Below are 72,089 nucleotides of genomic sequence, written 5' to 3'. Positions count from 1 at the left end.
GATGCCGCAAAGTATGCCCTACATGACTGTGATGCCGGAAATGCATCTGAGGGACAGGGCCTCTGAATCCTTGTCCTTTTTCTGTTTTTACCGTGTGTTCTGTCATGTTTTCTGCCCAGGAGTCCATGAGGGACTCCTGGCAGTGCAGCTCTCTTTTGGTTTGGTGAACAGACCCATGGGATACCCTTATGGCACCCATGGGTAGGGGTACAACCCTGTGCCCCTAGTGTATGTTTTTGGGCACCTGTGGGTGGCCCACAGAGCAGGGTATGGGCTGGTGGCAGCTCCATGCTGAATTTGACAGGTGCTCTGGGTGTCCTCCATTTTGGGATACCCAGGCCCTGCCATTGGAATCAGTTGATTCCTGATAGGAAACAAGATGGCCCCTGTGGCCTCTTGCTTTCTATTGCCTGTTATCTTGTTTTTCCCAAAGTCCTGGGAAGCCCTGACTCTGTCCCTTCCCCCTGACTGGCTGTTGGGTGGAAGTTCCATATATGGTGTTGTTGTGAAGGCCCAGCTAGACTGACTGGAGCCTTCCCAGTGACTGTATGTTGTGGGTACCTCCTGTGGGTGGGACCTGGGTGAATGGAGTGTGTGACCAATATACACTCCTTGTTGTGGTTGTCTGGTTTCTGGCATGAGAGACAAAGACTGAGACAGCCCTGCCCGAAACTGGCCTGAATGCAGTGTGTAGTGTTGAATGGCTGGGTACTTGCCCCAATCCACATTCCTTGTTGTGAGTGTCTGAAAGGGAGGAGTGTGGCCTGAATGCACTGTGTGCCTGATTGGCTGACTGACTGCATGAATGCCCTTCTGTGTGATTGGCTGCTGTGTGTGTGCCAGCAGTGTGGATGAGAGACAGAATAGTATATCTGGGGACCTCTCACCACTGGAAATTGTTCAGAAGCATTCAGAAGCTGAGTCTCCACTCAAGAGTAACTGGATTTGCTGATCCTCGACGTCCAGCTGGAAGAAGAAGACTTGCTGTGGCATTTGCTTCGACGGAACTGAAGGTTGTCGAAATCGTCGAGGACTGACCCGAGAGAGGACCTGGTAAGGCGCCCTCTTCCCGTGCTCCGAGGGACCATCGAGCACCGCTGAATCTTCGCCGAAGCGCCCTGGAAGTCAGACCCTCGAAAGGCTGCCGACCCGAGACGGGACCGCCGAGGAGATCGAAGTGAAGCACCCGGACCTCGACGCTGTCGAAGTCCATTGCCGTCGACCAGGGTTCGCAGGTCTGTGTAACCGCTGGAGGCCCGTCGAAGTTGTGTTGCCCAGCCGTGGGAACCACTTGACGCCGAGCCGCCGACGACCGGAGCCGTCCGCTCCTTGCCTAAGAACATTTGACTCGAAGGACTCCCTCGTCCGCACCGTCGACCGCTTTTGCCCTGCCGGAGAAAGTCGAGGACGACCAACGCGCCGAGGAGAATCCGCCGGTGGGTTTCCCGCCACCTCACGATCCCAAAGACTCGAGCGACTCGACGCCCTTGCTGGGCTCCCGTCTCTACAATCTTTGCGGTCCAGAACTATTGTCATCGAGGTGCCCCGCACACCTCCGCCTTGCAGGACGCCGACGCCCCGACGCCGACGAGCACCGCTCGGACGAAGCTGCCGCCTCTTCGACATCGTTCTACCTCGTTTGTCGACGGACGTTCGACGCCCCGTGCCTCCCGCTTGAAAGGGAAGGCATTCAAGAAGGGCCGTCGATTCCCCGTCGCCGAACCCCGAGGTCTTCGACGTTTCTCGACGCCTCTCGACGATCCGTGACTCCTGCTTTAAAGGGGGTCATTCAAGAAGGATCTGTCGACGCCTCTTCGAAGAACTCGACTCCACCAGGTACATTGGGGGGGTAAAAACATTGTAGGAGAGAATAAGACTGTTGAACAATATATGGACTGGGCTTGTGTTATATCTCTTTATTTTACAGGTTGCCCAGGTGGGGGGATCTCCACACAGAACTGTGTCCAGTAGCGAGGGCCAGTATTCTGCCTATTGTTTCAACCCTCTGTTATCTCTCCTCTCTCTATTGCTGGTTTCCTTCTTATTGATCTGTGTGCCATTTTTAACAGCATTGTGAATGCACTTTAATGAGGTCTAATATTAGTGGTACCACTTTAGAATTGTAGATATTTACCATTATTGATCTTCCTGAGCACAAAGTGCGTTATTGTGATAAGTGTACATAACCTTTGAATATTAATTATATAAAGACTGTGTTTTCAGTAATACAGTGTGTGGACATTCCTTTGTGGGGGCTTGGGGGATACACTGTACTTAAGAACCAGCCTGCATCACCTCCTGAGAAGCTAGGCCTTGATTGCTCGTCCATTGCTACCACAATTGAGAATCTTGGCTGGGGTCCTCTGTGCCTCTCATCTACCATATAGAGAGCGGAAGTACAGATCCCCCCACCGGTCTTGACAAGCTGGTGGCAGCGGTGGGATGCTTATGGTTTTAAGACTCAGTGTATAACCGTGCCACTTACAAAATATCCGCACTTTATTAGATTAAGGTTTGGGTGTGTACCAAATAACTGCATTACAGGCAATGGAGCCCATTGCAAATGGTAAATTGACTCGGATGAGCTTAGAGGCTCTCCAGAGTGCTTGTGAAGCCAGGGAGTTAGACTTTGTGGATAAGTCTAGGGCTGAGCTGATAGCTGCCCTGGTGGACTACCAGACTGATGGTGAAACCCTTGATGAAGGGGGGGATGCAACCAGTGAGGACTCTGCCCCTGGGGTTGTCGCTGAATCTGTTTCTGGGAATGCCACCATTCCTGCTGCCTCTGTTCCAAACCCCAGCAATTCCATGGAACTTGAGTTATTAAGGATGAAATTGGCCTTTGAATATCGCAAGTTGGAAATAGAAGCTGAGCTTAAGAAAGAGGAGCTGGCACAGCAAGTGGAACTCAAGAATAGGGATCTTGCGCTCAAAGACAAGGACACTGAATGTCAGAGAATCCAGCTAGAGAGAGCTAGAGTGGAGACTTCAGCTAGACCAATTGAGAGTGGCAGGTCCCCAGCCACCAAGTTTATGAAAGATTTGGTTGGTGTGTTTGTGGAGGGTTCAGATATCCTCCAATGGATTGAAGCGTTTGAAATGGCTTGTGCAATTCATGATGTAGATAAAAGAGATTGGGCTAAGTGTTTGTTAAGCAGAGTGCCTCAAACTGGATATGACTGTATTCTGAAGCTGAGTGTGGAAGAAAGGGGTCAGTATGAGTGTATGAAGTCTGCTTTGATTGCCAAGTTTGGCAAGACACCTACCCAATACCTTAAAAGGTTCAGGGATTTTAAGAAAAGAGAGAATGTGTCTTGGGTTGACTGGGTGAGTACTGCACACATGAACATGATGGGGTGGATTGACGGTTACAAGGTGAAAACTTTTGTTGAGTTGTCCCACCTCTTGTTTTTTGAGCATTTTTCTGAAGCCTGTTCACCAGAGCTGCGTCAGTATGTGGCTGACCAGAACATTTTGGACCCCTTTAAGCTGGCTAGGTTGGCTGACAAGTGGGTCTCCCACCGGGTGTCCCCTAAGGACTCCAGTGGGAAGGACAAGGACAAAGAAAAGGGGACCTCTCAGAAAGCTGAGGAGTCCCAAAAGCAATCACAGTCGGGTAAACCAAAACCTTCCTCTCCTAAGACCCAAAAATCTAGTGGGGATAAGTCCTCTGTGGGTGGGAATAAGAGTAGTGGTCCACCTGCTGCAAAGCAGGTTCCCAGTGGTTCCAGTACCGTACCCCGCACTCCTGGCACTTGTTGGGATTGTGGGGCTCTGGATCACAAAAGGGGTGACCCCAAGTGTAAAGGTAAGGCACTTGGAGTACAGGCTGTCAGCCTGACCTACCCTTACCCCGTGGCTGAGGTGGAGGCCACTGTCCTCCCCTCCTCTACAGGAATCACATTTGGTGCTCCGGTAGAGATTTCCTTAGTGTCCCTTGGGGCCTGGGACCAGTACGCAGAAGTACTGGCAACTATCCCACAGAACACCCGTAGGTTTTTGAGAAGTGTCCTCTTGAATGGCCAGCCTTCTACTGGTTTGAGAGACACTGGGGCAAGCAACCACATTGGTGGACAGGACCCTGCTCAAGCCAGAGGACTATGTAGGTGCTCCTCTGCAAACCACCAGGTTAGCTGGTGGGCCTCCCAAATTATCGCCTGTAGCCCTAGTCACACTCATGATTGGAGACAAGACAGCAAAGCTTCCTGTCCTGGTTCAGGACAATGTCCCTGCTAACATTCTGTTAGGAAATGATCTAGTAGAGTTGGGGTTGATCTCGGATGGTCTTCCCATGACTGCTGCTGCAGTCACTAGGTCACAGGTGACACCGGGTCTGGCTGTGAGTCAGGTACCCGAGCCAAAGGCGAGGCCTAAGGCAAGAAGAAGGAAGACCAAGAAGGCCACCTCTGTGGAGGGAACACCTTCTCTTCCTGCTGTTCCGACAGCACCCATTGGGATCCATGCTCCGGACGGGCTGGGTCCAGTGGAAAACCCAAACTCAACTCCTGTGGGAGAAGAGACAGAAGACTCTCCTGTGGGAGAGGTTCTCAACCCGGAGGATCATCCCGACCTTCAATGCTTGTTAGCTGAAGGGGGACCCTCCCGGGCAGACTTCTGTAAGGGACAGAGAGAGTGCCACTCTCTCGAGGGCCTGAGGAAACAGGCCCTGTCCCAGGCACAAGGTGAAGTGCCTAGGACATTCAAGATTTATTGGGAGGGTGAGCTCCTTGTTAGTGAGCCCACTAAGCCCGAACCTGGTGCCCGCAAGAGGTTGGTGGTACCCCAGGTTTACAGGCCCTTCCTACTGCAGTTGGCGCATGAGGTGCCCTTGGCTGGTCATCTTGGGACCAAGAAGACTAAGCAGAGGCTCTCTGCCCATTTCTACTGGCCACGGATGGGAGTAGAGGTGGAGTCCCACTGCAGGACCTGCCCAACTTGTCAGTTGTCTGGCAAGACTGGAGGCAGGGTCATTGCCCCACTGCAGCCATTACCAGTGGTTGGCACACCATTTGAGAGGGTGGGCATCGACATCGTCGGTCCCCTTGACCCTCCCACTTCAGGTGGACATCGGTTCATCCTGGTCTTGGTAGATCATGCCACCAGGTACCCTGAGGCAATACCCCTCCGGACTGTTACTGCCAAGGTGGTTGCCAGGGCTCTCCTGGGCATTTTCACCCGTGTTGGATTCCCCAAGGAGGTTGTCTCTGACCGAGGATCCAACTTCATGTCTAGTTACATGAAAACCATGTGGAAAGAGTGCGGGGTAACCTACAAGTTCTCCACCTCTTACCACCCCCAGACCAATGGTCTGGTTGAGAGATTTAACAAAACTCTCAAGGGCATGCTAGGTGCTTTGGAAGAGCCCCTAAGGAGGAAATGGGATCTCCTCCTGCCATGCCTGCTGTTTGCTTACAGAGAGGTACCTCAAGAGGGTGTTGGTTTCAGCCCCTTTGAGTTACTCTTTGGACATCCCGTGAGGGGGCCCCTCGCCTTGATCTGAGAAGGCTTGGAAGCCACCCCTCCAGGTCCCGCCAAGCAAGTGGGGGACTATGTGTTAGGCCTCAGGCGGAGGATGACACAAATGATGGGTCAGGCAACAGCAAATCTCAAGGCCAGCCAGGAATTGAATAAGTACTGGCATGACCTGAAAGCTTCGCAAGTGGATTGGACTCCGGGACAGGAAATCCTTGTGATGGAGCCTACCAAGCCTAGAGCTTTGGCAGACAAGTGGACTGGACCCTTCAGGATCATCTCCAAGATGGGCGAAGTCAATTATCTGGTGGACATGGGAGCCTCTGGGGTAGCCCCCCAGGTATTCCATGTCAACAGGCTCAAGCCTTTCCACAGGCGAGCAGAGGTCTCATGTCTCTTGCTAGCTTCAGGGCAAGAAGAGGATGAGAGTGAGCCCCTTCCTGATTTGCTGCATAGCAACCCTCAGGATGGCTCAGTGGAGGGAGTACAACTCTCTCCAGATTTGACAACAGAGCAGCAGAGGGCCTGCCGGGCTTTGCTCCAGCAGTATGCCCCTCTGTTTTCACTGACACCGGGCCTTACACCGTGGTGTAAGCACGAAATTGACACTGGTGACAGTGTGCCTGTCAAAAGCAGGAGCTATCGTATGTCAGATACCGTCAAAAACCACATCCAGGCTGAGGTCGCCAAGATGTTGGATCTGGGTGTTATTGAACCCTCCACCAGTCCCTGGTCCAGTCCAGTGGTCCTTGTCCCCAAGGCAAGTTCCCCGGCGGGTACCAAGGATTGGAGGTTCTGTGTGGACTACCGAGGAGTCAATGCCGTCACCAAAACTGACGCGCACCCATTGCCCAGGGCTGATGAGCTCGTGGACACTATAGGTGCTGCCAAATTTGTGAGCACCTTTGACCTTACCTCAGGCTATTGGCAAATAGCTCTGACGGACCATGCCAAGGAAAAGACGGCATTCTCCACACCTGAGGGACTCTACCAGTTTAGGGTCATGCCCTTTGGGTTGAAGAATGCCCCTGCCACCTTCCAGAGATTGGTCAACCATGCGCTCAGTGGGCTGGAAGCCTTTTGTGTGGCTTACTTAGACGACATTGCCGTCTACAGTTCCACCTGGGAAGAGCATTTGACACATCTGGATAAGGTGTTGCAGGCCTTGAAAAGGGCTAACCTCACTATCAAGGCCACCAAGTGCCAGATAGCTCAGGGGAAAGTTACCTATCTTGGTCATGAGGTAGGAGGGGGTCAAATCCAACCTCTCTCCAGTAAAGTACAGGACGTACAGAACTGGGAGACTCCCACTACTCAAACCCAGGTGAGAGCCTTTTTGGGCCTCACTGGGTACTATCGCAATTTCATGGCAGACTATGGAACCATAGCTGCACCCCTGACAGCTCTAACTTCACCCAAACAGCCTAGGAAGGTTAATTGGACTGAAGACTGTCAGAGGGCCTTTGATGGCTTGAAAGAAAGTCTGTGTAGGGCACCTGTGTTGAGTGCGCCTGACTACAGCCGACCCTTTATCGTCCAGACGGATGCCTGCGACACCGGAATTGGAGCTGTCTTGTCCCAGTTAGATGACAAAGGGAGAGAACATCCTATCATATTCATCAGTAGACAACTCAAGGGTAGAGAACTTAGGTGGGCTACTGTTGAAAAGGAATGTTTTAGTATAGTTTGGAGCCTTAGGCGTTTTAGGCCCTACCTTACGGGGTCCACCTTCAAGGTCCAAACAGATCATAAGCCCCTGAAGTGGCTTATGCAGATGAAGGGTGAGAATCCGAAATTGCTCAGGTGGTCGATTAGCCTACAAGGGCTAGACTTCACCATAGAGCACAGACCAGGGAAGAGTCACGATAATGCAGATGGCCTTTCCAGAAGGTATGTTGACCGTCTGGATGAGGGTGTCTATCCCGTGGGAGATTAGGCACCCTCCACCTCAGTCTGGGGGGGGCGACTGTGATGCCGGAAATGCATCTGAGGGACAGGGCCTCTGAATCCTTGTCCTTTTTCTGTTTTTACCGTGTGTTCTGTCATGTTTTCTGCCCAGGAGTCCATGAGGGACTCCTGGCAGTGCAGCTCTCTTTTGGTTTGGTGAACAGACCCATGGGATACCCTTATGGCACCCATGGGTAGGGGTACAACCCTGTGCCCCTAGTGTATATTTTTGGGCACCTGTGGGTGGCCCACAGAGCAGGGTATGGGCTGGTGGCAGCTCCATGCTGAATTTGACAGGTGCTCTGGGTGTCCTCCATTTTGGGATACCCAGGCCCTGCCATTGGAATCAGTTGATTCCTGATATTAAACAAGATGGCCCCTGTGGCCTCTTGCTTTCTATTGCCTGTTATCTTGTTTTTCCCAAAGTCCTGGGAAGCCCTGACTCTGTCCCTTCCCCCTGACTGGCTGTTGGGTGGAAGTTCCATATATGGTGTTGTTGTGAAGGCCCAGCTAGACTGACTGGAGCCTTCCCAGTGACTGTATGTTGTGGGTACCTCCTGTGGGTGGGACCTGGGTGAATGGAGTGTGTGACCAATATACACTCCTTGTTGTGGTTGTCTGGTTTCTGGCATGAGAGACAAAGACTGAGACAGCCCTGCCCGAAACTGGCCTGAATGCAGTGTGTAGTGTTGAATGGCTGGGTACTTGTCCCAATCCACATTCCTTGTTGTGAGTGTCTGAAAGGGAGGAGTGTGGCCTGAATGCACTGTGTGCCTGATTGGCTGACTGACTGCATGAATGCCCTTCTGTGTGATTGGCTGCTGTGTGTGTGCCAGCAGTGTGGATGAGAGACAGAATAGTATATCTGGGGACCTCTCACCACTGGAAATTGTTCAGAAGCATTCAGAAGCTGAGTCTCCACTCAAGAGTAACTGGATTTGCTGATCCTCGACGTCCAGCTGGAAGAAGAAGACTTGCTGTGGCATTTGCTTCGACGGAACTGAAGGTTGTCGAAATCGTCGAGGACTGACCCGAGAGAGGACCTGGTAAGGCGCCCTCTTCCCGTGCTCCGAGGGACCATCGAGCACCGCTGAATCTTCGCCGAAGCGCCCTGGAAGTCAGACCCTCGAAAGGCTGCCGACCCGAGACGGGACCGCCGAGGAGATCGAAGTGAAGCACCCGGACCTCGACGCTGTCGAAGTCCATTGCCGTCGACCAGGGTTCGCAGGTCTGTGTAACCGCTGGAGGCCCGTCGAAGTTGTGTTGCCCAGCCGTGGGAACCACTTGACGCCGAGCCGCCGACGACCGGAGCCGTCCGCTCCTTGCCTAAGAACATTTGACTCGAAGGACTCCCTCGTCCGCACCGTCGACCGCTTTTGCCCTGCCGGAGAAAGTCGAGGACGACCAACGCGCCGAGGAGAATCCGCCGGTGGGTTTCCCGCCACCTCACGATCCCAAAGACTCGAGCGACTCGACGCCCTTGCTGGGCTCCCGTCTCTACAATCTTTGCGGTCCAGAACTATTGTCATCGAGGTGCCCCGCACACCTCCGCCTTGCAGGACGCCGACGCCCCGACGCCGACGAGCACCGCTCGGACGAAGCTGCCGCCTCTTCGACATCGTTCTACCTCGTTTGTCGACGGACGTTCGACGCCCCGTGCCTCCCGCTTGAAAGGGAAGGCATTTAAGAAGGGCCGTCGATTCCCCGTCGCCGAACCCCGAGGTCTTCGACGTTTCTCGACGCCTCTCGACGATCCGTGACTCCTGCTTTAAAGGGGGTCATTCAAGAAGGATCTGTCGACGCCTCTTCGAAGAACTCGACTCCACCAGGTACATTGGGGGGGTAAAAACATTGTAGGAGAGAATAAGACTGTTGAACAATATATGGACTGGGCTTGTGTTATATCTCTTTATTTTACAGGTTGCCCAGGTGGGGGGATCTCCACACAGAACTGTGTCCAGTAGCGAGGGCCAGTATTCTGCCTATTGTTTCAACCCTCTGTTATCTCTCCTCTCTCTATTGCTGGTTTCCTTCTTATTGATCTGTGTGCCATTTTTAACAGCATTGTGAATGCACTTTAATGAGGTCTAATATTAGTGGTACCACTTTAGAATTGTAGATATTTACCATTATTGATCTTCCTGAGCACAAAGTGCGTTATTGTGATAAGTGTACATAACCTTTGAATATTAATTATATAAAGACTGTGTTTTCAGTAATACAGTGTGTGGACATTCCTTTGTGGGGGCTTGGGGGATACACTGTACTTAAGAACCAGCCTGCATCACCTCCTGAGAAGCTAGGCCTTGATTGCTCGTCCATTGCTACCACAATTGAGAATCTTGGCTGGGGTCCTCTGTGCCTCTCATCTACCATATAGAGAGCGGAAGTACAGATCCCCCCACCGGTCTTGACAATGACTATTTCCGGCCACTTGCCAACGCAGACTACGAATGCTTCATCATGAGTTCATGTTGCCAGAAGGATGACGAGACGCTGGACACGTTCTACGGAAGGTTGCGCCGGCTAGCTGTGCCGTGTGCGTGGGACCATCCTGACACCATGATATGATATGTAACCAGTTAATCCAGGGATGTGCGTCAGGAAACCTGCACAGGCAGGTGCTGTGGGAACCCGGCTTCTCTCTCTCTCGCATCCTGGTGCTCGGTCGGTGTCAGGAGGTATCGGAGGTGAGGGCACCGAATGGAGGTGCGGGTGTGCCCTGGATAGGCAGATAACATCTGTGCAGTGGACCATGGCCTGGGTGGCAGAGAGGCCAGGCGCCCAGGTGCGAACCAGCGGGACAGATGCACCAGGTCAGTGGACTCTTGCACGAAGTGTGGGTACGACTTTCCACACCCAGCAGAATGTCCGGGGTGGGGAAGGCATGCAGCCGCTGTGGCGTTGTGCACCACTATGCCCGCATGTGCAGGGCTCTGCTCCCGCTCGCAGTCCCGAGGGGTCCAGTCAGAGTGGGATTCTTTCGCCAACAATGCCCGCCCAACGTTGCCCAGGTCGATCAAGGGGAGGAACGTGCTGCGCTGGACGATGATGAAGAAGAAGAGGAGGAGAATGTCTTTTTCGTATCCAGTGTGAGTGTCCTACGGCCCAAGAATAGGCGGCAACCAAGGTGCCTAGTGCAGGTAAATGAATCATCGGTTCCATTGCTGGTGGACACAGGAGCTTCAGTGAATGTCATGGCGCGAGAGCACTATGACGCCATGGAGTGTCCACCGAAGCTAGCAATGCCGAAGGCACGCATATTTACATTTGGTGGGGCACAGCCAATCCCGCTGGATGGAGCCTTCGTGGATGATGTGAGGCATGGTGGTTCAGTGATTCGAGCACGTTTCTACCTCACCACAGTTAGCAGTAACACCATGCTGAGCTGTGCAGCTGGGGAAGTGCTGGCATCGTCAGGTTTGCCTACTCAGTGTATGTGGAGGACTTTCAGATGCTGCTGGAGAAGTATGCCACCCTGTTTGAAGGGATGGGTCGCATGGCTGGTGATCCAGTGAGACTGCATATAGACAAGTCAATCCAACCGATTGCGCTGAAACATCGGCGGGTACCGTTCCATCTTCGAGACTTGGTCCACCAGGAGCTGGACAATCTTGTCAAACTAGACATCATTGAAAAGATGGAGGGCCGGACTCTGTGGGTCTCTCCGATTGTCATCGCGGGAAAGCCAAAGCAGCCTGACTCCGTTAGACTATGTGTGGATATGCACCTCCCTAACAAAGCAATCAAGAGGGAACGATATCTGACACCCACCATTGATGACATAATCATGGAGTTGCAAGGAGCCCGGTTCTTTTCAAAGTTGGACTTGCGGGCTGGATACCACCAGGTAGTACTGCACCCTGAGTCAAAGTACATTACTACGTTCCCCACCCATCGTGGCCTGTACTGCTACAAGAGGCTTAGCTTCGGGGTGTCGTCCGCAGCCGAGGTGTTCCAGAACATTATCCATGGAGTCCTCGCTGACCTGGAAGGTGTGCTCAATATTAGCGATGACATCTTTTTGGTATTCGCCAAATCCGAGGCTGAGCATTTGAAGAGACTTTCAAAGACTTTTGAGCGGCTCCAATCGCTGGGCTTAACTACACCTGGACAAATGCAAATTCCTAAAAACTACAATTGAATTCTTTGGCTTCGTATTTAAAGAAGTGGGCGTGTCACCTGACCCAAGAAAGGTGAAGGACATAATGGAGGCCGGACCGCTAGAAAACATCTCAAAGGTGTGTAGTTTTCTGGGAATGGTCACGTATTGTGGCTGGTTCATCAAGAACCTTGAGTTCCGGTCTGAGCCGCTGCGTGCCCTTACCAAGAACGACGTCAGCTGGTAGTGGGGGCCACTAGAGCAGTCTGCGTTTGAGGACATTAAGGGGGCCCTGACTGCGGAGGACACCATAGCCTTTTTCGACCCGGCCCTTCAATCAGAGATCGTGGTGGACGCCAGCCCGTTTGGTCCAGGTGCAATGCTCACCCAGGTTGACGCAAATTTGGAAGTCTGTCCAGTCGCATACGCCAGCAAAGCCTTGTCGGAAAAAGAACAAAGACATTCTCAAATTGAGCGAGAGGCCTTGGTGGTCCAGTGGGGCTGTCAACACTTCAGGCTGTATGTGCTGGGGAGACGGGTGACGGTGGTCATGGACAACAAGCCCCTGTTGCCCATCCTGGCAGGGGCGTCCTCCAAGCCACCAGCGAGGATTGAACGATGGATGTTGGCTTTGTTGGAGTATGCGGTCTCCCTGGTGTACCGGCCTGGCAGAAACAACTCTGCCGATTACCTCTCTAGACACTGCAGAGGTGAGCCCGAAGGGCCACGTAACATCTGTGCAGAGGAAGCAGATGAGCATGTACGGCTCGGGGTGGAAGCAGCCACTTCCAACTCAGTGCCGGTGGGCGAAAAGGAGCTGGCTTCAGCGGAGGATGAATGTTTCCTCATTCTCAAGACTGCCATTCAGCAGGTTTCGTGGAGGGCGGTACTGGACACTCTGGCCCTAAGAACTCAAGAACCTAAAGTCACGTTGGAACAACTTTGTAGGGTGAGGGACAAACTGACATTCTCCGAGACTGGCTTACTGCTCAGAGGTGACAGAATAGTGATCCCACAAGGGAAGATACAGCAGATCATCGAGCTGGCCCAGCAGGGGCACCAGGGCACTGCCAAAACAAAGTCCCGTCTGCACCAGAAGGTGTGGTTTCCGGATCTGGAGAGGCGTGTAGAGGAATTTGTGGCGGCATGTGTGTGGTGCCAGGAGGCATCACCAGCGCAGTAGGAGCCCGCCATAGAGACTATGCTGAAGTGCACCACACCATGGGAGGTGGTCCACGCAGACTTTGGCTCTACGACCCGGGATACGTACTTCTTGGTCATTGTTGATGAGTGGTCCCGGTACCCGGAGGTGGAATTTGTTGAGTCTGTGGCGTTTGAGAATGTGGTGGCTGTCGGGAAGATCTTTCCCACTCATGGACTGCCCAAGGTGCTGTGCTCAGACAACGGAGCACCCTTTAAAGGAGAGAGTTTTGCTAATTTGATGAAAGATTATGGAGTACATCACCGTAAGGTCACACCGCTGTGGGCCAGGGCGAACGGTGAGGCAGAGCGGATGATAAGGAGACTCTCAATAAGGTCTTCCGCATTGCCCAGTGACACGGTTAGTAATTACAGAGGGCCCTGTACAAATTTCTGTGTGAATACCGAGCCACCCTCCACACATCTGCTCGGGTGGCACCAGCAGAGGCGATGTTTCAGCGATGTTCAAGGGGACTTTTGCCAGAAACCGGCGAGCGTGAGCCCGCCGTCATAGACAGTGAGCAGGTTGAAAGGGAGAGGAAGGAAAGAACTGAGCAGGAGAACATTCGGAGGGGACTTAGGCCTCAGCATTTTGCCCCCGGCAATGAGGTGTTGCTAAGGAACCGGCACCCACACGGAAAGGTGTCACTGACGTATGAGCCGGGGCCCACGGACGTGGTGGCAGTGAAGGGGTCGATGGTGACCGCATCTGATGGGACTACCTCCGTCACTCGCAACACCAGTTTCTTCAAGAGGCTGGGCTAATCCAGGGGGGAGACGGCTCAGAGCAAGGACATGACAAAGGTACCCGATGAGGGCGGTGGCCCGGCTTTTCTGCCAAGCTCTCCGGCTTGAGAAAGCTCAGGTGAGGGAGTCCCAATCCGGGAGGCTGGCAGGAGGTACCCCCAGAGGACTGGGCGAGGGAAACTTGCCTGCCTCACTGACTATTTGCTGGAGTCCTGAACTGGTAGCAACATCCGGGGGACCGACAGTTTGTGAGGGGAACTAGGGTGGCTGTCATTAAAGGGGTTCTCTGGTAATTTTGGTGTGCAGTGTGTTTATATGTTTGGTAGGTAGTGATGCTTTGTTTATTGTTTATTATGAAAAAGGAAGATTGTGGTTCTGCCCCTTTAAGGGCACACGCACACGGCGGAGTGACATTCCGCTGCGTGCCCCATAAATAAAAGGGGCATTCCCAGCCACTGCAGATCGACTGGGGAGCCCCAACTGACATCAGTGTCCATTTGGATTTGTAGGCGGGAGGGGGCTCACGGGCACTCCGGATACACCCAGACATATAACGGAACATGTGTGTCAAATACACTTGAACCAAGCGCGACTCTGTAATTAACATTCAGAGAAAGGCAGACTATAGAAATTAATTTTTCGGCACAAGCCATTCAGCAGTTAACTCTGCATTACCTATCTTGCAGAGATTTACAGTGATAAACCCATTCCAGTTTTCTAGGTAAACAGTTTATATTTTTACTTCAAAGTGTATATTTGTAGCCAATTTATGCTTTTTGAATGATAACCTTTCAGTCGTGTATGCATCTATTTCAATTCAAATTATTAAAGTGAAGCAACATGTCAGAATGGTTTATGAAAGGAAAGCCCAGGGCCAGAAAATATAGGCCCCAGTGGCATGGGACTTTCTGGTAACCCTTTCCAAATTGTCGAAAGTAGTTCCATTGACTTGTGTAATGGTAACAGTGCCAAGAGTAGATGCCATTTGCATGTGTTGTGTACAGATAGCTAATTTATCCAACACCTGCCCCATTTGTTAATTCCTCATTCTCCCAAATACTGTTTTGGGCCATTCAATGCTAAATTCTAACATACATTTTACCATGATCTCTGTCCAGTATTTCTGTTAGAGCATTCACTGACGGATTACAGTGCATGCTACTCTGAGTGCTCATCTGTCCCAGAATCAGCACATTATCGGTACATACATTATAAGTGAATAAAACAAACAAACAAACAAACAAACAAACATATGGCAAAACACCCAACACTGTCTGCCTTTGTGCCCAGAACAGTCTCTTGGTTCCAGCAGTGGTACGTCCTGCACAGGGTAGCCAATTACAATTAAGCTTATACTTGGATTGTAGCTCCATTTTGTTTGGCCAGTTGCCACTCCAAACCACCAAAATGCTGTTAATGATATTGTAAGTGCAAGACGCTTTTTGAGTGGCCACAACTCTATGCTGCCGTCTGAGACCATTTCAAGAAATAGATACCCTCTTTCTCATTCCATAACTAACTAAAAGAAGCCCATCTTCGTTTCCTGAGACGCTTTCAGTAAACCTGAAAAAATGTAACTTGTACGCTCATCCACCCCAAACCTCTTCTATCCCATTGGAGGGTATAAGGTAGCCATCGAGGGGGGGTGTGGCCGAGCTGCGAGCCAAGTGGATGCAGCTCCCGTGTGCTCCTGTGCCTGGGGGTAGATGGTCCCTCTCTTGCGGGGATAACCCCTTTCAGATTGGCTCAGTAGGCGGCAGAGAGAAAGTGGAGGCAATCGCAGGGCTCCCGGTACGGCTAAGTGGCGGTTTTCCCCAAGATCTGCTACTCAGGGTGACGGGCAGTGAGCGGCATGGCTCTGCAAGAGGATGGCCACTCATTAGTGGGTCGGACAGCGACGTGTTGATGGAACCGATGCGCCTACCTTCATTGACCCCTGGTAGTGGGACCGAGGAACAACAGCGCTGCTGCAGAGCAGTGAATATGCCTGGAATTGGTGCAGCCTGGGACCCGAACTCAGTGCGGCATGATCCTACAAGATAGTGTCCGCCTACTAGTAGGAGAACCGGCAGTGAGGAGACACAGCTACAGAGCCTGCTCCATGCAGCATCTGACACTGGTGAGCATGAGCGACAGCTCGGCCCAGGGCAGGACTGTTGAGAATAGTGGCTTAACTGGCATAGATACCGCCATGTGAAAGCCACCCTCCTGTAAGGAACCACTGGACATCCCTTCTATTGGGGCAGACTTGAGGGCTTTGCTCCTCGCGCTGAAGCAAGAAATCCAGGCTAGCACAGACAAGCTCTTCGGATTCATTGCAGAACTTAACACCCCCATCAAAGCAAACCTGATTCGGGGAAGTGGAGAACACAGTAGGGGAACAAGCTCATGAACAAGCTCATGAACAGGCTCTCCTCATCGAAAGAATGGTATTCATGGAGTGACAGATGGAAGCACTTATGACGAAGCGGTAATATGCAGAGAACCGAGCGCAGCGAGATAACGTCAGAGTCCAGGAGGTTCCTAAGCATGTGCCGGACCAGGAATTGGAGGACATTTTGGGGGCCCATCTTTCAACACATCTTAAATCCTCCAGCAGATGAGGAGATTATATTGGACTGAACCCACAGAGTGTTCACCTCTTTCCAAATGAAAAGCAAGCTGCCACCGGATGCCCTGACCAGGGTGCACTTCTTTTGCCTGAAGGATAAGATAATGCGTGAGTCTAGAAAGCAGAGCCACATTCTATATAAGGAAACCTCCCTCATGCGGTTCCAGGACTTGTCACTGACCACCATGTCCAAATGAAGGCATCTTAACATGGTCATATCATGGTTACGGAAAGAAATATCTACAGGTGGGGTGTGACAAATCTGCTTCTGCATACCAGTGGTCCATGGGTGAATATCTGGTCCTAAAACATCAATCAGCCCCACACCTCTAATACATCAGAAGGGAGGCAAACAGATTGGAATAACAAGCAAATTATACACCTGCTTGTCCAATTTTGGTGATATAGACAGATTATATGAAAATGTATCTAAAGTAACTGCTAAATTGTAAAAGTTTGTAATGAACTATAAACAACTATACCAATAAATAAATAAATAGAATATAGACGGAACGGCAGGCTTATCTCTGAAAAGTCGTGGATCATGGGTTAGTTGCGACATAGTGAAAATGCAACTATTACCCAATGATAAAAAGGAGTGTCCAGTCAAAGTTGTTTAAAAATATCTACTTTGTTATCACAACAGTCTAACAATACTACTAAATTACAACCCACCCTGTAAAGGAATGCAGAGGACAGACAGTTTCTATGAAGAAAAAGGGATGCACCCTGGATACTGACAGGAGGGAAGTCGGTATGTGTAATAACCACAATAGTTTAAGTTTTCTTGACTTTAGCACAAAGGTGGAAAAGGGTCTTAAAACGTCTGGAGGGGCCTTCTGTAAAGGACCTGAGGGCCAGAATCACAATGTACCTTTTGCTGTTGGTGTTCTTGGTGCTCGACAGGGTCGAGTTGGCTTCAGGGTGCTTTGCATGCTTCTGTGACAGAGTGCGAGGCGGGAGTCAGCTGCCGGTATCAGGCGGCAAGATGGCAAAGCTGGACGAACGCGTGATGCTGGCTGGCCTAAATGGTGGATCAGGGTCAGGAATCATTGTCTCAGTCCTGATAGGCGATTCTGAAGAACTTGTAGAGCAACTGTGGCTTGACATGGTCAGTGTTGCAGTTGGTTGCGGATTGAGGAACTCGACTGGCTGGGAAAGGTCCTTTAAAGCAGACAGAGGTAGATGCTTGTCGAGGCACTTCTCCCAACTTCTTCAATGGGTTTGTCTCGTCCTTTAAGGAGGACGATCCACAGCTGTGGAGTATTTTGCAGACAGCGGCCTTATCCTTAGTTTTAGGTTCAGAGACCTTCTGGCACTCCCTATCCAGGAAGTTTGCTGCAAAGCCTAGCAGGGCACGCTGTGTGCTGGCTGATTACTGGTTCTGGAGTGGCAGGAGGGTTGTCTGAGTTATTTTCTCCCTCTGTTCCTTGGGACAATTTTAGGGAAGGGATCTTTTTTCCCCGTCTGGATATCCTGGCCTTCCTTCACTAGCAAAAGATGTAGGGCAGACGGTACCTTCAGCCAGGATCCAAGGTTGAGTTATTCTTTCTTCTTGTGAAGTCTTCAGATGATCTGCCAAAAGAGAGGCTTAGTCCTCCTTTGAAGCTAAGTCTGCGACAGTGAATGGTGTAGTCTAGGCCTACCTTAATGAACCAATCCTGGGGACCCTACCAACAATTTTCTAAGAGCGTGAGGTCATAACCATGCTGCTTTACAACAGGAACGGGTAAAGGGGTGAAACAGGAACCAGGAGGTGTCCCTGAACCAAGATGGTGGAAACCTACTCTCAACAGAAAGAGCTCTGGTCTCCCTCCCTTGTGCTACTAAGACCCACCCATCTTCCTGTCAGCTGTGATCAAAGAGTCTCTGGTTAATGGATCACCTTGTAGTTCCTGATTAAAGCAATAGGTCTCCCTTGAAGATGCTGAGGGCCCAGACTCTCTGACTTCCGCAAACCACATTCTGGTATCTTATGAATAGGGTCCGCCTAGTGGGGGTCATCTACTGCAACACTAGACCCAGACATTTCAGTTCACTGTCGTTAATACTGAGAGGCAGGAGCTGGCTTCAGGTTGACACAGTTACATATGAAAGGTTTGTTGGGTTTCCTGTCTCCTTTTTTATCCTGGGGGCCTGTTTGAAGTACCCTCCGTTGGTAAGTTAATCGCTGCCATAAGCTGCAAAGCCTAATAAGAAAAAGAGCAGGGCGGGTCCATGGAGCCTTTGTCAGTGAATCAGGTTGACCATGGCACAGGGAAGTTTGGCCTTCCTCTTCCCGGCTGTCATATTCCAACTATATATGCCAGAGGCGGACTGCGCCTGTAGGCTGTGTCCAAGCCAGGCTACCCTGGACTATGCTTTTGTCATCGTGTGAGCATAGAAAAATGTGTGTGGATTAGCCCCAGACTTTTTCCTGAGGTTGGTCTACCATCATTCCATTTAATAAAACATTTGAAAAAAGCCCAGGCGATATGGTCGAATTCCTCACATGGGGCTTCCCATGCCGGTTGATTAATCGAGATCAAGGGGAAAAAATACAACATGCACCATACAAATACAACATGCAGTAAGAAAATGCATCTTTACTGTGAACCGTGGAAGAGTCGCACCCTGCAGTTGGTCGCTACGAGCGATAACAGGAACTCTAGGAACCCACAAGAAAACAAGGCCAGCCGAGGGACCCGTTGAAGAAATGAACCTTGGCCAGCCAGAGACTGGTCACGTAACCATAGTCATTCCAGTGAGAGTTGACCCTGAAATGGACCCTATTGTTCAGGTTGGACCCTGAGATTTGGTACAAGGGGACTTGGCCGGTGGTAAAGCTGGTGCTTGGGGGACTCTCTGGACTGCAGGGTCTTTTTGAAGGGACGGAGTGGGATCCAGGGGATGTAGGAGTGTATCCTGTGAAGAATGGAGGGCGGACACGGTTCTTCCAGATATGTGTGGAGCCAATGGTATTGAGGGAAGGGGGGTCCGTTCGGGCCTTGAGGCTCAGACTCTGTCCTGAAGGCATAGGCTATGTTGAATGTGCTCATTGCACTAGGCATGGAATACAAATGCTGGAAAAGTGTGGGTGTCATGTTCAGTTGTTGGTCGTTTTGTATTGTTTTTTTATGCATCACCACATGTGCATGAGGGAGGGGAGGATCTTGCCTCTGTTACCCGGGTCCCCCCCATCTTTATGGCCCGATACCCAAATGCTAATGGCTGACCGAATGATGGGAACATGGAATGTCTGTGGTCTCAATTCACTGGTAAAGCGCAAATCGATCCTCAGGAGGATGAAGGAGCTTAGATGGGGAATAGGGTTTGTACAGGAAATGCACTTATCGACCCAAGGTGAATTGCATCTGAAGGATAGGAAATATTCATGGGGGCTATTTTGGCCATCCTTCTTGCTCGCAATGCCCAGTTTAAAGTCAAAGATGGGATCGTTGACCCAAAGGGTAGGTATTTTGCTATAAAAGGGTGGTTACATGGGTGCCTGCTGACTTGAATGATGCTATATGGCCCGAATGAAAATTAGAGTATGTTCTTATTGCAGATAATTCCATTGCTTCACGTCTTCTTGGAGGGAGACCTCATCATTGGGGAGGTACTTTAACTGTGTGGTGGATCCACAACCTCACCGGCCTTGCCAACGGACTTATGGAATGTTATGGTGATAACGAGACTATTAAGGGAGCTAAATTTGATAGCTATTTGGCAGTTCCTCCATCAAAGGGAGAGGGATTATATATTTTTTTCAACAGTCCATAATAGTTATTCTAGGCTAGACATGTTCATGGTCGCTTCCTCGCTGTTACCTAATTCTGCCACGGTAGAAATACAACACATGGCGGTTGCCGACCATGCATTGGTTACGCTAAATATTCTAGACCTGGCAAATCCCTGTTGGAGCATGCTACATGGCAACTGAACACCACAGCATTGAGTGATCAGTTAAGGAGGCAACACATGGTTGAGGTAATCAGGGTTCGAAATTGAAGGAAGCTGGGAGATATTTAGCTCCTGCTTCTAGCATAGTAGAGCCTGGTTAGCTTGAAACCAACACCTACCAGGGGCTTCCTTTGGCTCCTGTAGCCAACTAGTGCCTTCCAAACATGTAAATGTGACTTTAACTTTGAGTATTTGAGAATGTTAATAAAGAATTAGAACACATCTAATAACCTTTTAAATGCAATGGTTCATACAAAATGGACAAAAAGTTAAAGGAGCATCACTGGTAGATCCTGGTTCCCCTGCGGCAGCTCCTACCTGCTGGGTGATGCCCGACTCCCAGGAGCTGGTTTTTAGCTCCAGCTAATTGAATCTCAATTTTGAGCCCTGGGTAATAGATAAGTACATCAGAGAAAACTATCTGGGCCCATGGGTCTAGGGTTGTTCGGGGATGTGCGTAAAGCCATGTTCAGGGGGGAACTGTGGTGAAACAACTTCAGGGGCACCAGTGGTCCAGGGAGGAATATCAGTTTCTAAACCATAAATCAACCCCACACCTTTAGTACACCAGAAAGGATTCAAACAGATTGAAAACACCAGCAAATTATAAACCTCCATAGACAATTTTGGTAGCATGAACGGAATGGCAGGCTTATCTCTGAAAGGTCATGGATCGTTAGTTAGTTGCAACACAGCGAAAATACAATTATTACCCAATGATTAAAGGGACGGTCCAGTCAAGGTTGCATAAAAATATCTACATTATTATTATCACAACAGACAGTTCTAGCAAAATTACAAAATACAACCCACCCTGTAAAGGAAAGCAGAGCAAAAGACAGTTTCAAAGAAGGAAAAGGGATGCACTCTGGATACTGACAGGAGGATAGTTGGTATGGTAAATAATCACAGCCAGTTCAAGGTTACTTGGCTTCATCACAAAGGGAGCAATGGGTGTTAAAATGTCTCTAGGGGCCTTCTGGGAGGAATCAGGGGGACAGAACCACAATGTAGCTTGTGCTGTAGGTGTTCTTGGTGCTTGATAGGGCTGAGTCAGTTTCAGGATGCTTTGCAGTTTATGTGACAGAGTTCAAGACGTGAGACAGCTGCGGGTCTCAGGCAGCAAGACAGTTTGTGAGCAAAGCTGGATGAATGGCTGCAGGCTGGCCTACACGGCGGCTCAGGGTCAGGAATCGGTGTCTCAGTGCTGATTGGGGGTTCTGAAGCACTGGACGAGACGTCTCGGATGTATTTAAGCGACTGCGGCATAACAACAGTCAGCGGTGCAGTCAGTTGCAGCTCAAGGAACTCGACTGGTTCTAAAAATGTCCTTTAAGGTGGATGTCGGTAGATGCTTGTCGAGGCACTTCTCCTAGATTCTTCACTGGGTTTGTGTCGTCCTTTAAGGCAGATGTCCCAAAGCTGAGGAATGTGTTGCAGGCAGCTGCTTTGTCTTTTGTTTCGGTTTCAGAGACTTTTCTGGCACTTCCCACCTAGGAAGCTTGCTGCAGGGCCTAGCAGGGCACGCTGTGTGCTAGCTGGGTCCCAGTTCTTGGTCTGCTGGTGGGTCCTCTGGATTCAGTATCTTCCTCTGTTCCCTGGGAGAGGTTTAGGGGAGGGATCTTGTTTCCCTCTTTGGAGGTCCTCGCCTTCCTTCACTGGCAGAAGATGTAAGGCAAACTGTACCTTCACCAACAAACAGGAGTGGCACGGGATACCAGGATTATCTCAGTACTATGATCTGTCCTGGATAGAACCAATATATTTGTTTTAACTCAAAGATCATAGTACTAGTGTTTCTGTGTGGGGAGCTCTGACATAGTTCACACATCTAGACAGTCATTATCACATCATAACAGAACAATAATAAAAAGAAACGTGTCTTTATGTAACCGATCAATGAGATGAAAAGCATTCAATTCAAATCAATAGACACTATCAAACAATTCAACATTTTTATTCATGTATAGAAAAAACATTATAAAAGACTGATCTCATTATTCTAAAAATCATCACGTGTATCAATATCAGTGCACTTATAAACTAGTTTGAAAAATCAATAGCTCGACTGGTATGACACAACATTCTCATCTTTTCCCACAACAAACCATACGCCAGACATACCTCATTCATACTCAATCAAACAATTCATTATTTCATTCAATTCTGACATCTAAATCACCAATCTAAAACAACATACTAAAATGAAACAATACAACCTCTGTTCATTACAAATATGAACAGTAAGATTTTCACAGCTGAGTCGCCGTTAATTATACGGTCTAATACAAAAAACGCTCAATACAATCTTTATCAGTGCTGTCACAAACGGCAGCAAATTCCCCAACCCGACATGTTTCTTTCTGTGAAACTATTTATTCAACAGAAATTCTTCAATGGCACGTAGATCCAGCGTTGTCAGGGGAAAGCGAGTGGGAGTATAAACATGTAGACAACATCAGAGACTCACCTATAAATATAAACGCAGAAACACAATCAATTGAACTAAATGTACAAATCTCTCAGTTGATCACTGCTACCACCGCACCATTAATGAACGGAGTGCAGGGAGAGGGTTATTAATACCCCTTTACTTTCTTCACCACTAAAGGGATCATGTAAACCACAAACGGAATCATGATAGGTAGACCATATGAATTGGTACATTCCAAAAAACACCACCATCACAGACACCGCGTGACATATCAAAACATCCGGGATTAGTATTATTATCCCACAGGGTCATAATGCAACAAGCCCAATTCAGGCACCTGATTTATGCAAAAGACCTCAAACGGTTATAATCATGCGCTGTATCATAGTCACAATAAACCAGTAGTAGCATGCAGCCTCAGTAAACAAACCCGTACTCGGTAAAATATTCTAGTGGAGTACGGAAGAGTAAACTGATTCCCATGTGTAACCTAAACACAAGTCTCACATCACACCAACAACAGGCGTGTTAACCATCAAGACCCAGTGGTATATCATAGAATTAAATGTCCTGAGGACACTCACAGCTTATCTCTTATTCCAGTCTTCCCTGGCACATTAATTTTCTTCAGGAAGGATGATAAAGCATTAGCACTTGAATGGTAATGACAGGCGATCTTGGGAGCTAACGAACAATATGGGACCTGTTTATTCACAAAGACGGTCCCTCCAAAACCTGTGCTCACAAAAAACACAGAGAGTGACAAAACGTCATCCTCACATAATCCACCCAACATATGGTTATTGTGATGCCGGAAATGCATCTGAGGGACAGGGCCTCTGAATCCTTGTCCTTTTTCTGTTTTTACCGTGTGTTCTGTCATGTTTTCTGCCCAGGAGTCCATGAGGGACTCCTGGCAGTGCAGCTCTCTTTTGGTTTGGTGAACAGACCCATGGGATACCCTTATGGCACCCATGGGTAGGGGTACAACCCTGTGCCCCTAGTGTATGTTTTTGGGCACCTGTGGGTGGCCCACAGAGCAGGGTATGGGCTGGTGGCAGCTCCATGCTGAATTTGACAGGTGCTCTGGGTGTCCTCCATTTTGGGATACCCAGGCCCTGCCATTGGAATCAGTTGATTCCTGATAGGAAACAAGATGGCCCCTGTGGCCTCTTGCTTTCTATTGCCTGTTATCTTGTTTTTCCCAAAGTCCTGGGAAGCCCTGACTCTGTCCCTTCCCCCTGACTGGCTGTTGGGTGGAAGTTCCATATATGGTGTTGTTGTAAAGGCCCAGCTAGACTGACTGGAGCCTTCCCAGTGACTGTATGTTATGGGTACCTCCTGTGGGTGGGACCTGGGTGAATGGAGTGTGTGACCAATATACACTCCTTGTTGTGGTTGTCTGGTTTCTGGCATGAGAGACAAAGACTGAGACAGCCCTGCCCGAAACTGGCCTGAATGCAGTGTGTAGTGTTGAATGGCTGGGTACTTGTCCCAATCCACATTCCTTGTTGTGAGTGTCTGAAAGGGAGGAGTGTGGCCTGAATGCACTGTGTGCCTGATTGGCTGACTGACTGCATGAATGCCCTTCTGTGTGATTGGCTGCTGTGTGTGTGCCAGCAGTGTGGATGAGAGACAGAATAGTATATCTGGGGACCTCTCACCACTGGAAATTGTTCAGAAGCATTCAGAAGCTGAGTCTCCACTCAAGAGTAACTGGATTTGCTGATCCTCGACGTCCAGCTGGAAGAAGAAGACTTGCTGTGGCATTTGCTTCGACGGAACTGAAGGTTGTCGAAATCGTCGAGGACTGACCCGAGAGAGGACCTGGTAAGGCGCCCTCTTCCCGTGCTCCGAGGGACCATCGAGCACCGCTGAATCTTCGCCGAAGCGCCCTGGAAGTCAGACCCTCGAAAGGCTGCCGACCCGAGACGGGACCGCCGAGGAGATCGAAGTGAAGCACCCGGACCTCGACGCTGTCGAAGTCCATTGCCGTCGACCAGGGTTCGCAGGTCTGTGTAACCGCTGGAGGCCCGTCGAAGTTGTGTTGCCCAGCCGTGGGAACCACTTGACGCCGTGCCGCCGACGACCGGAGCCGTCCGCTCCTTGCCTAAGAACATTTGACTCGAAGGACTCCCTCGTCCGCACCGTCGACCGCTTTTGCCCTGCCGGAGAAAGTCGAGGACGACCAACGCGCCGAGGAGAATCCGCCGGTGGGTTTCCCGCCACCTCACGATCCCAAAGACTCGAGCGACTCGACGCCCTTGCTGGGCTCCCGTCTCTACAATCTTTGCGGTCCAGAACTATTGTCATCGAGGTGCCCCGCACACCTCCGCCTTGCAGGACGCCGACGCCCCGACGCCGACGAGCACCGCTCGGACGAAGCTGCCGCCTCTTCGACATCGTTCTACCTCGTTTGTCGACGGACGTTCGACGCCCCGTGCCTCCCGCTTGAAAGGGAAGGCATTCAAGAAGGGCCGTCGATTCCCCGTCGCCGAACCCCGAGGTCTTCGACGTTTCTCTACGCCTCTCGACGATCCGTGACTCCTGCTTAAAAGGGGGTCATTCAAGAAGGATCTGTCGACGCCTCTTCGAAGAACTCGACTCCACCAGGTACATTGGGGGGGTAAAAACATTGTAGGAGAGAATAAGACTGTTGAACAATATATGGACTGGGCTTGTGTCATATCCCTTTATTTTACAGGTTGCCCAGGTGGGGGGATCTCCACACAGAACTGTGTCCAGTAGCTAGGGCCAGTATTCTGCCTATTGTTTCAACCATCTTTTATCTCTCCTCTCTCTATTGCTGGTTTCCTTCTTATTGATCTGTGTGCCATTTTTACAGTATTGTGAATGCACTTTAATGAGGTCTAATATTAGTGGTACCACTTTAGAATTGTAGATATTTATCATTATTGGTTTTCCTGAGCACAAAGTGCATTGTTGTGATAAGTGTACATAACCCTTGAATATTAATTATATAAAGACTGTGTTTTCAGTAATACAGTGTGTGGACATTCCTTTGAGGGGGGCTTGGGGATACACTGTACTTAAGAACCAGCCTGCATCACCTCCTGAGAAGCTAGGCCTTGATTGCTCGTCCATCGCTACCGTAATCGAGAATCTTGGCTGGGGTCTTCTGTGCCTCTCCTCTACCATATAGAGAGCGGAAGTACAGACCCCCCCACCGGTCTTGACAAGCTGGTGGCAGCGGTGGGATGCTTATGGTTTTAAGACTCAGTGTATAACCGTGCCACTTACAAAATATCCGCACTTTATTAGATTAAGGTTTGGGTGTGTACCAAATAACTGCATTACAGGCAATGGAGCCCATTGCAAATGGTAAATTGACTCGGATGAGCTTAGAGGCTCTCCAGAGTGCTTGTGAAGCCAGGGAGTTGGACTTTGTGGATAAGTCTAGGGCTGAGCTGATAGCTGCCCTGGTGGACTACCAGACTGATGGTGAAACCCTTGATGAAGGGGGGGATGCAACCAGTGAGGACTCTGCCCCTGGGGTTGTCGCTGAATCTGTTTCTGGGAATGCCACCATTCCTGCTGCCTCTGTTCCAAACCCCAGCAATTCCATGGAACTTGAGTTATTAAGGATGAAATTGGCCTTTGAATATCGCAAGTTGGAAATAGAAGCTGAGCTTAAGAAAGAGGAGCTGGCACAGCAAGTGGAACTCAAGAATAGGGATCTTGCGCTCAAAGACAAGGACACTGAATGTCAGAGAATCCAGCTAGAGAGAGCTAGAGTGGAGACTTCAGCTAGACCAATTGAGAGTGGCAGGTCCCCAGCCACCAAGTTTATGAAAGATTTGGTTGGTGTGTTTGTGGAGGGTTCAGATATCCTCCAATGGATTGAAGCGTTTGAAATGGCTTGTGCAATTCATGATGTAGATAAAAGAGATTGGGCTAAGTGTTTGTTAAGCAGAGTGCCTCAAACTGGATATGACTGTATTCTGAAGCTGAGTGTGGAAGAAAGGGGTCAGTATGAGTGTATGAAGTCTGCTTTGATTGCCAAGTTTGGCAAGACACCTGCCCAATACCTTAAAAGGTTCAGGGAATTTAAGAAAAGAGAGAATGTGTCTTGGGTTGACTGGGTGAGTACTGCGCACATGAACATGATGGGGTGGATTGATGGATACAAGGTGAAAACTTTTGTTGAGTTGTCCCACCTCTTGTTTTTTGAGCATTTTTCTGAAGCCTGTTCACCAGAGCTGCGTCAGTATGTGGCTGACCAGAACATTTTGGACCCCTTTAAGCTGGCTAGGTTGGCTGACAAGTGGGTCTCCCACCGGGTGTCCCCTAAGGACTCCAGTGGGAAGGACAAGGACAAAGAAAAGGGGGCCTCTCAGAAAGCTGAGGAGTCCCAAAAGCAGTCACAGTCGGGTAAACCAAAACCTTCCTCTCCTAAGACCCAAAAATCTAGTGGGGATAAGTCCTCTGTGGGTGGGAATAAGAGTAGTGGTCCACCTGCTGCAAAGCAGGCTCCCAGTGGTTCCAGTACCGTACCCCGCACTCCTGGCACTTGTTGGGATTGTGGGGCTCTGGATCACAAAAGGGGTGACCCCAAGTGTAAAGGTAAGGCACTTGGAGTACAGGCTGTCAGCCTGACCTACCCTTACCCCGTGTCTGAGGTGGAGGCCACTGTCCTCCCCTCCTCTACAGGAATCACATTTGGTGCTCCAGTAGAGATTTCCTTAGTGTCCCTTGGGGCCTGGGACCAGTACGCAGAAGTACTGGCGACTATCCCACAGAACACCCGTAGATTTTTGAGAAGTGTCCTCTTGAATGGCCAGCCTTCTACTGGTTTGAGAGACACTGGGGCAAGCATGACAGTGGTGGACAGGACCCTGCTCAAGCCAGAGGACTATGAAGGTGCTCCTCTGCAAACCACCAGGTTAGCTGGTGGGCCTCCCAAATTATCGCCTGTAGCCCTAGTCACACTCATGATTGGAGACAAGACAGCAAAGCTTCCTGTCCTGGTTCAGGACAATGTCCCTGCTAACATTCTGTTAGGAAATGATCTAGTAGAGTTGGGGTTGATCTCGGATGGTCTTCCCATGACTGCTGCTGCAGTCACTAGGTCACAGGTGACACCGGGTCTGGCTGTGAGTCAGGTATCCGAGCCAAAGGCGAGGCCTAAGGCAAGAAGAAGGAAGACCAAGAAGGCCACCTCTGTGGAGGGAACACCTTCTCTTCCTGCTGTTCCGACAGCACCCAATGGGATCCATGCTCCGGACGGGCTGGGTCCAGCGGAAAACCCAAACTCAACTCCTGTGGGAGAAGAGACAGAAGACTCTCCTGTGGGAGAGGTTCTCAACCCGGAGGATCATCCCGACCTTCAATGCTTGTTAGCTGAAGGGGGACCCTCCCGGGCAGACTTCTGTAAGGGACAGAGAGAGTGCCACTCTCTCGAGGGCCTGAGGAAACAGGCCCTGTCCCAGGCACAAGGTGAAGTGCCTAGGACATTCAAGATTTATTGGGAGGGTGAGCTCCTTGTTAGTGAGCCCACTAAGCCCGAACCTGGTGCCCGCAAGAGGTTGGTGGTACCCCAGGTTTACAGGCCCTTCCTACTGCAGTTGGCGCATGAGGTGCCCTTGGCTGGTCATCTTGGGACCAAGAAGACTAAGCAGAGGCTCTCTGCCCATTTCTACTGGCCACGGATGGGAGTAGAGGTGGAGTCCCACTGCAGGACCTGCCCAACTTGTCAGTTGTCTGGCAAGACTGGAGGCAGGGTCATTGCCCCACTGCAGCCATTACCAGTGGTTGGCACACCATTTGAGAGGGTGGGCATCGACATCGTCGGTCCCCTTGACCCTCCCACTTCAGGTGGACATCGGTTCATCCTGGTCTTGGTAGATCATGCCACCAGGTACCCTGAGGCAATACCCCTTCGGACTGTTACTGCCAAGGTGGTTGCCAGGGCTCTCCTGGGCATTTTCACCCGTGTTGGATTCCCCAAGGAGGTTGTCTCTGACCGAGGATCCAACTTCATGTCTAGTTACATGAAAACCATGTGGAAAGAGTGCGGGGTAACCTACAAGTTCTCCACCTCTTACCACCCCCAGACCAATGGTCTGGTTGAGAGATTTAACAAAACTCTCAAGGGCATGCTAGGTGCTTTGGAAGAGCCCCTAAGGAGGAAATGGGATCTCCTCCTGCCATGCCTGCTGTTTGCTTACAGAGAGGTACCTCAAGAGGGTGTTGGTTTCAGCCCCTTTGAGTTACTCTTTGGACATCCCGTGAGGGGGCCCCTCGCCTTGATCCGAGAAGGCTTGGAAGCCACCCCTCCAGGTCCCGCCAAGCAAGTGGGGGACTATGTGTTAGGCCTCAGGCGGAGGATGACACAAATGATGGGTCAGGCAACAGCAAATCTCAAGGCCAGCCAGGAATTGAATAAGTACTGGCATGACCTGAAAGCTTCGCAAGTGGATTGGACTCCGGGACAGGAAATCCTTGTGATGGAGCCTACCAAGCCTAGAGCTTTGGCAGACAAGTGGACTGGACCCTTCAGGATCATCTCCAAGATGGGCGAAGTCAATTATCTGGTGGACATGGGAGCCTCTGGGGTAGCCCCCCAGGTATTCCATGTCAACAGGCTCAAGCCTTTCCACAGGCGAGCAGAGGTCTCATGTCTCTTGCTAGCTTCAGGGCAAGAAGAGGATGAGAGTGAGCCCCTTCCTGATTTGCTGCATAGCAACCCTCAGGATGGCTCAGTGGAGGGAGTACAACTCTCTCCCGATTTGACAACAGAGCAGCAGAGGGCCTGCCGGGCTTTGCTCCAGCAGTATGCCCCTCTGTTTTCACTGACACCGGGCCTTACACCGTGGTGTAAGCACGAAATTGACACTGGTGACAGTGTGCCTGTCAAAAGCAGGAGCTATCGTATGTCAGATACCGTCAAAAACCACATCCAGGCTGAGGTCGCCAAGATGTTGGATCTGGGTGTTATTGAACCCTCCACCAGTCCCTGGTCCAGTCCAGTGGTCCTTGTCCCCAAGGCAAGTTCCCCGGCGGGTACCAAGGATTGGAGGTTCTGTGTGGACTACCGAGGAGTCAATGCCGTCACCAAAACTGACGCGCACCCATTGCCCAGGGCTGACGAGCTCGTGGACACTATAGGTGCTGCCAAATTTGTGAGCACCTTTGACCTTACCTCAGGCTATTGGCAAATAGCTCTGACGGACCATGCCAAGGAAAAGACGGCATTCTCCACACCTGAGGGACTCTACCAGTTTAGGGTCATGCCCTTTGGGTTGAAGAATGCCCCTGCCACCTTCCAGAGATTGGTCAACCATGCGCTCAGTGGGCTGGAAGCCTTTTGTGTGGCTTACTTAGACGACATTGCCGTCTACAGTTCCACCTGGGAAGAGCATTTGACACATCTGGATAAGGTGTTGCAGGCCTTGAAAAGGGCTAACCTCACTATCAAGGCCACCAAGTGCCAGATAGCTCAGGGGAAAGTTACCTATCTTGGTCATGAGGTAGGAGGGGGTCAAATCCAACCTCTCTCCAGTAAAGTACAGGACGTACAGAACTGGGAGACTCCCACTACTCAAACCCAGGTGAGAGCCTTTTTGGGCCTCACTGGGTACTATCGCAATTTCATGGCAGACTATGGAACCATAGCTGCACCCCTGACAGCTCTAACTTCACCCAAACAGCCTAGGAAGGTTAATTGGACTGAAGACTGTCAGAGGGCCTTTGATGGCTTGAAAGAAAGTCTGTGTAGGGCACCTGTGTTGAGTGCGCCTGACTACAGCCGACCCTTTATCGTCCAGACGGATGCCTGCGACACCGGAATTGGAGCTGTCTTGTCCCAGTTAGATGACAAAGGGAGAGAACATCCTATCATATTCATCAGTAGACAACTCAAGGGTAGAGAACTTAGGTGGGCTACTGTTGAAAAGGAATGTTTTAGTATAGTTTGGAGCCTTAGGCGTTTTAGGCCCTACCTTACGGGGTCCACCTTCAAGGTCCAAACAGATCATAAGCCCCTGAAGTGGCTTATGCAGATGAAGGGTGAGAATCCGAAATTGCTCAGGTGGTCGATTAGCCTACAAGGGCTAGACTTCACCATAGAGCACAGACCAGGGAAGAGTCACGATAATGCAGATGGCCTTTCCAGAAGGTATGTTGACCGTCTGGATGAGGGTGTCTATCCCGTGGGAGATTAGGCACCCTCCACCTCAGTCTGGGGAGGGCGACTGTGATGCCGGAAATGCATCTGAGGGACAGGGCCTCTGAATCCTTGTCCTTTTTCTGTTTTTACCGTGTGTTCTGTCATGTTTTCTGCCCAGGAGTCCATGAGGGACTCCTGGCAGTGCAGCTCTCTTTTGGTTTGGTGAACAGACCCATGGGATACCCTTATGGCACCCATGGGTAGGGGTACAACCCTGTGCCCCTAGTGTATGTTTTTGGGCACCTGTGGGTGGCCCACAGAGCAGGGTATGGGCTGGTGGCAGCTCCATGCTGAATTTGACAGGTGCTCTGGGTGTCCTCCATTTTGGGATACCCAGGCCCTGCCATTGGAATCAGTTGATTCCTGATAGGAAACAAGATGGCCCCTGTGGCCTCTTGCTTTCTATTGCCTGTTATCTTGTTTTTCCCAAAGTCCTGGGAAGCCCTGACTCTGTCCCTTCCCCCTGACTGGCTGTTGGGTGGAAGTTCCATATATGGTGTTGTTGTAAAGGCCCAGCTAGACTGACTGGAGCCTTCCCAGTGACTGTATGTTATGGGTACCTCCTGTGGGTGGGACCTGGGTGAATGGAGTGTGTGACCAATATACACTCCTTGTTGTGGTTGTCTGGTTTCTGGCATGAGAGACAAAGACTGAGACAGCCCTGCCCGAAACTGGCCTGAATGCAGTGTGTAGTGTTGAATGGCTGGGTACTTGTCCCAATCCACATTCCTTGTTGTGAGTGTCTGAAAGGGAGGAGTGTGGCCTGAATGCACTGTGTGCCTGATTGGCTGACTGACTGCATGAATGCCCTTCTGTGTGATTGGCTGCTGTGTGTGTGCCAGCAGTGTGGATGAGAGACAGAATAGTATATCTGGGGACCTCTCACCACTGGAAATTGTTCAGAAGCATTCAGAAGCTGAGTCTCCACTCAAGAGTAACTGGATTTGCTGATCCTCGACGTCCAGCTGGAAGAAGAAGACTTGCTGTGGCATTTGCTTCGACGGAACTGAAGGTTGTCGAAATCGTCGAGGACTGACCCGAGAGAGGACCTGGTAAGGCGCCCTCTTCCCGTGCTCCGAGGGACCATCGAGCACCGCTGAATCTTCGCCGAAGCGCCCTGGAAGTCAGACCCTCGAAAGGCTGCCGACCCGAGACGGGACCGCCGAGGAGATCGAAGTGAAGCACCCGGACCTCGACGCTGTCGAAGTCCATTGCCGTCGACCAGGGTTCGCAGGTCTGTGTAACCGCTGGAGGCCCGTCGAAGTTGTGTTGCCCAGCCGTGGGAACCACTTGACGCCGTGCCGCCGACGACCGGAGCCGTCCGCTCCTTGCCTAAGAACATTTGACTCGAAGGACTCCCTCGTCCGCACCGTCGACCGCTTTTGCCCTGCCGGAGAAAGTCGAGGACGACCAACGCGCCGAGGAGAATCCGCCGGTGGGTTTCCCGCCACCTCACGATCCCAAAGACTCGAGCGACTCGACGCCCTTGCTGGGCTCCCGTCTCTACAATCTTTGCGGTCCAGAACTATTGTCATCGAGGTGCCCCGCACACCTCCGCCTTGCAGGACGCCGACGCCCCGACGCCGACGAGCACCGCTCGGACGAAGCTGCCGCCTCTTCGACATCGTTCTACCTCGTTTGTCGACGGACGTTCGACGCCCCGTGCCTCCCGCTTGAAAGGGAAGGCATTCAAGAAGGGCCGTCGATTCCCCGTCGCCGAACCCCGAGGTCTTCGACGTTTCTCTACGCCTCTCGACGATCCGTGACTCCTGCTTAAAAGGGGGTCATTCAAGAAGGATCTGTCGACGCCTCTTCGAAGAACTCGACTCCACCAGGTACATTGGGGGGGTAAAAACATTGTAGGAGAGAATAAGACTGTTGAACAATATATGGACTGGGCTTGTGTCATATCCCTTTATTTTACAGGTTGCCCAGGTGGGGGGATCTCCACACAGAACTGTGTCCAGTAGCTAGGGCCAGTATTCTGCCTATTGTTTCAACCATCTTTTATCTCTCCTCTCTCTATTGCTGGTTTCCTTCTTATTGATCTGTGTGCCATTTTTACAGTATTGTGAATGCACTTTAATGAGGTCTAATATTAGTGGTACCACTTTAGAATTGTAGATATTTATCATTATTGGTTTTCCTGAGCACAAAGTGCATTGTTGTGATAAGTGTACATAACCCTTGAATATTAATTATATAAAGACTGTGTTTTCAGTAATACAGTGTGTGGACATTCCTTTGAGGGGGGCTTGGGGATACACTGTACTTAAGAACCAGCCTGCATCACCTCCTGAGAAGCTAGGCCTTGATTGCTCGTCCATCGCTACCGTAATCGAGAATCTTGGCTGGGGTCTTCTGTGCCTCTCCTCTACCATATAGAGAGCGGAAGTACAGACCCCCCCACCGGTCTTGACAGTTATAACTCGTACACTATGTGCACGAGTAGCAGGTGCACCCCGATGTATGCGCTGAAACAGAATGTACAGCAAACAAAAATCGAAAAGGCTAACCTTAACCAAGTGTGCATGCCCCATCCACAGCGGTACATCTAGAGAGACTGTATCTGACTTTTTCTCTTCTCGAGGCGCAGGCAGCAATCCAAATTCCTGCTGTCCGGTCTAGCTCTTGGGAAAACAAGTATCTGCGTGAATATAGAGCGAGACACCAATAACTTAGTTAGCAACCTCAAACGTGAGGTCAGTGCCATATAAGCATATACCAATAACTTCAAAGGGCCCTGATCGATGAACGGATCTGCTTAAAACACAATTGACTGCCCTGTCCATTAACACACGGAAGGCACTGATAAGTACCACTCTGGTAATTCTTAACCTAAACGGCCGGACAGCGCTGCTTACCTCTATTCCAAGATGTAGCTTTCATTACTCGCGGCAATGATTATAAAGAGTATAAAGATCATGTAAGCTTGCATGCGGTCACGTGATATTCACGTAACGTCCAGTTCAACGTGCTCTGTTCAAAGAGGTACAGCCTCGCCCCGTTTATTCACAGGGGTAAGTGTAACCAATTCCCATTCAAACGTCACCACCATGTTTAAAATGTGCCCCATAAACATGGTTCAACATTCTATGCTATGTGCTAAAGACGCTAAACAGCAGTTTTTACCGGGTATACCGTTATAACCATTAATATAGGAAATTATGTCATCCATTCGAAAAAAGTATGATTCAAACCAACCTTTTTGAAAGGATTTTCATTCCGTAAAGTTCAACCACAATTTAGATGGAAAACAGCATATTACAAATTCCAATCTATTAATTCGTTTAAGCCCACAAGGTGGCTCCTGCTCAGAAAAATGAGTTTAGTCTCCTCCCTAGAGAGGGTCTGTTTATCTACAGAGGTGTTGTTAGTGACTGAGATCCTTTTAAGCACCGTCCACCTCAGGTCTTCATAGCCATGGTCATGCATAATAAAGTGACCCACCATTGGAGATGTTAAATTCCTCATTCTAATGCAACTTCTATGTTCATTAATGCGGGTTTTGATTTTACGTTCTGTCTTCCCAATGTATATTTTATGGCAAGGGCACCAATAGCATATACAACAAAACTGGAGTTGTAATTGGAGAACACTCTTTGTTCCCATGGTCTTGATAAACCAATGTCCACCTCAGTAGTACGACTGGTCAATGGACAACATACACAAGCTCCACAAGGGGCTTGTCCTCTGAGTTTAGGCAACCCCCACTGTTGGGTGATGGTGGTCTGAGTATCTGCCTTATTGCTAATGTCATTCCTGCTGATCAGTTCTTTGACATTACCTTCAGCCAGGGTCAAGTGATGAGTTATGAGTTATTTCTGTGTCATGCCTGCCAATGGCTTCTCCTCGACGTCTTGTTATTCAGCCCAGCGAACGGCTAGACCGTTCTACACTCGCTGGCGGCTGTTTAATAAACTACCCGGCAAAAGAATACGTTGACATTATTCGCAAACATTTGGTTATGAATTGTACTTTGGCTACTTACCTTCCTTCTATTCCACCTTCATGTGCGTAGTGCCTCTTTAAGGACTTTCCGGCATACGCGATAGCCAGTTGACAATGCGTTGGTCATGTGTTACGCGCTAATCAGCTGACACGTACTTAAACCTGGAAGTTCCGGTATTCGGCGCTTCTGATCGTCGTTAGTTCTACGTTCTACGTTCCGGAGCCGTTGCTCTTGCTTCTTTCCTTGCTCCTCCACGGAATACGCTTGGCTACTCGATCTCCTATTGAGTCGCCATCCTGGCTGCATTACACTGTGACAGCCACCTGAATATTCCGAACTCTGCAACCTGCCGAAGCGGCACCTGCAGTCTTTCCCGCGGGGCCATTATCCGGTATTGGCTGCCCCTGCTGTCCTGGCCACATTACCCTGCGACTGCCACCTTAATATTCCAAACATTCTGCAGCCTCCTACTGTTGTACCTGCAGCTCTTTCCGAGGGGCTGCGCTCTGGATTCACCATTCCTCTCCATTGTCTCCAACCAGCTATATTCACGGAGCGAACATTCTTACTCCTTCAAAGGTGAGAGAGGTTTCCTCTACTCTCTTCTGTTGTACAACCTCTGAGGGCAATTCCTGCAAAGGACTTACCAGCTTGTATTTCGGTTCTTCTCACGAACTTCCATTTTTACTCCAATCCTGTCTGTGTTCTTCACCTCCATACATCAAGTGCACTGAGACTTTATGGATGCTATCCTGCGTGCACCATCCCGAATCTAGTGTGGCCCTCGTTTCGTGCGGGTTAGTTTTTTCCCTACTAACCTTCCTTTCCCTGTCGTTGGTTAGGAGTCTTCTATTGTGGGGATTACTAAAGACACAACAGTAGCAGGTTGATCGTTCCTACAAACTTCTCGCCTTTAATACAAAACAGGTCAGTGGCTTTTCGAACCGAAACATACTGTCTTATATTGTCTCAATCAGCTCCTAATATCTTCTTTATCCTTCTCCTAACAAGCTGGTGGTTCCTATATATACTTACTCGCCCTTTCCACTGATTCCTCCCTTGGGCTGTTTCCTTAACAGTCAAAGAGTGCAGTCAGTTGGAAGGTTGTTATTCAACAGATACTAGGTACATCGAGTCATCTCTGGAAGACTCTACGTGTATCCTTTTGGTAAAATCTACCCTACATGTATCCTTTTATGCTGGTATTCTGTACAATTGTTGGTTTATTGAAGTTACCAAATCCATTTCTCATGGATTTATAACAGGATTTCTAATATTCTGCTTCTGGTGAAGCCTTCAGATGATCTGCCAAAAGAGGGGCTCAGCCCTCTTTTAAAGCCAAATGGACCACAGGGATTGGTGTAGACTAAGCCTACCTTAATGACCCAATCCTGGGTCCACACCAACAATCTCCTGCATGTGTGAGTGCTTTATGTGAGTGCTTTGCAACAGAAAAGTAAAGTGGTGAAAACATGTGATACTATGTCTGTTGTGGATCAAAGGGTCCCTCTGGGTAATTGAGCTCTCTGGTTTCTGATTAAAGCGGCAGGTTTCCCTTGAAGCTGCAGCAAGACCAGACTTTCTGGCTCCTGCAAACCAAATTCTCGTACTTAATGAATGGGGTTCCCACTGTCAATTGATACTGAGGGTGGGAGCTGGCTTCAGGTTGACACAGTTGCATATGAAAGGTTGTTGGGGTTTCCTGCCTCCTTTGTTAGCCTCTGCAGCAAGACCCCATATGGGTCTGTTGGAAATACCTTCTGATTGGTATGCGAATCGCTGCCACCAGCTGCAGGGCTCAAGTATCAGGCTAGCCATGGCAGGGGGAATGTTTGGTCCTCCCCCTTCTTGAGATGCATTGTGTACTCCTGCTGTCATATCCCAACTAAATATGAGAGTGCGCTGGTCTGTGCATTTGTCGTGCTGTGAGCATAGGAACATGTGTGTGGATTAGCCCCACACATTTTCCAGAGGTTGATCTAGCATCAGTCAATTTAATTTAAAATTTCCTAAAAAGTGCCCACCCACCGTGCAGATGGTCGAATTCCTCAAAGGAACTGATTGGGAAGATTGCTGCATTTCAGAGAACAAGGACAAAGAGCTAGAACAGGAGGTTTGGGATGGGGAGAAGGCCCACAAATCGAAAAATGTACTGAAAAACATTTGTGCTTTACGGACAATCAGAGGAAAGGTTGACATGCTATACGCGGGCCAGCAGGCCCAGGCAATCCTACATACTAGGCACTTTTCCTACACGAAAGGGGATAAAGCGTACAAAATATTAGTGGCAAATCTGAAACAGATAAAGACATGTAACGGTTCGAGGCACTTATGGACTCCAAGGGAATTGTACACCACAGGGTGGACGAACAACTCAAATCATTGAAACAGTTTACAGAGTCCTTCTAAAAGAGGGTCGCAACACATTATGGGATCCTTTGGACCGGCCAAGCAACTGTGTGTGACCCTACTGGCTAGAGAGATGATGCATCCCTTTGCGGGAGCTACAGAAGGACACTCCTTTTTCTTCAGTGTTCCATGTATTCTTCATGCACAGGTCTCTCCCTGTAAGGATTCGGCCAGACAGCACAACAGCAGTATCTTGCCTGACCATCAAGGGGAAATGGAATAGCCCTACCTGGCTGCTGTGTCCCTCATACTGGGTCACAGGGAGGAGAGGAACTTGTCTCTGGGCACGGATCACATCAGGTCATCTGGGCAATCCAACACAGAGTCGCAAATACCACCAGCAGGAAGTTATTTTCATCACAAGAGATCTCAATTAGCCCTCCGAAACTGCAGTTGATTGTCCAGTGCTTCAGCCTCCCAGAGGTGCATATGTTTGCCTCCCATCTCAACCACAGGCGTCCCAGGTCTTGTTGCAAAGGGGGAGCACCGGGCGTTGATGCACTCTTCATTCCCTGTCCTCCTTCTCTCCTTTACATGTTTCCTCCAAAACCCTGATCCACAGGATTCTTAGATGGATCAGGTTTAGCTGGATCCAAGTTCTCCTGATGTCTCCTTACTGGACACAGAGGTGATGGTTTCCCTCCTGCTGATCATGGGAACAGCTCCCCCCGATCCTCCAATAATTTGGGTGGAAGACCCAACACGGCTCAGCAATTGGCAATGTATGGCCTGGTACTTTAGAGGGGGGTGGTGGAGTCTGAAGCCTCAAACTCTTTCTTACCCTCTATCCATGGTGGTTCAGGCTTTGAAGAAGCTCTCAGCTTTTCACACCTATGATAGGTACTGGAGTACCCCTTCCAAACCGGTGTTTCTGGAATAACCACCTTCTTGACGGTGTCTGCCCGGATATAGAAAGCTTTCGTCATGATGTTTTTTCATTTGAGGCTCTCTTCCCTCCCTGAGAGCTCAGTGGATGGCCATTCACACTTTTCTAGCTCATTGAGTGGATCTCTGTGAAGCTGACATCTCTCCAGGACATGTGTAATTGTGCTGTGTCTCACCCCAGGGTGAAATCGCTTGGTCCTCCTTAGGACCTCCCTCTGATTCTCTGAGGATAGTTGAACTAGCGGTCTCCCTAGTTCTCCTCTCTATCTCCCTGGAAACAGTCACCATCTGTGATCCAGCCACCGGTCCGTTCCTTTTCCCTGTTGTCTCTCGCGCTGCTCCTTTCTCGACGGAGCTTGCCTATCTTGTTACGCTCTCATACTCACCTTGCCTAGGATCGCCTGATTACTTCACCGAGTATTCCTGTTTTGGTTCCTGGTATCCGGAGGGGTTTTTATGCCGTTTGGCTTTTCCCCTCACTCCGTTGTTAGTCCGTCGCGGAGGGGGGTCACCGTGCCTCCTGTGTGGAGCCACGGTGGCTTCCTTTCGAGGCCGACCTTACCTTCTCCAGAAGAAAAGGCTTCCCGCTCTGCACACCAGAAGAAAGAAGTTAAATTACTCTTCAAGCTCAGGTGAGGAGGAAAAGGAACGGGGGAACGAGTCGAGTTCTACTGATGAGGAAGACATTACCGATCAACCTAAAAAGATGGTGAGTCTGCCAGCCCGATGTGATACCTCCCTCTGATTCTCTGAGGATAGTTGAACTAGCGGTCTCCCTAGTTCTCCTCTCTATCTCCCTAGAAAGAGTCACCATCTGTGATCCAGCCACCCATCCTAAAGGGGTTTCCACTTTTCACCTATCCCAGCAAATAGTGATCCTGGCAATTTCTCTGGATTTGCCTCAGCAGATCAGGAGCAACTGTCATCCTTGCCTATCTGTACAGAACCTCTCCATTTGGGTCCTGAAACAGTAGCTTTGTACTTTTTGCAGGCACTGCTATGGGTCCATAGGATTAAAGATACAATCTCAATGGCTTCCTCCCTTGCAGGTTGCTGGGGCATTCTACAAGTGGAAGGACCACATTTTGGGCGGTGGCAAACAGAGAATTTTTTCTCGAAATATGCAGTGCCACCTGGGCTTTTCCTAAAACATTTGCACATCACTGTTTGCCTTCTATCCGTGTTCAGATGGATCCTGACTTTTCCTCAGCAGTTCTTCACTTTATCCTTCCGTGAAGACCATGTTGCATTCTACTTGCATAGGAGGTACACAGGGTGAGCAGTAGCTGGGCTCCACCTTATTTATGGGTGTTAGGAAGAATCCTGTGCAGTTCCCTTAGGGAGCACTACAGAAGATTAAGACTACAGGTATGAGCAATAAATCCACTTTGGTATCAGTCTGTACCACACAGATTTAGTTGGTAGCTGTGGCTAAGCAGTCAGACTTATCTCAAGAGGCACATGAGCAGTATTCAGGGTTTACATATTGGAACAAGGAAACACTGACCAAAGCTTTGTATCAAAAAGAAGATATATATTTATTTTACACACAAATCACTATTATAAAAGCAAGTTAAATCAGTCAAGAAAAGTATATACAACTCCCAGCTTTGACACACTCCTACCTGACGGTTACAAGATCCTCTCCATGCCCAGGCCTAACCGTGCAGGGGGTGGTGTTGCCCTTATCTTCCCTGAGTGGATTCCTGCCACTGTCACTCCTACGCAGACCTACTCCTCTTTTGAATGTCTTGTCTGCCGACTCTCTCTCTCTCCTAGCCATTCCCTTACCGTGGCTACTATCTATCGGCCACCTGGTCAAATTTCCACCTTCCTCTCTGAGTGGGCTGACCTCTCCTCCTCACTCCTGTCCTCAACCACTCAACTCCTCTTTCTTGGCGACTTCAACATCCACCTTGATGCCTCCAGTCCCTCCACTGCTCTCTTTCGTGACCTCTGCGACTCTCTCTCACTCTCTATTCTCCCGTCTGGGCCTACTCACTCTGCTGGGCACACTCTTGATGCTCTGATCTCTTCTGACCTTCCCCTCTCCGTCCCTCTCTCCACTCCTCTCTCCTGGAGTGATCACTTTCTCCTATCCTCCCACCTCACCCTCCCTACCCCACAGGCAAAGCCACCCTCTTCACTGCCACCCACCTTCTCGGTCATCCGACCCATGAAGCGTGTGTCAGTTGAGGCTTTCGCTGCTACCTTCTCGCCCCCCCCCCCCGCCCCTTCGGCTGACTCCCACCCTGACACAGCCCTCTCTATGCTCCACTCTGCTATATCTGCTACTCTTGATATCCTTGCCCCCATCATGAGAATCCGCCTGGAGCCCAAAGCCAAATGTAACTCCTGGTATGACTCCGATCTCGCCACCCTAAAACGCAAGTGCCAGGTTGCAGAGAGGAAATGGCGTGCTTCATGTTCATCCTCTGACAAACTGGCCTGCCGCCTGCTCCAAAGGCAGTATCGGCTCTCCGTTCTCACCAAGAAGAGAGCCCTTATCCAAGCCCGCATCTCTGCGGCATCTAACAACTCCGCCGAACTCTTTAAAATCTGCAAAGAGCTGGCCAACCCTGTTGCAGTCTCTACCTCTCCTGTCCCCTCCCAGGCCCTCTGCACTGCATTGGCCTCTCACTTCATCTCTAAAACTCAGGACATCCTGTCCTCGCTCTCCTCCTTTCACCTCCCTCCCTCCCTTCCCGGCTCTTCCTCTGGCCCTTCTGCAGTCACCCCTCCTCCCTCTTTCTCTGCCTTTCCACTTTTCTCTGTTGACGAGGTTTCCAGACAAGTCCGATCTATGAAAGTCTCCTCTAAACAGGTTCACCCCTGTTCCTCCAAAACTATCAAGGACCACATCGACTCCCTGGCTCCTGCCCTGGCTGACTTTTGCAACCACTCCTTCGCCTCTGGAGTCTTCCCTTCCCCCTCAAGCACTCCCTTGTGCACCCTCTTCTCAAGAAACCCTCTTCCGACCCCTCCTGCCCGGCTAACTATCGCCCTATCTCCATCACTCCCTTCCTGGGCAAGCTCCTGGAGAAACTGGCCATCTCCCAGCTAAACCTCCATGCTGAATCTGTTGGTAGTCTTCATGATCATCAATCTGGTTTCAGAGCTGCCAGAAGCACGGAAACTGCTCTCCTGAACATCCGTGAAGACCTGCTCTTGAACCTCGATTCCAACACTCCATGTGTTCTCATTCTGCTCGATCTCTCTCTGCCTTTGACACTGTCAACCATGCCATCCTGCTCAACCGTCTCCGTGAAAACCTGGGTATCACTGGTCAGGCTCTGGCGTGGCTGACCTCTTTCCTTTCAAATCGACCCTCCCAGGTCCAACTGGGGTCCTTCCTCTCCGACATCTTTTTCTCCACCTGTGGTGTCCCCCAGGGATCAAATCTCTCTCCCTGGCTGTTCAACCAGTATATGGCACTCCTTGCCCACCGCATCGCCGCTCTCTGCACTAATTTCCAGTGCTATGCGGACGATACCCAGCTCATTTTCAGGCTACCCTCAGCCTCCCCCTCTCCTTCCCTCATCTCTGACTGTCTGTCTGCTATCCAGGAATGGTGTGCCGCAAATGACCTCTGCCTTAATGCCAGTAAGACTGAGATCCTACTCATCGGTACACCCACTCCCTCCTTCCCTGCAGCTCTCTGGCCTGCCTCCCTTGGCCCCCTCCCTGCTCCTACCTGCAATGCAAAAAACCTTGGGGTCATCTTCGACTCCACACTCTCCTTCTCTCCTCATATTTCTGACGTCGCTAAGAAGTCACACTACCAGCTGCACCTCCTCAGAGGTATTCTTCCCTTCCTCTCCTTCCCCCAGAAGCTCACTGTCTCCCGAGCCCTGGTTCTCTCGAAGCTGGATTACTGTAACAGCCTCTACCTTAATCTGCCTGCCTCCACTCTCCGCCCTCTGCAACTCATACAGAACAGAACTGCGAGACTTGTCCTTGGCCTCAAGCCCAGGGACCGTATCTCTCCAGGACTGAAATCTCTACACTGGCTCCCAGTGGCTGCGAGGATAAAGTTCAAAACCCTCTGCATTGTCCACAAGGCCTTCTGGGGCCTTGGTCCTATATACCTTCAACTCTCTCTTCCCAAATATCTTCCTTCCCGAGCCCTTCGCTCATCCGCCTCCAACTCCCTCAGGGTCAGCCGCTTCTCGAAGCAACGAGCTGGGGGTAGATCTCTCTCCGCGGCAGGGGCCTCCCTCTGGAACAGCCTTCCTGCCTCCCTGAAACTTGAGGAGGACCATCTCCGGTTCCGGAAGCACCTCAAAACCTTCCTCTTTGCCTCTGCTTTCTCTCTCCCTCTCCCCTGCTGAACAGCCAATTATTCCTCACTGATACTGCACTGATTCTGCAACTGGACCACTCTTAACGGCCTTGGTCCTGGGCCCAGCCACTCTCCACTTGCACTGATGCCCTGGAACCCCTCTGCACTGCGGGACTGTCTCTGTATCCCTACAGCCCCCCCCCCTTTTCCAGCACTTGTTCTGCACTTACCTTGCACTTGCCACCAGTTGGCCCTATTTATTTATTACTTTACGCCACTTACCTTTACTGCACTTCCCCCCCCTCCCCTTCCCCTTGCACTTTTCCCCCTCCCCCACCCTTGCACTTGCGCGATCTGAATGACACCTGGCCTAGTAGGATCGTTGTCTGTTTCCCCTTGTTTCCTCCCCTCCCTGCCTCGTCGCGCCTTGAAACACCTGTGTATAGGCGCGTTACAAATGCCATATCATATCATATCATTATCATATCATTTATCCCTATTTAAATTGTAGACAGTTTGAGCAAGAGTGAAAACTGAGCAAAACGGCACAGTGAAAACCAAGCAGAAATGGCACTCTATCAATTTCTCAAAAGGGAGGGAAAGGCCAAGTTATACAGGAATATACACTTAAACACACCAGCAACACTTCCCAAGCAGATTGTGAACAAGTTAGGTAAGGCAGTACTTTAGCATGTAATATACTGAGGTGAAAACCGAGCAAAATGGCACTTCACAAGTTTAAAAAGAGGGGAGGAAAAGGTGGTTATAAGAGTTAGGTGCACCAACACATTTATAGGTGAGAAACAATCTACAGAAGGCAATTGTAACAGATTTAGCCAGAGTCAATAGGCCTGTGCCAGAGTCAGTAGTACAGGGCAAAGGGCCCAGGAGTAAAATGTTCTTGTAGCTGCAGTCAAGTCTTTGTTAAATGATTTGAAAAGGTGGTTGCAGAAGGTGAAAGACAATGTTAGAGGATAGGGGCGGCCAACCCAGTAGGTAGGTAAATGATTTAAAACACCTTTAGCAGTACCAAACAAAAAGGAAGGCCTGGCGGAACAATGTTCCTTAAAATGTAGAAGAGGCTCCTGCGGTGGCGGTAGTTCCTGGCAGTTCCTGCAGTTCGGAGATCCAGCAGAGGAAGAGAGGCTCTCGTTGTGGAGGAAGGTTCGAGTTACTGCACTGCCCAGGGATGAAACCAGCCGCGGTGCTGCCAAACGAAATAAAAGGAACGCTCCTTTAAATCGCAGCCTGGGTGGACGGGTGCCTGGCTATCCGGCCTCATAGTGCTTGGCACTGGCGATTCGACCAAGGCAGGTCCTCGAAGGCGATTGGCGAACTGGTTGCCCCCCACCAGCTCAAGGGAAGAAGACTCTTGCAAGTGAAGATCTTCTCGAGTCGTTGGAGAAAAGTGGTGAGGATCTGCAGCAGGGCTCCACCGGTGGTTCAGTCGTTGCAGATGGGTTTGGCTTCTCTCCTCTTCGGCTTCTTAGTTCCAGTGGCAACGTCTTGTCCTCCAGTCCTCAGGACCCTTCTTTTATGCAGCAAGACCTCCATTCATACAGCCTAGCTGTCACTCACACAGTGGGATGGCTCTCCTGGCGGGAGAACCCCCCAGCCTATCAGGGCAGAGTGTGACTTGGGTTGCGTAGGCAACCCTGTCCAGGGTGCCTATTCCCCCTCCCACACATCCTGTCTACCCCAGACTCAGTGGCGCCGAAAGAAGGGCTTCTGTGCAGAAGCCCACCAAAAGGACTAACAAAGGATCCCCAACCTGGGTTAGGACTATAGAGAAAGACACGAGAAAGAAATTAAATCAAAGTTCTGGCAATAAAAACCTACCAGAGTAAAGTTAATATTAAAATCAACCGGCGGTATGTTAGAGGCTGTCAGTAAAAGTGGTAGCCTCGAACAATGGGAAAATCCCATAGGAAAATATTTGCGGTCGAATAATTTTGGTAGTAACCACTGCCACCAGCCAGAAACTTTTGAGAGAGGGACTGTACGGTACCCCCTCGAAAATGAACACTAGGGAAAAACTATTAACCCTTCCCAGTACCTCCATAGTAAGATGGGTTCTACTGGTTTTCTTCATAAGATTTGACTAGTAAAGTCAATGGGGACTTTACATGCCCTGGGAGACAGTAGTCAGTCCCAGGGATGGAGTCTATGTTTGGGGGTCGCTACGACACCCCTGTGGTACGACACAGAGGGTGCTGTGTACCACACATGAAAAAGATGATTCCTATGAGGGTGAGAAAAACCCCATAGACCATAAGCACACAAGATAGCCTAAAACATACACTAGCAATCTGCCTAAGAGTGGGAAGAAAAGGGTCTCACTCTTAGCAGAAGGAAAAAATAAACCCCTCAAATCCAGCAAAGCTGCTGGCGGACTCTATAGGTAAGGGAAATTAGCCATAGAAGAGAATTCTCCCTAACAATGGGTCTTCTCTCTCCTCTTATTTTGGGAATTTTCATTTAGTTTGCACTGGGACGAGGAAGGGGGAAGTCAGTGTAATGCTTTGATTACTTACCAGTATGGGGTCCCTCTGGGTAATTGAGCTCTCTGGTTTCTGATTAAAGCGGCAGGTTTCCCTTGAAGCTGCAGCAAGACCAGACTTTCTGGCTCCTGCAAACCAAATTCTCGTACTTAATGAATGGGGTTCCCTTGTGGGCCCCCCTGTGGGGTGAATATTGTAAACATGCAGTCCCAGACATGACAGTTCACTGTCAATTGATACTGAGGGTGGGAGCTGGCTTCAGGTTGACACAGTTGCATATGAATGGTTGTTGGGGTTTCCTGCCTCCTTTGTTAGCCTCTGCAGCAAGACCCCTTATGGGTCTGTTGGAATTACCTTCTGATTGGTATGCGAATCGCTGCCGCCAGCTGCAGGGCTCAAGTATCAGGCTAGCCATGACAGGGGGAATGTTTGGTCCTCCCCCTTCTTGAGATGCATAGTGTACTCCTGCTGTCATATCCCAACTAAATATGAGAGTGCGCTGGTCTGTGCATTTGTCGTGCTGTGAGCATAGGAACATGTGTGTGGATTAGCCCCACACATTTTCCAGAGGTTGATCTAGCATCAGTCAATTTAATTTAAAATGTCCTAAAAAGTGCCCACCCACCGTGCAGATGGTCGAATTCCTCAAAGGAACTGATTGGGAAGATTGCTGCATTTCAGAGAACATGGACAAAGAGCTAGAACAGGAGGTTTGGGATGGGGTGAAGGCCCACAAATCGAAAAACGTACTGAAAACCATTTGTGCTTTACGGACAATCAGAGGAAAGGTCGACATACTATACGTGGGCCAGCAGGCCCAGGCAATCCTACATACTAGGCACTTTTCCAACACGAAAGAGGATAAAGCGTACAAAATATTAGTGGCAAATCTGAAACAGATAAAGACATGTAACGGTTCGAGGCACTTATGGACTCCAAGGGAATTGTACACCACAGGGTGGACGAACAACTCAAATCATTGAAACAGTTTACAGAGTCCTTCTAAAAGAGGGTCGCAACACATTATGGGATCCTTTGGACCGGCCAAGCAACTGTGTGTGACCCTACTGGCTAGAGAGATGATGCATCCCTTTGCGGGAGCTACAGAAGGACACTCCTTTTTCTTCAGTGTTCCATGTATTCTTCATGCACAGGTCTCTCCCTGTAAGGATTCGGCCAGACAGCACAACAGCAGTATCTTGCCTGACCATCAAGGGGAAATGGAATAGCCCTACCTGGCTGCTGTGTCCCTCATACTGGGTCACAAGGAGGAGAGGAACTTGTCTCTGGGCATGGATCACATCAGGGCATCTGGGCAATCCAACACAGTGTCGCAAATACCACCAGCAGGAAATTGTTTTCATCACAAGAGATCTCAATTAGCCCTCCGAAACTGCAGTTGATTGTCCAGTGCTTCAGCCTCCCAGAGGTGCATATGTTTGCCTTCCATCTCAACCACAGGCGTCCCAGGTCTTGTTGCAAAGGGGGAGAACCGGGGGTTGATGCACTCTTCATTCCCTGGCCTCCTTCTCTCCTTTACATGTTTCCTCCAAAACCCTGATCCACAGGATTCTTAGATGGATCAGGTTTAGCTGGATCCAAGTTCTCCTGATGTCTCCTTACTGGACACAGAAGTGATGGTTTCCCTCCTGCTGATCATGGGCACAGCTCCCCCCGATCCTCCAATTATTTGGGTGGAAGATCCAACACGGCTCAGCAATTGGCAATGTATGGCCTGGTACTTTAGAGGGGGGTGGTGGAGTCTGAAGCCTCAAACTCTTTCTTACCCTCTATCCATGGTGGTTCAGGCTTTGAAGAAGCTCTCAGCTTTTCACACCTATGATAGGTACTGGAGTACCCCTTGCAAACCGGTGTTTCTGGAATAACCACCTTCTTGACGGTGTCTGCCCGGATATAGAAATCTTTCGTCATGATATTTTTTCATTTGGGGCTCTCTTCCCTCCCTGAGAGCTCAGTGGATGGCCATTCACACTTTTGTAGCTCATTGAGTGGATCTCTGTGAAGCTGACATCTCTCCAGGACATGTGTAATTGTGCTGTGTCTCACCCCAGGGTGAAATCGCTTGGTCCTCCTTAGGACCTCCTGTCACGACCGCTAAGCACTGGCGGCTGTGTAATAGGTGGAAGCTGGGCCGCCATTAAATTGTGCCGTCACGTTTTTTGCCTGACAGCGCTAACATTCTAGTCTTTTTCAACATGGTCGCCGCCTACGCGTATTTACTTCCACACACTAGGCGGCTCGGCGTGTTGCAACTTCGGATTTCCCTCTGTTGCTCTCGCTCATCTATAGTTCTCTCCTTGGCGGTGCTCCGCCTGTGCTATCCTGTTTTCTTCCTAGCTCTTGCTCTCTTTCCCCTTGCTCTTCTTCTCCCAGTCTTTCCAGTCCCCCCCCCCGGGTGTTTTTACACCGGTCCGTTCCTTTTCCCTGCTGTCTCTCGCACTGCTCCTTTCTCGACGGAGCTTGCCTATCTTGTTACACTCTCATACTCACCTTGCCTAGGATCGCCTGATTACTTCACCGAGTATTCCTGTTTTGGTTCCTGGTATCCGGAGGGGTTTTTATGCCGTTTGGCTTTTCCCCTCACTCCGTTTTTAGTCCGTCGCGGAGGGGGGTCACCGTGCCTCCTGTGTGGAGCCACGGTGGCTTCCTTTCGAGGCCGACCTTACTTTCTCCAGAAGAAAAGGCTTCCCGCTCTGCACACCAGAAGAAAGAAGTTAAATTACTCTTCAAGCTCAGGTGAGGAGGAAAAGGAACGGGGGAACGAGTCGAGTTCTACTGATGAGGAAGACATTACCGATCAACCTAAAAAGGTGGTGAGTCTGCCAGCCCGATGTGATAGCTTGCAACACCCTAATATTGAGATGGCAACCCCACAACAACTCCAGGAACTCGTCGCAGCAGTACAGAGTTTGAGTCAGGAGGTGCAGACTTTGAAAACAGACAATGCTGCCCTTCAACAAAGGGTTGCTGCTCGAGAACAGCTCACAGCGGATCTGCCCCCCCTACCCCTGGTATCAGGCAAATTCGATGGCACCGAGAGGAAAGTAAAGGAATTCCTTGATGCTTGTAATATTCACTTTGCTTTCAGAAGAGGCACCTTTTCCACAGACCATACCAAGGTAGGGTTCATGATAACCCATATGATGGGTAATGCCTTAGCATGGGCCACCCCTTTGGTATCTCAATCAGACCCGGTGTTACAGGATTATACAGCCTTCAAGGACCTTCTCAACAGACTTTCCTACATACGGAAACAGCCTTTGTAGCCAGCGAAGACCTCCTTGACGTGTGTCAAGGGAATTTAGACCTACTTTCCTATCTGTCCTCTTTCAAACGAATGGCAGCTGAGGCTGGTTGGCAGGAAGAAGCACAGTATACCATATTCCGGAGGGGTTTGTGGGAGGACTTCAAAGACGAACTAGCCAGAATTCCCCGCCCAGATTCTTTCTCCGATCTCATTAAGGCGGTAATAAGGATCGATTATCGCATGACCGAAAGAAAGAACGAGAAGAAGAAGACTCGTCCTCCCAGATCCTTTCTTGAAACCCACACTTCGACCTCCTCACCTGTTACTCGCCCACCTTCCAGAGACGAACCAATGCAGATTGGTACTACCCGAGCTCCTTTGACAGCGGAAGAAAAGAAGAGAAGGCGAGAAGGCAGTCTGCGTCTCTATTGTGGTTCGGCCAATCATCTTCTGAGAGACTGTCCTGACGTACCCCCGAGAAGGCCGGGAAACGAGCGCCCTCGGTAGTCGGTGGGACAGACTATCGAGGGGCATCAGTTGGTCCCTATGCTACGCTCTCAGTGACCCCTGCCAAGACCTCCGAAGACCATCGATTGATGGTAATTGCCGTCCAACTCCGGTTTAGAGGACAGAAGATAGAGACACAAGCCTTACTTGACTGTGGAGCTGCCGGAAATTTCCTAGACACCTTGTGGGCAGACAAGGTGGGTCTTCTCAGAGTTCCAAAGAAGGAAGACAAATAGGTAGAAGGGGTAGATGGCACTCCTTTATGCTCCGGGCTCATTACCCACACCACCGAGGAAGTACAAGTATCTATCCAACAACATTCTGAGTCTTTGAAGTTCGATATCATTAGGGCCGCCCATTTCCCTGTTATATTGGGGATTGGTTGGCTCCGCAAACACAACCCAACAATAAATTGGACAGACAACCTGCTGAGTTTTCACTCTTCCTTTTGTCAAGAAAGGTGTTTGCCGGGACCTATGTTTGAGGAAGTCAAGACGATATGTGCTACTGAGAGTAGCTCCATCCACAATATACCCAGGATATTTGAGGAATTTGCTGATATTTTTAAGGAACAACAACCTTCGGTACTCCCCCCTCATCGGCCGGAAGATTGTAATATTGACCTCATACCACAGGCCTTGGTTCCTTTTGGAAGAATGTACCCCCTTTCTATGGCTGAAAAGGCAGTTCTCCAGAGCTATTTGGATGACAATCTTGCTAACGGATTGATCCGACCCTCGAGATCCCCAGCAGGTGCTTCCTTATTTTTCATACCCAAGAGAGACTCCAAGGAGTTGAGACCTTGTATCGATTACAGGGGTCTAAATCAAGTAACGATCAAGGACAGATACCCGATGCCTATAATCTCGGAGATACTTGAAGCCGTTCAGGGATCGGTATTGTTTACTAAGCTCGATCTTCGGAACGCATACCATTTGCTTCGGGTGAAATCTGGTGATGAATGGAAGACTGCTTTCCGCACTCCCTACGGGCTTTTTGAGTACCGAGTGATGCCATTTGGACTGGTAAATGCTCCTTCTATATTCCAGAGGTTTATGGATCGCATATTTTCCGATCTGTTGGGGATCAATACAGTTGTATACCTTGATGATATCCTGATATTTTCCCGGAAGAAGGAAGAACATTCTTCCCAGGTATCGGAGGTGTTACACCGACTCCGATTACATCTCCTCTTGGTCAAACCAGAGAAATGTGCTTTCGCTCAATCATCCATGCCTTACTTGGGTTTTATACTCTCTGAAGAGGGGATAACCATGGATCCCGAGAAGGTTGAAGCCATTCTCTCATGGCCATCTCCTTCATCTGTCAAGGACGTCCAGAGGTTTTTAGGTCTGGCAAACTTTTAACGGAAATTCATCCCGGGGTTTTCAAGGCTCACCTTGCCCATCACTTCTCTCCTTAAGAAATCCTCTAAACCCTTTCTTTGGAATAAAGAGGCTGAAGACAGTTTTGCTAGTCTCAAAGGAAGATTCTGCACGGCTCCTATTCTTCGGCAACCAGACCAACTGAAACCTTTCATAATGGAGACCGACGCTTCTTCTGCTGCAGTAGGGGCCGTTCTTCTCCAAGTCAACCGCGGCATGGAACATCCAATAGCCTATTTTTCTAAGACCTTGACAAACAGTCAACAAAATTATTCTGTCATCGAGAAAGAGCTACTGGCTATGAAATTGGCTTGTCTGGAATGGAGACACTTACTTCAAGGAAGTATGCACTCATTTCAGATACGTACCAATCACAAAAATCTGCAGATTTTGAGGCAACAGGAATGCTATAACACTCGACAAGCCAGGTGGGCACACTTTTTTGCTCAGTTTCATTTCACCATCACGTATATTCTGGGATCTCAGAACCAAGTCGCGGACGCGTTGTCTCGAAGAAATGGAGTCAACAAGCCGTATCAGAAAGAACTCATGTTTCCTCGAACTAAGATCGTCCTGGTTGTGTCGTCTTTTCTAGAAGAGGTTAGGGGGGCTTATACTCCTTTAGAAGGACCCGCTCCCACTCTAGGAAAGTTACCTGTCGAGGAAAAGGATGGACTGTATTTCAACCGAGGAAGACTAATCCTACCTACACACGACCTCCAGGTACAAGCTCTTAGGTGGTGCCACGACTCGAAGGTTGCGGGTCATCGAGGTCTTCGTGGTACGCTAGAACTACTCCAAAGAACCTTCTTTTGGCCCAATATGAGGGCAGACACTCAGGCTTATATTCAAACATGTTTGACTTGTTTACGTAACAAGAATTCCACCCAGAAATCGTTGGGGTTACTTCAACCCAGCCCGATCCCTCCAGGTCCTTGGATTAACATTTCTACAGACTTCATCGTCGACTTACCTAAATCCCAAGGTTGTACGTGCATCATGGTAACTGTCGATACCTATTCCAAATTGGCGCATTTCTCCCCATTGTCCGGCATACCTTCTGCTTCGCTCACTGCTGAAGTCTTTCTTAAGGACATATTCAGATTGCATGGTCTCCCTCAAAAGATTGTTACCGACCGTGGCAGCCAGTACACCTCTAAGTTTTGGTCAGCTTTGTGCAAATTGTTGGGGATTGAGAGGGCTCTTTCTTCTGGATTCCATCCTCAGACTAATGGCCAAACTGAGAGGCTGAACGGAACCCTTGAACAATATCTGAGGTGTTTCGTTAATCAGTCACATGACAATTGGGTTTCTCTTCTCCCAACTGCCGAATTCACGTACAACAATGCGATTCATGCTTCTTTAGGTATGAGTCCTTTTTATTGTACTTATGGATACCACCCCAGATCTATTATACCCACTTTCTGGGAAGATACATCTATCCCATCAATTGAATCCGGTTTGGCGCAGCTGCAAGAAGCTCACATATCCGCCGAACAGAGTCTTACAAGGACCAAGCAGATCACCACCGGAGACAGGTGCCGATGTGGGACAAAGGCTCAAGGGTTATGCTGTCTACCAAGTTTCTACCCCGTTGGGTCAGACCTTCCAAGTTGTCCCCCGGTATATTGGACCTTTCGACATACTGACCAAGATCAACCCCGTGGCTTATCGCCTCAAGTTACCTAAGTCGCTCAGTCGTGTTCACCTGACTTTTCACTCCTCACAACTCCGCTCCTATGTGGCTGATGAGAGAAGGCAGAGAGCTCCCAGACTTCACGTTCCACCCGACCCTAACTCTGAGGAATACGAAGTCTCCCACATCAGTGATTCCCGTTACCATAAGGGTCGCCTGGAATATCTTATTCATTGGAAAGGCTTCCCTTCTTCCGAGGATTCCTGGGAACCCCGATCTTATGTTAACGCACCCCGTTTGTTACGCCGGTTCCACAACCTGCATCCCGGCAAGCCCGGGGGGTGTCGCCCTAGAGGGGGGCATACTGTCACGACCGCTGAGCGCTGGCGGCTGTGGAATAGGTGGAAGCTGGGCCGCCATTAAATTGTGCCGTCACGTTTTTTTCCCTGACAGCGCTAACGTTCTAGTCTTTTTCAACATGGGCGCCGCCTACGCGTATTTACTTCCACACGCTAGGCGGCTCGGCGTGTTGCAACTTCGGATTTCCCTCTGTTGCTCTCGCTCATCTATAGTTTTCTTCTTGGCGGTGCTCTGCCTGTGCTATCCTGTTTTCTTCCTAGCTCTTGCTCTCTTTCCCCTTGCTCTTCTTCTCCCAGTCTTTCCAGTTCCCCCCCCCCGGGTGTTTTTACACCGGTCCGTTCCTTTTCCCTGCTGTCTCTCGCGCTGCTCCTTTCTCGACGGAGCTTGCCTATCTTGTTACGCTCTCATACTCACCTTGCCTAGGATCGCCTGATTACTTCACCGAGTATTCCTGTTTTGGTTCCTGGTATCCGGAGGGGTTTTTATGCCGTTTGGCTTTTCCCCTCACTCCGTTTTTAGTCCGTCGCGGAGGGGGGTCACCGTGCCTCCTGTGTGGAGCCGCGGTGGCTTCCTTTCGAGGCCGACCTTACCTTCTCCAGAAGAAAAGGCTTCCCGCTCTGCACACCAGAAGAAAGAAGTTAAATTACTCTTCAAGCTCAGGTGAGGAGGAAAAGGAACGGGGGAACGAGTCGAGTTCTACTGATGAGGAAGACATTACCGATCAACCTAAAAAGGTGGTGAGTCTGCCAGCCCGATGTGATACCTCCCTCTGATTCTCTGAGGATAGTTGAACTAGCGGTCTCCCTAGTTCTCCTCTCTATCTCCCTAGAAACAGTCACCATCTGTGATCCAGCCACCCATCCTAAAGGGGTTTCCACTTTTCACCTATCCCAGCAAATAGTGATCCTGGCAATTTCTCTGGATTTGCCTCAGCAGATCAGGAGCAACTGTCATCCTTGAATGTGAGGGAGTTGATCCTTGCCTATCTGTACAGAACCTCTCCATTTGGGTCCTGAAACAGTAGCTTTGTACTTTTTGCAGGCCCTGCTATGGGTCCGTAGGATTAAAGGTACAATCTCAATGGCTTCCTCCCTTGCAGGTTGCTGGGGCATTCTACAAGTGGAAGGACCACATTTTGGGCGGTGGCAAACAGAGAATTTTTTCTCGAAATATGCAGTGCCACCTGGGCTTTTCCTAAAACATTTGCACATTACTGTTTGCCTTCTATCCATGTTCAGATGGATCCTGACTTTTCCTCAGCAGTTCTTCACTTTATCCTTCCGTGAAGACCATGTTGCATTCTACTTGCATAGGAGGTACACAGGGTGAGCAGTAGCTGGGCTCCACCTTATTTATGGGTATTAGGAAGAATCCTGTGCAGTTCCCTTAGGGAGCACTACAGAAGATTAAGACTACAGGTATGAGCAATAAATCCAATTTGGTATCAGTCTGTACCACACAGATTTAGTTGGTAGCTGTGGCTAAGCAGTCAGACTTATCTCAAGGGGCACATGAGCAGTATTCAGGGTTTACATATTGGAACAAGGAAACACTGACCAAAGCTTTGTATCAAAAAGAAGATATATATTTATTTTACACACTCTGGTGTTCACACACGAATCACTATTATAAAAGCAAGTTAAATCAGTCAAGAAAAGTATATACAACTCCCTATTTAAATTGTAGACAGTTTGAGCAAGAGTGAAAACTGTGCAAAACGGCACAGTGAAAACCAAGCAGAAATGGCACTCTATCAATTTCTCAAAAGGGAGGGAAAGGCCAAGTTATACAGGAATATATTCTCTTAAACACACCAGCAACACTTCCCAAGCAGATTGTGAACAAGTTAGGTAAGGCAGTACTTTAGCATGTAATATACTGAGGTGAAAACCGAGCAAAATGGCACTTCACAAGTTTAAAAAGAGGGGAGGAAAAGGTGGTTATAAGAGTTAGGTGCACCAACACATTTCTAGGTGAGAAACAATCTACAGAAGGCAATTGTAACAGATTTAGCCAGAATCAATTGGCCTGTGCCAGAGTCAGTGGTACAGGGCAAAGGGCCCAGGAGCAAAATGTTCTTGTAGCTGCAGTCAAGTCTTTGTTAAATGATTTGAAAAGGTGGTTGCAGAAGGTGAAAGACAATGTTAGAGGATAGGGGCGGCCAACCCAGTAGGTAGGTAAAGGATTTAAAACACCTTTAGCAGTACCAAACAAAAAGGAAGGCCTGGCGGAACAATGTACCTTAAAATGTAGAAGAGGCTCCTGCGGTGGCGGTAGTTCCTGGCAGTTCCTGCAGTTCGGAGATCCAGCAGAGGAAGAGAGGCTCTCGTTGTGGAGGAAGGTTCGAGTTACTGTACTGCCCAGGGATGAAACCAGCCGCGGTGCTGCCAAACGAAATAAAAGGAATGCTCCTTTAAATCGCAGCCTGGGTGGACGGGTGCCTGGCTATCCGGCCTCATATTGCTTGGCACTGGCGATTCGACCAAGGCAGGTCCTCGAAGGCGATTGGCGAACTGGTTGCCCCCACCAGCTCAAGGGAAGAAGACTCTTGCAAGTGAAGATCTTCTCGAGTCGTTGGAGAAAAGTGGTGAGGATCTGCAGCAGGGCTTCACCGGTGGTTCAGTCGTTGCAGATGTCTTTGGCTTCTCTCCTCTTCGGCTTCTTAGTTCCAGTGGCAACGTCTTGTCCTCCAGTCCTCAGGACCCTGCTTTTATGCAGCAAGACCTCCATTCATACAGCCTAGCTGTCACTCACACAGTGGGATGGCTCTCCTGGCGGGAGAACCCCCCAGCCTATCAGGGCAGAGTGCGACTTGGGTTGCATAGGCAACCCTGTCCAGGGTGCCTATTCCCCCTCCCACACATCCTGTCTACCCCAGACTCAGTGGCGCCGAAAGAAGGGCTTCTGTGCAGAAGCCCACCAAAAGGACTAACAAAGGATCCCCAACCTGGGTTAGGACTATAGAGAAAGACATGAGAAAGAAATTAAATCAAAGTTCTGGCAATAAAAACCTACCAGAGTAAAGTTAATATTAAAATCAACCGGCGGTATGTTAGAGGCTGTCAGTAAAAGTGGTAGCCTCGAACAATGGGAAAATCCCATAGGAAAATATTTGCGGTCGAATAATTTTGGTAGTAACCACTGCCACCAGCCAGAAACTTTTGAGAGAGGGACTGTACGGTACCCCCTCGAAAATGAACACTAGGGAAAAACTATTAACCCTTCCCAGTACCTCCATAGTAAGATGGGTTGTACTGGTTTTGTTCATAAGATTTGACTAGTAAAGTCAATGGGGACTTTACATGCCCTGGGAGACAGTAGTCAGTCCCAGGGATGGAGTCTATGTTTGGGGGTCGCTACGACACCCCTGTGGTACGGCACAGAGGGTGCTGTGTACCACACATGAAAAAGATGATTCCTATGAGGGTGAGAAAAACCCCATAGACCATAAGCACACAAGATAGCCTAAAACATACACTAGCAATCTGCCTAAGAGTGGGAATAAAAGGGTCTCACTCTTAGCAGAAGGAAAAAATAAACCCCTCAAATCCAGCAAAGCTGCTGGGGGACTCTATAGGTAAGGGAAATTCGCCATAGGAGAGAATTCTCCCTAACAATGGGTCTTCTCTCTCCTCTTATTTTGGGAATTTTCATTTAGTTTGCACTGGGACGAAGAAGGGGGAAGTCACTGTAATGCTTTGATTACTTACCAGTATGGGGTCCCTCTGGGTAATTGAGCTCTCTGGTTTCTGATTAAAGCGGCAGGTTTCCCTTGAAGCTGCAGCAAGACCAGACTTTCTGGCTCCTGCAAACCAAATTCTCGTACTTAATGAATGGGGTTCCCTTGTGGGCCCCCCTGCGGGGTGAATATTGTAAACATGCAGTCCCAGACATGACAGTTCACTGTCAATTGATACTGAGGGTGGGAGCTGGCTTCAGGTTGACACAGTTGCATATGAATGGTTGTTGGGGTTTCCTGCCTCCTTTGTTAGCCTTTGCAGCAAGACCCCATATGGGTCAGTTGGAATTACCTTCTGATTGGTATGCGAATCGCTGCCGCCAGCTGCAGGGCTCAAGTATCAGGCTAGCCATGGCAGGGGGAATGTTTGGTCCTCCCCCTTCTTGAGATGCATAGTGTACTCCTGCTGTCATATCCCAACTAAATATGAGAGTGCGCTGGTCTGTGCATTTGTCGTGCTGTGAGCATAGGAACATGTGTGTGGATTAGCCCCACACATTTTCCAGAGGTTGATCTAGCATCAGTCAATTTAATTTAAAATGTCCTAAAAAGTGCCCACCCACCGTGCAGATGGTCGAATTCCTCAAAGGAACTGATTGGGAAGATTGCTGCATTTCAGAGAACATGGACAAAGAGCTAGAACAGGAGGTTTGGGATGGGGAGAAGGCCCACAAATCGAAAAATGTACTGAAAACCATTTGTGCTTTACGGACAATCAGAGGAAAGGTCGACATGCTATACGCGGGCCAGCAGGCCCAGGCAATCCTACATACTAGGCACTTTTCCTACACGAAAGAGGATAAAGCGTACAAAATATTAGTGGCAAATCTGAAACAGATAAAGACATGTAACGGTTCGAGGCACTTATGGACTCCAAGGGAATTGTACACCACAGGGTGGACGAACAACTCAAATCATTGAAACAGTTTACAGAGTCCTTCTAAAAGAGGGTCGCAACACATTATGGGATCCTTTGGACCGGCCAAGCAACTGTGTGTGACCCTACTGGCTAGAGAGATGATGCATCCCTTTGCGGGAGCTACAGAAGGACACTCCTTTTTCTTCAGTGTTCCATGTATTCTTCATGCACAGGTCTCTCCCTGTAAGGATTCGGCCAGACAGCACAACAGCAGTATCTTGCCTGACCATCAAGGGGAAATGGGATAGCCCTACCTGGCTGCTGTGTCCCTCATACTGGGTCACAGGGAGGAGAGGAACTTGTCTCTGGGCATGGATCACATCAGGGCATCTGGGCAATCCAACACAGAGTCGCAAATACCACCAGCAGGAAGTTATTTTCATCACAAGAGATCTCAATTAGCCCTCCGAAACTGCAGTTGATTGTCCAGTGCTTCAGCCTCCCAGAGGTGCATACGTTTGCCTCCAATCTCAACCACAGGCGTCCCAGGTCTTGTTGCAAAGGGGGAGCACCGGGGGTTGATGCACTCTTCATTCCCTGGCCTCCTTCTCTCCTTTACATGTTTCCTCCAAAACCCTGATCCACAGGATTCTTAGATGGATCAGGTTTAGCTGGATCCAAGTTCTCCTGATGTCTCCTTACTGGACACAGAGGTGATGTTTTCCCTCCTGCTGATCATGGGAACAGCTCCCCCCAATCCTCCAATAATTTGGGTGGAAGACCCAACACGGCTCAGCAATTGGCAATGTATGGCCTGGTACTTTAGAGGGGAGTGGTGGAGTCTGAAGCCTCAAACTCTTTCTTACCCTCTATCCATGGTGGTTCAGGCTTTGAAGAAGCTCTCAGCTTTTCACACCTATGATAGGTACTGGAGTACCCCTTGCAAACCCGGTGTTTCTGGAATAACCACCTTCTTGACAGTGTCTGCCCGGATATAGAAAGCTTTCGTCATGATGTTTTTTCATTTGGGGCTCTCTTCCCTCCCTGAGAGCTCAGTGGATGGCCATTCACACTTTTGTAGCTCATTGAGTGGATCTCTGTGAAGCTGACATCTCTCCAGGACATGTGTAATTGTGCTGTGTCTCACCCCAGGGTGAAATCGCTTGGTCCTCCTTAGGACCTCCCTCTGATTCTCTGAGGATAGTTGAAATAGCGGTCTCCCTAGTTCTCCTCTCTATCTCCCTGGAAACATCACCATCTGTGATCCAGCCACCCATCCTAAAGGGGTTTCCACTTTTCACCTATCCCAGCAAATAGTGATCCTGGCAATTTCTCTGGATTTGCCTCAGCAGATCAGGAGCAACTGTCATCCTTGAATGTGAGGGAGTTGATCCTTGCCTATCTGTACAGAACCTCTCCATTTGGGTCCTGAAACAGTAGCTTTGTACTTTTTGCAGGCCCTGCTATGGGTCCATAGGATTAAAGATACAATCTCAATGGCTTCCTCCCTTGCAGGTTGCTGGGGCATTCTACAAGTGGAAGGACCACATTTTGGGCGGTGGCAAACAGAGAATTTTTTCTCGAAATATGCAGTCCCACCTGGGCTTTTCCTAAAACATTTGCACATCACTGTTTGCCTTCTATCCGTGTTCAGATGGATCCTGACTTTTCCTCAGCAGTTCTTCACTTTATCCTTCCGTGAAGACCATGTTGCATTCTACTTGCATAGGAGGTACACAGGGTGAGCAGTAGCTGGGCTCCACCTTATTTATGGGTGTTAGGCAGAATCCTGTGCAGTTCCCTTAGGGAGCACTACAGAAGATTAAGACTACAGGTATGAGCAATAAATCCACTTTGGTATCAGTCTGTACCACACAGATTTAGTTGGTAGCTGTGGCTAAGCAGTCAGACTTATCTCAAGAGGCACATGAGCAGTATTCAGGGTTTACATATTGGAACAAGGAAACACTGACCAAATCTTTGTATCAAAAAGAAGATATATATTTATTTTACACACTCTGGTGTTCACACACAAATCACTATTATAAAAGCAAGTTAAATCAGTCAAGAAAAGTATATACAACTCCCTATTTAAATTGTAGACAGTTTGAGCAAGAGTGAAAACTGAGCAAAACGGCACAGTGAAAACCAAGCAGAAATGGCACTCTATCAATTTCTCAAAAGGGAGGGAAAGGCCAAGTTATACAGGAATATACTCTTAAACACACCAGCAACACTTCCCAAGCAGATTGTGAACAAGTTAGGTAAGGCAGTACTTTAGCATGTAATATACTGAGGTGAAAACCGAGCAAAATGGCACTTCACAAGTTTAAAAAGAGGGGAGGAAAAGGTGGTTATAAGAGTTAGGTGCACCAACACATTTCTAGGTGAGAAACAATCTACAGAAGGCAATTATAACAGATTTAGCCAGAGTCAATAGGCCTGTGCCAGAGTCAGTGGTACAGGGCAAAGGGCCCAGGAGCAAAATGTTCTTGTAGCTGCAGTCAAGTCTTTGTTAAATGATTTGAAAAGGTGGTTGCAGAAGGTGAAAGACAATGTTAGAGGATAGGGGCGGCCAACCCAGTAGGTAGGTAAAGGATTTAAAACACCTTTAGCAGTACCAAACAAAAAGGAAGGCCTGGCGGAACAATGTACCTTAAAATGTAGAAGAGGCTCCTGCGGTGGCGGTAGTTCCTGGCAGTTCCTGCAGTTCGGAGATCCAGCAGAGGAAGAGAGGCTCTCGTTGTGGAGGAAGGTTTGAGTTACTGCACTGCCCGGGGATGAAACCAGCCGCGGTGCTGCCAAACGAAATAAAAGGAACGCTCCTTTAAATCGCAGCCTGGGTGGACGGGTGCCTGGCTATCCGGCCTCATAGTGCTTGGCACTGGCGATTCGACCAAGGCAGGTCCTCGAAGGCGATTGGCGAACTGGTTGCCCCCACCAGCTCAAGGGAAGAAGACTCTTGCAAGTGAAGATCTTCTCGAGTCGTCGGAGAAAAGTGGTGAGGATCTGCAGCAGGGCTTCACCGGTGGTTCAGTCGTTGCAGATGTCTTTGGCTTCTCTCCTCTTCGGCTTCTTAGTTCCAGTGGCAACGTCTTGTCCTCCAGTCCTCAGGACCCTGCTTTTATGCAGCAAGACCTCCATTCATACAGCCTAGCTGTCACTCACACAGTGGGATGGCTCTCCTGGCGGGAGAACCCCCCAGCCTATCAGGGCAGAGTGCGACTTGGGTTGCGTAGGCAACCCTGTCCAGGGTGCCTATTTCCCCTCCCACACATCCTGTCTACCCCAGACTCAGTGGCGCCAAAAGAAGGGCTTCTGTGCAGAAGCCCACCAAAAGGACTAACAGAGGATCCTCGACCTGGGTTAGGACTATAGAGAAAGACACGAGAAAGAAATTAAATCAAAGTTCTGGCAATAAAAACCTACCAGAGTAAAGTTAATATTAAAATCAACCGGCGGTATGTAAGAGGCTGTCAGTAAAAGTGGTAGCCTCGAACAAATGGAAAATCCCATAGGAAAATATTTGCGGTCGAATAATTTTGGTAGTAACCACTGCCACCAGCCAGAAACTTTTGAGAGAGGGACTGTACGGTACCCCCTCGAAAATGAACACTAGGGAAAAACTATTAACCCTTCCCAGTACCTCCATAGTAAGATGGGTTGTACTGGTTTTGTTCATAAGATTTGACTAGTAAAGTCAATAAGGACTTTACATGCCCTGGGAGACAGTAGTCAGTCCCAGGGATGGAGTCTATGTTTGGGGGTCGCTACGACACCCCTGTGGTACGGCACAGAGGGTGCTGTGTACCACACATGAAAAAGATGATTCCTATGAGGGTGAGAAAAACCCCATAGACCATAAGCACACAAGATAGCCCAAAACATACACTAGCAATCTGCCTAAGAGTGGGAAGAAAAGGGTCTCATTCTTAGCAGAAGGAAAAAATAAACCCCTCAAATCCAGCAAAGCTGCTGGGGGACTCTATAGGTGAGGGAAATTAGCCATAGAAGAGAATTCTCCCTAACAATGGGTCTTCTCTCTCCTCTTATTGTGGGAATTTTCATTTAGTTTGCACTGGGACGAGGAAGGGGGAAGTCAGTGTAATGCTTTGATTACTTACCAGTGCTCTTCATTACACCTAGTCCTTCTCTCCCTCGTAATAGTCATAATATCACTCCTCTCTCTTTCTGTGCGATAGACTGCCTCTTCTCCTTGGGTATTACTACGGATCATTAGAAATCGGGGTGCCATTGGATACCCTTCTGAGAGGTAAGCAGGAGAAAGGGATGCAGGAATGTGCAAACAAATTCAATTTATTGGCTTTCAGTGAAAGGGTCGGAGGAATGCGGACAACATTCCTTTACTTAGAACTGTGGCACGGAAGTGAAGGGCTAGGTGTAATGAAGATTATTAATAAGTAATATATGCATCAATTCCTACCTACATCTCTCCAGCCAATCAATTCCAGTCCGAGAATGGCTTGATCTTTCCCTGCGCTGCAACTGTCACCTTGCTGTCCAATTGCACCGGAAGCAATGCTTCTTTGCATAGTCATCACCTAACAGGGGAACATTGAATAGTTGATGGACGGGATGCCTGAAATTCCACAGCCTCTTTTCTGTCCTTTACCAAACAGTATAACATGGTGTTTGAAGCCATTAGGACAAAACTTGTGTTAGAATGTATACGTACTATATTCTGATTTGTTGTTCACCAGTTAACACATTAGCTCTTTAATTGCAGCCCGGTGACTTACTACAGGAAACTGCATCAAAGTGGAACTATATCTTAACACAATGACGTGATCACCTTGACATCAGAAGCTAAGAATGTCACTTTCATTCTGTAGACTTTCTAAAGTAGTCTGTTCTAACAGTGTGCCGCACAACCACTAAAAGTCTGAAAGCAAAAAAAGCAGAACCAAAACAAGAAATGGCTGGGCCTTCAGAAAGTCTTAGTTCTGCCGATGGAGGATTGAGTAGCCAGACTCCCTCACAAACATGGCTCCACTTCTGGTGCTACAGATCTAATTGAATAAGCTTAAAACTACTTGTCACTTATATAGCCTATTGCTGTCACTTTGAGCCATACTGCCCCAGCCAATGACATTAGTCCTCTCTAGCTCCATCCCTGGTGGCCATCTTCAGATTTAGAAGCGCACATAATGTGGCAGTAGGAACCAAGAAGAGCCATAGAGGGGTAGAATGCAAGACCAGAAATGTGACATCTGTGGTTGCCGTGGTTTATAACATAGCTGGAAATAGCCAGAGAATGGTGACTGCTTTTCATTTTTCTTTTATTTAATGTGTATCAGTCAAATATATGACTTTCACATATAAAAATACAACAATAAAATGAGTTTAAAATATAATTGCATAAAATCTAAGTTATACTCCAACCTAACCAGTCCTCTAGTCACACTCCTTGACATAATTATTATACAGCTTTGCGATACCCAAACAATTCACCATCTGTAATACACGTATAGTCAAGAACGTTTCATGACCAAAGGACATTCTTTGAGGTCTGCTTTTCTTAAGTAGGTCGTCTTTACTGGGAAAAGACCATATGACCTGATAGGTAATGATGGCATTGCTCAGTGGGCTATAGCAGGCTGGTGGACTCTGGTCCTGGTATTTCTCTATTAAAAAAAACATTCAGATGAGTGTTTTACCCTGGCAAGGAAGGAAGTTGTTTGTTGCCAACCAGTCGACAAAAAAATTTCTGTAACGAATATCTTATTTCACTACTAGTGGTAAGATCTCCTGCGCCAAATCCCTTTGTTTTGAAATTAATTGATATGATATTGCATTTATAACGAACCTATACACAAGTCTTTCAAGGCGCAACGAGGCAAGTGAGGGGGGACAGAGGGAAGTCAAAGACAACGATCTTACTAGGCCAGGTGACATTGAAATCGCGCATGTGCAGGGGAGGGGGGGAGGGTAAGTGCAGTGGTAAGAGGGTGGGGGCAGTGAAATACATGGGATCAACAATAAAGAATAAATTAAATAAATAAAGAAATAGGTAAAAGTGCAGCCAGCTAGTGGCAAGTGTATGAGTAAGTGCAGACATCAAGTGTCAAGAGCTGGTGTGGACTGTAGGGATACAGAAACAGCCCCTAAGGGTAGGGATTGCCTGGGAGGCAGTGCAGGTGTGTAGCTAGCGGGGGAGGGGACCTGGGCCCGAGATCAGAGGGTAGCCAGGTGACCAGTGCAGTTTCAGTCAGGAGTTCAGCAGGGGATAGGAGGAGAGAAAGCAGAAGCTAAGGGGAAGGTCTTGAGGTGCTACCGGAACCTAGATGGGTCTCCTCAAGTTTCAGGGAGGCTATTCCAGAGGGAGGCCCCAGCCGAAGAAAGAGATCTACCACCAACTCATTGCTTGGAGAAACGGCTGACCCTGAGGAGATGAAGGCGGATGAGCGAAGAGCTCGAGAAGGAAGATATTTAGGAAGAGAGAGTTGGAGGTATTGAGGTCCCAGAAGGCCTTGTGGACAATGCTGAGGGTTTTGAACTTAATCCTCCCAGCCACTGGGAGCCAGTGCAGAGATTTCAGTCCTGGAGAGATACGATTCCTGGGCTTGAGGCAAAGGACATGTATCACAGTCCTGTTCTGGATGAGTTGCAGAGGGCGGAGAGTAGAAGCAGGCAGATTTAGAAAGAGGCTGTTGCAGTATTCTAGCCTAGAGAGAATGAGAGCTCTGGAGACAGTGAGCTTCTGGGGGAAGGAGAGGAAAGGAAGAATACCTCTGAGGAGGTGCGGCTGGTAGTGTGACTTCTTAGAGACGTCAGAGATGTGAGGAGAGGAGAGAGTGGAGTCGAAGATTACCCCATGGTTTTTACACGCACAGGTGGGAGAAGGAGGAGGGCCAAGAAAGGCCGGCCAGTGAGCAACAGGAAAAAAGGGAGCAGGTGTGCCGATGAGGTAAATCTCAGCCTTAAGGTAGAGATCTTTGGCGGGACACCACTCCTGGATAGCGGAAAGACAGTCAGAGATGAGAGAAGGAGAAGAGGTGGTGGAAGGGAGCCTGAAAATGAGCTGAGTGTCATCCGCATAGCATTGAAAGTTGGGACAGAGAGCGGAAATGCAGTGGTCAATAAGTGCCAAGTATTGGGTGAACAGCCAGGGAGAGAAGTTAGACCCCTGGGGAACACTGCAGGTAGAGATAGAGGAGAGGAAGAACCCAAGTTGGACCTTGGAGGGTCGTTCGGAGAGGAAAGAGGTCAGCCAAGCCAGGGCCTGATCGGTGATACCCAGGTTATCACAGAGGTAGTTGAGCAGGATGGCATGGTTGACTGTGTCAAAGGCAGAAGAGAGATCAAGTAAGATGAGGACACAGGGGGTATTGGAATCAAGGTTGGAGAGCAGGTCTTCACAGATGTTCAGGAGAGCAGTTTCCGTGCTTCTGGCAGCTTTTAAATCAGTCTGATGATCATGGAGACAACCAACCAATTCATTGTGAAGATTAAGCTGCGAGATGGCCAGCCTTTTTCAGGAGTTTGCCCAGGAAAGAAGTGATGGAGATTGGGCGGTGGTTAGCAGGGCAGGGGGGGTTGGAAGAGGGTGCACAAGGAAGTGCTTCAGGGGGGAAGGGAAGACTCCAGTGCCTAAGGAGTGCTTGCAGAAGTCAGCCAAAGCAGGAGCCAGGCTGTCAATGTGGTCCTTGATGGTTTTAGAGGAACAGGGGAGAACCTGTCTTGACAAGACTTTCATAGATCAGACTTGTCTAGAAACCTTGTCTGGGGAGAACAGGGGAAAGGCAGAGAAGGAGGGAGGAGAGTTGGCCACAGAAGGGCCAGAGGAAGAGAGGGGAGTAGAGGGAGGAGGAGATGAAGAAAGAGAGGACAGGATGTCCTGAGTTTTAGAGATGAAATGAGAAGCCAGGGCCGTGCAGAGGGCCAGGGAAGGGACAGGAGTGGTAGAGACTATGGCAGGATTGGCCAGCTCCTTGCAGATTTTAAAGAGTTTTGTCGAGTTGTTGGATGCCCCAATGATGTGGGATTGGATGAGGGCTTTCTTCTTGGTGCGGACAGAGAGCCGGTTTTGCCTTTGGAGCAGGCGGCACACCAGTTTGTCAGAGGACGTACAGGAAGCACGCCATTTCCTCTCAGTCACCCTGCACGAGGTCTGAGTCGCACTTGGCTTTGGGCTTCAAGCAGATCCTCATGACAGGGGCAAGAACATCAAGAGTATCAGATATAGCAGAGTGGAGCATAGAAAGGGCTGTGTCAGGATGTGAGTCAGCCGAAGGGGGAGGGAGGGTGGTGAGAAAGTGGCGGCGAAAGCCTCAACTGACACACGCTTCATGGGTCGGATAACCGAGAATGTAGGTGGCAGTGCTGGAGATGGCTTGGCCTGAGGAGTGGAGAGAGTGAGCTGGGAGGAAAGGAGAGGGTGATCACTCCAGGAGAGAGGAGTGGTGAGAGGGATAGAAAGGTGAAGGTCTGTAGAGTTGAGAGCATCCAGAGTGTGCTATGCAGAGTGAGCCGGGCCAGAGGGGAAGATAGAGAGTGAGAGAGAGAGTCGCAGAGGTCGCAAAAGAGTCCAGAGGAAGGACAGGAAGTATCCAGGTGGATGTTAAAGTCTCAGAGAAGGAGAAGTTGAGTGGTCGAGACCAGGAGGGAAGCTGAGAGGTCCGCCCAATCAGAGCAGAAGGAGGAGATCTGACCAGGTGGTCAATAGATGGTAGCCACAGTAAGGAAATGGCTAGGAGAGAGAGAGAGAGCCTGTAGACGAGACATTTGAAAGAGGAGTAGGCCTGCGTACGAATGACAGAGGCAGGAATCCACTCGGAAGATCAGGGATATGCCCCCTCTGGAACAATTGGCCCTGGGTGCAGAGATGATATTGTAGCCATCAGGGAGCAGAGTGTCAAAGCTTGTGACAGAGCTGCCCATGAACCATGTCTCAGTGAGACCGAGGACATCGAGGTCAAGTTCTTGAAGGAGGTGGCAGATGTCAGAGGAGTATTTGATAGCAGAGCGAGAGTTGAGAGTGGGAATATGGAGAAGGTTGCCATCCTTGAAAGACTTCCGGGGAGAGGTACAAATCAGAGGTACGCCCTGCGGAGCTGTAGAAAAAGCCAGAGGGGGGACAGAAGAGGAAGGCGGAGAGGGCAAGGTAGCCAAGGAGGAGACAGCAGGGGGAGGCAAGGAAGCCGTGGAAGGAAGGGGACAGTAGGAGAAGAAAGGAAATTGATGAGGCACGGGAATGCGTCTATCAAAGAGGAGAAGGTTGGCCTGCCGTCCTTGGACCAAGACGGTACCATTCAGGTAAACTTTAATGATGACCTTGGAGGAGTGGAAGGAGACCAGGAGGGCCTCCCACCGGGTGCCACCATTAATGGGAGAAGAATAGAAAGGAGAACGCACAGAGACCATATAGGTAGTCCATAGGTCAGGCGAGGGAACGACAAAGAGGATGTCGGTGAGGGTTTGCCTGGAGGAGGCACTGGTATAGGTATCGGCCATAGGGAGGCCTGGGTTGGAGGTCAGGATGTCCTTTTTAACTTTCTTCCTACCAGATTTAGTGAGGAGAGCAGGATAGTCGATAGAGAAGCAGTTAGAAAAGATAGGAGAGAGAGAGTGCACCATAGAGTAGGTAAGGAGAGGAGAGAAGAGGAAGGGCGTGATAGGGGAGGGGTGGGGAGAACACTAGGGAAGGACACAGGGAGGGGCGCAAGCAGACAAGACAAAGAGAGACGAGACAATAGTAGTCAATTGAGCAAGATGACAGGAGCTCAGACAATAGTGTAACAGTTTGCGAGAAGAATGCTTTGCTAAGAAGGCCAAACCAAGAACAGCACTACTTTCACAATGTGGTTTAAATACCGGAGAAAACACACCTAAGTCTGAGAGTCGTGCATGGTGGGACAAAAGGCCTAGGTTATAAAAATGCAATTTAAATACCGGAGAAAACACACCTAAGTCTGAGAGTCCTGTATAGGGGGAAAAAAGGCCTAGATGATCACAATGCAATTTAAATACTTTCATAAATGTCACAGTGCTATTCAAGAGTGGCACAACTAAAAACCACAGTATAAATCTAGTGTAGGTAAAGTTGCTATGTGGTGGGGTATCGGGGTAGAGTGAAGGCTCTTATTCCTTACCCGGGCCACTCCTACCTCAACCTTACTAGTTGCTGCTGATTGACGGCTAGTTGCTGGCTTCCCCTACCTTGGGGCCCTTAGCTACAGGAGCTGCTCGGGCAGAGGGCTGCACTGGGAGGGTGGTATAAAAGCAGAGATAGGTCCAATAAGGGCCATTGGGCGGGATGGGAGGTGGGAGGAAGGAACCGGAGGGAAGTTGGATGCTGCAAGTGGGCTGGGGTCTCAATAAACAAACACAAATCAATGGGGTAAGGCCCAGGAGGGTCAGGGGTCCACACAACCAACCTGCAGTGCTCTGTGAAAGTGGCGTGCAGGCCGCTTGTTCCGGGACTAGGATTTGAAGCAGCTGGTCACAGGAGCCAATCAGGGCCGGTGGGCGGGTTGGGAGGTTGGAGGAAGGAGCCAGAGGGATGTTGGATGCCGTGAGGGAAGGGGGAAAAACAAGAGGACTGGGGTCTCAAGAAACAAACACAAACAATGGGGTAAGGCCCACTAGAGTCAGGGGTCCACACAACCAACCTGCAGTGCTTGGGGACACCTCTCCTTCAAGCAGCACATAGCAGGAAATACACAAATGGCTTGGTACCAACTTTCCTTCCTGGGGAGAATACATTTTTCACCAAGGAAGGCAACTTCAGATCTGCTGTCCAAGACTTGGTCTTCGCCCACCTGGATGGTGGCAATGCACTTCTGAAAAGCCTTCCAGCGACTACCGAGGTATCCCTGAAATGTGTTTAATGCGTTGCAGCATGGCTTATCTAAGGAATCCGCAAACTGTATCACATCGTCCTGGACATCATCCAACTATACTGGCTCCCACTGCAAGAATGCATCATCTTCAAATCCTGCTGCATCATCTGCAAAGATGTTGTCATGAAGCCCCCAGGCTCCTCTCTGAGAAACTTTGCTTCTCCGGAGGCCTACGATTCGCCAGATGTATGGACATATCTAGTGTTGATATGATATATCATTTATAACAAACTGTACACAAGTGTTCCTAGGCGCAACAAGACGGGAGGGAAGACAGAGGAAGGACAAGACGAATGATCTTACTAGGCCTTGTGTCATTTAGATCCTGCAAGTGCGACAATGCAAAGTTTAGGGTGAAGGGAGAGGGGAAGTGCCAGGAACTCTGCCAGTCATGAAGAAAAGAATCACAAGGCATGCCTTCTCTGTCTTAAGCCTCCAAACTCTCAAACCTTCTCACCATCAACACCAGACTCTCCCCCTCACTTATACAATTCAGGAAGGAACGCAAGACCCTCATCTTCAGGAAATAGCTCACACCTAGGCCCACACACCCACCACTCTCTCCTTAACATGACACTGGGTGATCTGCTGCCCCCGTTTCCTCCCCATGTTACTTGAATATCCCCTGCTGCCTAATTGCCCACCATTCACCTCCATTGTTGCTAGATTTCTGCCCCTGTGTGTCAATGCTTCTTTCACTGTGTCCTTCCCCTATGACTTGTAAAGCACCCTTGGTTCCAGAAGCTAGATTTGTGCTCAATAAATAACTTAATAATAATAATAAAAGGAGGTTATGCAATTTTTTTGGACCAACAGCATTTGGGAATTTAAATGTGTCCCTTTGACGCTTGTGACTGCATTGTCTTTGTTTTTCATGAAACTGCCACACTAGTTGCAGTGTTATTGGGCAGTTAGGGGGTGAGGATGATCATCTATTGCGATGACCTGATTGTCTTATCTCAGAATAATTGTATCCTTTCGCAGCACATTCAGATGTTCGCCTCAGATTTGCTCCATTGTTTAGGCTCAATCAGCAACTGGTATAAATTAGAGCTCATACCCTCTCACTTCATGGACCTCTTTCGCTTTTCCATGGAAACAGTGCTGGCATCCCTGGAGCTGCCCCTCTTGAAATTGAAAGCAACAAAATAAGAGGTGACCTTGTGTCTATGAAGGGATCCCCCTTTTCTGAGGGAACTAGTGAGGATAGTAGACTTCTTGTCCACTTCGAATCAAGCCATCTTTCCCAGTCCTTTACACTGTAGTGTTCTTCAGATACTGAAGTTCTGGTTTCTGAGTGTCAGTCCCTCTTACAATGAGCTAGTGTCCCTCAGTCACAAGACCCATACGGAGCTCCTTTTCGTGGTTCGATGACATGGAGGCTTGGAGTGGCCAGAAAATTGTTGACTCTGTGCTGGACTTCATGATGGTCAAATGCCAGCAGGACTGAGAGGGGTGCAAGATGTGGGGGATCTCTCTGCTCTGGGAACCTTGTCCTGGGAGGAATTTAACTTACATATAAAATGCTTGAAGCTGTTGTCCTGTTCTTTCACCATCACATCTTTATTGAGTGGTTGCTTGGATTGCTGCATGCTTCTTCGGACGGACAATGTTTCAGCCATTCAGTAGGCCAGTTTCTCCAGCATGGGGTCTGGCATGGATTCACATGCTCATGAATATTCCCCGTCGTCAGGCTGGGAATCCTCGGTAAAGAAAAAATCAGTATCAGTTTCGTTTCTGATCTGTCTTTCGTAGTAGTAGCCAATCACTGATCGCTGCGTCATACTGACCACAGCCAATGACTGCCATCTTCCTAAGCCCCGCCTCTGGCAGCCATCTTCAGATTTTTACCGCACGTTCAAGTGTTGGGAGTCCTCGTGCTTAGCTCTCGAGCTTTTACTGCGTGTTTTGCGCTTTTTCAGGTGAATTTTCACATTTTTTCGGTTAATCGAGCCTCAAGCTCCACCGTTTCTACTCCCGTTAACGGGTACCCATTGCGGGATTTTCCTACACCCCTCAAGGGTAAAGATTTCGTCAAATCTACCTCTTGGAGGATTCCAGAAGATTCGCGGCCTACTTCGAGATGGCCCAGGACGCGAGTTCGTCACCCGGACCCAAGCTGTTTCGCAGTTGCCCTGGATGCGGGCTGCAGAATGTGTTTAAGGAGGACGAACATTTGCGATGCCTCTACTGTCTTCATGGGGACAAGACTCATGTAGAGAAGGACTGCCAGTTCTGCAAGAACTTGTCGGAGCGGACCATGAGGGACCGTCGATCTCGTTTCGCCAGCTGGTTGGAGAAGGGCTCAACGGGTGAGAAGAAGAAGAAAGGGTCCGAGCGGGCTTCTAAGTCCTGTGCGGGCGCCCTGGCGACGGGGGCCCAACACCAGGCCAAGCGCCGCGAGTCTGCTGGCTCCGGGAGCGCCGAAAGGTCGGGCTCTTCGGTCGCCAGCCAGGGCGCACCTTCCCCGGCACCGTCAACCATGAGCCAGCGCTCCGGTTCGGGGAAGAGGAAGTCCGAGACCCCGGGTAAGCTTCGGGAGAAGCCCCGTCCGATCTCGGGAGAGGGGGAGCGAGGGGTCACCCCTCCCCCTAAGGAGAATGCCCAGGACGCACCTAAGGTGGTGAAGGCCCCTACCCAGCAGGCAAAGGCTTCTATCGAGGCGATCGCAGCGACTCTGGCCAAGCCAGCAGAGACCCCGCCAGCAGAGACTGCCTCTGGGACTAGAGTTTCCCTGCCGCCAAGGAGGGAATCCTCTTTTCAGCCCATCGTCATGGCCACCATGATGGAACAAGGGGGGGGGCACGGTAGCCTCCTCGAGCTCGGAGTCAGCCTCGGAGGAGGAACTGACCGAGGTCACGAGGAATCTCGAAGTACAATTCGAGAAGGTTCGGTCCCGCAAGGAAGATCCTCGGGAGATAACCAAGGAAGACGACGATGGCGAGGAAGAGCAGCCTTCCCTTCCGGCGCAGCCGGAACCTAGGCCTCAGGATAGCTTGGCGGCCATTTTGTCTGCGATCCAGTCCTTATGCTCTGAGATAAGGACGAGATTACCACGGCCCAGGCCGGAGGACCCGCAACCTGGCCCGTCGGGAAGACCTCAGAACAAACGACAGAGGACCCAACCCTCTCCTCCGCTCGCCCCCGTAAGGCCTGCAGTTCCCTCCTCATCCTCCCACGAGTCGGGAGATGACGGTGCGGTGGGCTCGACGACGGGTTCTGAGGGCGACGACGACGGAACGGGTCTCCCGTCGCACGGGCATCTCCGCCCGACGAGATTGGCTCTTTCCACGCCATGATCGCCAGGGCGTCCGAATTGTTCCAGCTCTGCCCGGAGGAGCAGAAAAAGGAAGGTTTCCTCTATCAGCGCCAGGAGGCCAAGAGGAAGACTGTCATCGCGGTGCCTCTAATCGATGACATCTGGGAGGAGGGCCTGTCGGTACTCAAGAACCCCTCCACAGCACCAGCCAAACGGGACCGGTACGAGAAGTACCGGGTCCCCGAGACAGCTCCCCTGCGCCTCAGGTCCCAGCCAACGCCAGACTCGGTCGTCTCGGCGGCGGCGAAGAAGAAAGCGGCGGAGTCAGGAGCCTCAACGTCGAATTCCCCTCTGGACGGCGAGGGAAAGAAGTTGGACGCCATGGGCCGACGGGTCATTTCGTCGGCGGCGACGACGATCAAAGCGGCCAACGCCCTGGCGATCGTGGCCCGTTACGACAGGGAGCTCTGGTTTAAGCTGGCCCCCATATTGGACTTCCTACCGGACGACAAGAGGTCAGAGGCCCTGGAAATACTTCAAGAAGGCGAGGTGGCGTCGGACCATGCCATAACGGTGGCAACCGATATTGCCGATACCGGGTTCCGCCAGCTGGGCAACAGAGTTTGCCTACGACGACGGGGTTGGCTCCGGGTGACCGACTTCCGTCAGGACGTCCAGACCAGGGTGTTGGACATGCCGTTCGACGGCAGCAACTTGTTCGGGAAGGCGGTGGACGAATCCCTCCAAGCCATAAAGACGGACACGGAGACGGCCCGCGCCCTAGGAGGCCTTCAGCAACGACGGCCCTTTCGGAGCTCCGGAGGCAGACAGGGGGCCCCCAAGGGATCCAGCGGTGGCTCGTCATCCTACCGCCAGGCGGCACGCTCCTCGTCTCAGGATGCCTACAGGGGTCGCGGCAAGCAGGCCAAGGTGGCCAGGGCGGCAAGGCCACCACCTCCAAGCAGGACTGAACCGGCCGTGGCCTCGGGCCCCCACCGAAGCACCCCGGTGGGAGGCCAGCTGACGAAGTTCGTCGGCGTGTGGAAGTCCATCTCCACCGATCGTTGGGTGCTGGATACCCTGGCAAGAGGACACTCTATCGAATTCCTGAAGAAGTGCCCTCACATTCCACCTGTGGCCAGGAAGGAAAATCACGTCCCGCAACTGCTGTTGGAAGTACGGGCGATGCTCAGGAAAGGCGCCATCGAGCCCGTCCCGAAGAGGCTCCAGGGCTCCGGGGTGTACTCAAGGTACTTCCTCGTCAGGAAGAAGACGGGCGGCTGGCGCCCCATCCTGGACCTTCGTTGTTTGAACAAATACATCAGGTCACAAAAGTTCAGGATGGTCACCCTCCAGCACGTGCTGGGACAGCTGGAGGAAGGCGACTTCCTATCGTCGCTAGACCTGGAGGATGCATACTTCCACGTTCTCATCCTCAGAAGCCACCGAAAGTTCCTCAGGTTCTTCGTCCAGGGACGCCACTACCAATTCAGAGCACCGCCGTTCGGATTGAAGTAGGCCCCCAGGGTCTTTACCAAGTGC

The sequence above is a fragment of the Ambystoma mexicanum genome, chromosome 1q (assembly GCF_040938575.1).
Source record: "Ambystoma mexicanum isolate Mex_15411 chromosome 1q, UKY_AmexF1_1, whole genome shotgun sequence".
Lineage (NCBI taxonomy): Eukaryota > Metazoa > Chordata > Amphibia > Caudata > Ambystomatidae > Ambystoma > Ambystoma mexicanum.
Note: the sequence above shows the minus strand (reverse complement) of the source record.